The 72089-nt window shown below is 35.9% G+C and overlaps 1 protein-coding gene and 1 pseudogene across 1 annotated transcript; both read right to left on the reverse strand.

The window, feature by feature from the left end:
- Positions 1 to 18154: 18154 nt before the first annotated feature.
- Positions 18155 to 23765, reverse strand: LOC119979823 (annotated as a pseudogene).
- Positions 23766 to 37536: 13771 nt separating this feature from the next.
- Positions 37537 to 51491, reverse strand: LOC120016328 (embryogenesis-associated protein EMB8). The gene is made up of 14 exons (XM_038869049.1): positions 51149 to 51491; positions 50870 to 50959; positions 49104 to 49165; positions 46714 to 46814; positions 45030 to 45119; positions 43633 to 43755; positions 42503 to 42580; positions 42209 to 42294; positions 41987 to 42035; positions 39563 to 39619; positions 39325 to 39455; positions 39152 to 39235; positions 38375 to 38444; positions 37537 to 38158 (listed from the first exon to the last, which is right to left on the reverse strand). Exons 1-14 carry the CDS (start codon positions 51388 to 51390, stop codon positions 37739 to 37741), a joined length of 1683 nt encoding a protein of 560 aa, XP_038724977.1. The 5' UTR covers positions 51391 to 51491; the 3' UTR covers positions 37537 to 37738.
- Between the last annotated feature and the right edge of the window lie 20598 nt (positions 51492 to 72089).

Raw genomic sequence — 72089 nt, forward strand, 5'->3', positions numbered from 1 at the left:
ATGACAGATAGCGAGGCTGTACAAAGGTGAATTGGTTATGTTTAGGGGTATGCATGATGAGTCTATGAAGGAGAAGCTTCATATGGAAGTAGTCAGATTCAATAATTGCAAAATGGGGGCACACAAAACTGGGGCAGTTTTGTGCGGTATTAAAGTTATCTCATTTTATATCCTGTAAAAATTTCTGCTATTTCCTTTATTTCTAACCCTCTTGAATCATATATATACTTGATCAGTCTCTCCTGTTATCTATCTATTCTAAATAAAATTCTCTGAGGTTATTCAATTCATTTCCAAATTCCTTATTCATTGCTTGTGTTCTTCATGATTTTATTGCTTATACATCTTGCCTTCAGGAATCTCATGTAGTACAAGTATTGCCATACTATTGAATTTAGTTGCAAGTTAAATAAAGTAATAAAAGAATCATGACAAGTGTATTAGGACATTGTTCTTAGCAGGAACTTGAGAGATTTTGGTGTTCTTGACTGTAAAGGAGCTAAAAGAAATCAAATGACGCTAAAAGGCATGGTGGAGCCGAAGAGATTTTGGTGTTCTTGACTGTAAAGGAGCTAAAAGAAATTAAATGACGCTAAAAGGCATGGTGGAGCCGAAGAGATTTTGGTGTTCTTGACTATAAAGGAGCTAAAGGAAATTAAATGGTGCTAAAAGGCATGGTGGAGCCTGAGAGATTGTGGTGTTCTTAATTCTAAGAGAGTTAAAAGAAATTAAATGACGTTAAAAGACATAGTGGGGCCCAAGAGATTCTGGAGCCGAAAAGCTTTGGGTTTGGCATTAAAGGTATGTCGGATTTGATGGAAATAAGATGGAAGCAGCAAATCGATGGAAAGACCAGACAAAAAGAGAATGAAAGATACAAACATAAGCGTAACATGGCAGATTGAAGATAGGGTGGAATCAAAAGATGCAGTCTTCTCATGATGGATGATTGTAGGATGATAGGGGTGATGGTGCTTACGACAATTAACCAAAATAAAATTTTCAAAATAAGGAAAATAAAAGAAAATACAATTTTCTTCATGCATTCATACACTCATGGATATTTTCTTGCATAAATTCAAACAAACATTTGGCCAAGCGGGGAATGGCCTTGTGATCCCATGCCCTTTATTTTTCTGCACCAACATTTGGCCAAGCCGGGAATGGCCTTGTGATCCCGTGCCCTTTATTTTTCTGCACCAACATTTGGCCAAGCCGGGAATGGCCTTGTGATCCCGTGCCCTTTATTTCTCTGCACAAACATTTGGTCAAGCCGGGAATGACCTTGTGATCCCGTGCCCTTTATTTTTCTGCACCAACATTTGGCCAAGCCGGGAATGGCCTTGTGATCCCGTGCCCTTTATTTCCTTGCACAAACAGTTGGCCAAGCCGGGAATGGCCACAGTGATCCCGCGCATTTCAGTTCCCGTACGAAATTCGGTTGACTACACATTTGTTTGTCTTTTATTTCATAAAAGACATACAAAGGGGGGCAGCTGTAGTACCCGGTTTTCGTCCGGCCCAAAAAAAAATAGAAAAAATAGAAAAATTAAAAAATACAATAATAATAATAATAATAATTCAAAAGCCCGTTCTGGAGCCCGTAAGCTCACAAAAAATTTAAAGCCTGTTTCTTGGACCCACAAGCATGCAAAAATCCTAAAGCCTATTTCTTGGACCATAAGCCCATAAGAATTCCAACCCAAACCCAATATAACTAAACCCTAGAAAATATCTAAAAAATAGGAAAATTAAATAAATAATAAAGAAAATCCTTAAGAGGGAAAGGTGGTTCCTTCATTAGGGTTTCACAAAAATAAGGAAAAGACAAAAATGTAAGTCTTAAGGGTTTTAGAGAAGGAGAGGAAAATAGGGTTTTTGGGGGCATTTTGGGATTTTTTGAAATAAAGATAAGTTAAAAGGAGGAGAGAGCAAAGCCGCACAACACAATTGGGGAGGAAAAAAGAGAAAAAAAAAAGAGAGACAAAGAAAGGTGGCGTGAGAGGAAGAAAGGGGTCTTTGGGGGAGAGAAAAACAAAAAAGAAGAAAAAAAGAAAGAGAACACAAGAGAGGAGCCGGCAGAGAAGAAAAGAGAGAGTTTGTGAGAAGAAAAGCGGTGTGGTTTCATCTTTTTGAGAAGGTTAGCCCGCACATATCTCTATCATTATTGATTCTATTCCTCTGGTTCTATTTATGCATGTTCCTAGTCAATTTCTAAAACTATGATGCATTTTCCGGATTCCGTTTCTGAGATGGTAATGGTGTGCACAGGCTTCTATCATGCTCTGTTTTCATGAATGTGGCTCCATTTTAGACCTGGTTCACATCATTGGTTTGTGTTAAGGATGAGTAACCGATATGTTGCATGTGCCTTGTTTGAGTTTGTAATATGTGTTTGCCCACGTTGAGGTTTTGCTGGCCGTAGGTGATTTGTGGGTGAGTGAAATGTGGTCCATGTTTGTTTGCCCATTGATTTTGATATCTGACCTTGCTACGCCTGTTTGTTCATTATGCTAATATGTGGTTTGGCTGCCTGAAGTTCTGTTCTGGATGTCCGATTGATTGGCCAAAATGTAATTTAAAAATGGGAGTTTCATATCTGATTTGGAAAAAAGCATTTACATGTAACATAAATCTGTGCATATATGTGAATTCCATAAAATCTGTGGAGGTATGACTCGATGAAGGCCTATTTGGTTTTGTGGCTTCTTGGTTTACTGGACTTAAAAGTAAAGCCTAAGGTATTTGTTTCCCTGTTAAATGACATCTCTGCTTAGATCTGTTTGAAGTAAGGCCGGTCATTCTTATGTATGGCTTAATGTTAGGTCTCATATTAGGATCTGTATTGTGTTTATATACATGTATATATATTGTGTGTACGTATGAATTTGTTGGTATGTGTATATATAAGTTTGTCTATAGATGCAGGTTTATTATGTACGTGTATATATGTTTATGTAGATGTACAGGTTTATAGGTATATGTATATGTGTTTGTGTATGTATACATGTTAGTTTATATATTTATAATATATGGGAATTTGTGCTTAATTTAATTTGAATTTGATATTGGTTTTGAATACCCATTTGACCCCCATCTTTTGTGTTTACTTGTTGGGCTTGGGTCGAATGAATTACTTGGGCCGAGGGGCAACTTAGAGGACTTGGGCCAAAAGGAATACTTAGAGGATTTGGGCTGGATTGGAGCAATGGGCCTCGCGGGTGATATTGGATTTTTGTACATTTTATTATTTATCATACATAATTGTAAAGTGTAAGCCTTGTAATAGGGTAGTGAAAATAATGAAAAGTAGTATAGAGTAGTGTAGTTTAGTTTCATTTATTTTTAACATGATTAGTATGCATGTTTAGAGGTTTAGTTTTGCCAATCTATCAATTCAATAATCACGTCTTTACCAATTTTTCACATAAGCAAATTAATGGATACTACATTAAAGTCAATTAGGAGGAGGACTTGATGACATTCAGCTCCTGCCTAGACTTTAATTGTGTTATCCTTATTTAAACAAAATGTAAATGGTAATTTAATTTACTAGATACCTAAATTAAAGTTCATTAGGAGGAGGACTTGATGACATTCAGCTCCTGCCTAGGCTTTAATTATGTTATCTTTTCAAATTAAAGTGTCATTTGTATTTCTAAACACAATGATAAATTAATTTACTAGATACCTAAATTAAAGTTCATTAGGAGGAGTACTTGATGACATTCAGCTCCTGCCTAGGCTTTAATTATGTTATCTCTTTAAATTAAGCTATCATTTGTACTCGAAAACATAATGGTAACTAAATTGAAGTTAATTAGGAGGAGGACTTGATGACATTCAGCTCCTGCCTATGCTTTAATTATGTTATCTTTTCAAATCAAAATATCATCTATATTGGACAAACAACTTTTCAAGAAAAAGCACATAGATCAATCTAGGTAACCTTTTAGGGAGTTGTGGGGTGCCTAACACCTTCCCCACACTCAATAGACCCCCTTACCCATTTTCTGGTTCGTAGACCATTTTATAGTGTCCAATTGCACTTAAATCAATTGGTGGCGACTCTAAATCATTTTTCATCCTTTCATCGCAGGTCCGCGTCGTGACCCTGGTTCCGACAACTGGCGAATCTGCTGGAGAAATTGGTTTTTATACCAAAGGGGTTGAGCCTGTATGATTGATTTTTGTGCTTTTCTTGTATAGTTTTTATGTTAGTTCCTATTTGTATTTGTATATTAAATTTGAAGAATTTGATGGATTTGTTCAATGTTGTAGATTTCTTCATCAGATATGGGCCTTCTGAGATTTAAATGTTAGGGATATTGGTTTGTATGCCCCCCGCACACACATTCACTTATCATTGCACACACATAACCCTATACCCGGGTTACTTAGTGATTAGTGAAGGTTGACCTACCACTTTCATGGGATTCACTTCCCTGTATGGGTGGGGGAAGACACCTTCCTGGATTGACGTCCTCTTATGACATTAAGGGATGGGCTTTTGTGATCCAATGGAGCAAAAGCCACCTGATCCAGAGACCTCGTGATTAGTTAGTTAAACCACCCATATGCACCATAGATAAACCGTAGCCATGGTTCTAAACCTCCAGACATTTTTAGGCGGTATTACCCATTTTAGGAACAAAGGGGGGCATTCTTATCCCTAACTATTTATTTCACATGTTTATATTATGTTATATTCTTGTACATTTATAAACCATGTATCTTTATCCCTTATTTACATATTCATATGTACTTGACACATCAATTAGATTACACTTGTATACACATTTCTTAAACCACACGTGTTCATACATTTGCCATGTATATGTTAGCCTAGGTTGTACCCATGTGCATGCTTGTTAATTATCCATATATGTCCATATATGCTTGCACACTCATTAATCATCCATACATGTACATATATACTTTTCATATACATAACTATTGCACATATAATAGATCAATTTTTTTAAATCATCTTGCTAATTGTAAGGAGTACTTAGGATTTGCACAAATAATAACCACATGCATGCATGTTCTTAAAATAAAATAAATGAGGACTAATGTCATTGTTTTCAAAATGCACAGAAAATCATAAATAATCATAGCGTCCAAGAAGCACCATCGACACCCCTATCAGACTCGCCTACAATCAAGAATTATTCAGAATATGGAGCAGGAAATGGGTGAGCATAGTCAGAATCAGGACATAGCTGAACTGAAAGAGCAAATGGCCCTACTAATGAAGAATATGGCGTTGCTGATGAAAGGAAAGGGAGTAGTTGAAAATTCTGAAACACCAGAGGTTCCTGAGAATCATTTGCACCAAGAAGTACCAGTTTACCCACCCGGGTTCACTCCTGTTCGTAACCAATCTTTGCCTGGTTTGCACCAGCATCAATATGTTTCTCAACAGGCAACGACTCAGAACCCAGCTTACATTCATCAAGTTGATCCTCATGGGCATGAGAATCCCTTCCCAGTTGGTGCTGATACCGCGGGAGCTTTTATTGGTGGGGTAGTAACTGAGGGAGTTCAGAATGAAGAAATTAGCTCAATGGATGCTATTAAGAAGTTAGAGAAGAGATTAAGAGCCATGGAGGGTTTCAATACTGTAGGGATGCTGAACCCAGCCAATTTGTGCTTGGTGAAGAATTTGAATGTTCCACATGACTTTGTACTACCAAAATTCAGTTTGTTTGATGGCACTGGAGTCCCTTTGGATCATTTAACGATGTATTGTCGGCGCATGCAGCCATATGCAAGCGATGAGAAAGTGTTGATGCATTATTTCCAAGATAGTCTGACTGGGGCAGCTCAAAGGTGGTTCAATACCCTTAACCCCTCATCAGTAGCTTCGTGGGAGGATTTGGCTGAAATGTTTATGAAGCAGTATAAGCATAATGAAGAAAAGATCCCTACCATTTACGATCTGCAGAACACAACAATGAAGAGTGGGGAAAGCTTTAGGGAATTTGCTCATCGATGGAGGGATTTGGCAGCCCAGATAATCGCACCCCTTTCAGAAAAGGATTTGTTGAACGCTTTCATTGATGCTCTCCAGGAGCCTTATACTTCCAATTTGGCGGGAGGTGGCCATAATAACTTGGCTGATATGATACAAGCAGACGAATGAGTTGGACGGTGCATGAAGAGAGGTACTCTGTATTATCCCACCCTTGATAAATCAGACCCGGCTAAAGCAAGTAAAGGCAAGAAGGCGGAAGTGCATTCTGTGAATTTTGATTCAAATCCAGCTGTTTATGGTGTGCCTACTTCAGATTATCGCCCTAGAAGCAATGCCCCAAGGATGTCAAGCCCAGGAGCCTACTATAATCATACCCACACCCAAAATCCTTATCCACCCCGATTCAATACACCATCACCCGATCAATACTTGCAAAACCCAAACACTTACCAAAATTTTCAAAACCCAAACACTTACCAAAATTTTCAGAATCCAAACACTTACCAAAACCCTCGCCCAAATTTCCAAAACCAAAGACCCAGAAGGCCTGTTGAGCATTTCGATCCTTTGCCCATAACTTACGCCGAATGCTTCACGAAACTTCAAGCGCAAGGAGCAGTGGCTCCTGTTCCGGGACGGGTCCACCAACCTCCATATCCCCATTGGTATGATCCTAATGCTACATGCTTATATCATAGAGGTACACCCGGGCACTCAACTGAAGGATGTTTACAATTCAAAAGGATAGTCCAGGGGATGATTGAAGCGAAATGGCTGGATCTTAGTGCAATCAATAAACCAAATGTCAACAACAATCCATTGCCTAATCATGAGAAAGAGGGGGTGAATGCCATTGAAGAATTTTGTGCTACAAAAAGATGGGTATCAGAGATTGCAATGCTGTTGGGCCAGTTGTTTATGGTGTTGAGGAAAGAAGGATTAGTTGAGGAAGTGGCAGTGGATATGCCCGTTCAATGTGGACTTTTTGATGACATGAAGACTTGTGAGTTCCATAGAGGACAAATGGGACATGCTATTGAGAATTGTTGTGGCTTTCAGGAGAAGGTACAAGAGTTGATGGATTTGAAGATAATAAAGTTTGAGGTGAAAGGCCAATCAAATGAAGTCAGTGTTATAGGAGGATATTATCAAGGGCCTAGGCCGAACCGTGCTCCGCAATTTGTCTTGCAGTATTATGTGGAAGATGCGCCACCAGTTGGGCCACTCAAATCAAAGATAGATCCTTTGTACAAGAATGACAAGGTTGTGCCATGGAATTATGAGGCTGAAGTTAGAGGAAAGCAAGGAGAAATGGTAGATAATATTTCTGGTGTTAGTGGAGTTACCCGGAGTGGGAGATGTTACACGAGAAATGGGGAATCCGGTAGTGGATCTTGAAGCTGAACGCAAAAGAAAAGGGAAAGCAATACCTGAAGTTGAAGGATCTGGTTCTATTCCGGAAGAAGGTCTTTTTGTACGCCCAGAGGAGAAAAAGAAAGTTGTAACTGATGTGGAAGTCCAGGAGTTCCTGAAAATTATTCGGCAGAGTGAGTACATGATAGTGGATCAATTCAAGAAAACCCCAGCAAAAATTTTGATCTTGGAGTTGATAATGAGTTCTGAACCGCATCGACAAGTTTTGATGAGAATGTTAAATCAGGCGTACGTATCAGATAAGATTCCTACAGATTCTTTTAATGGCATTGTGGGAAATGTGTTGGCGTCTCATTTGTTGTCCTTTACTGAGGATGATATTCCACCTGAAGGGATAGGGCATAACAAAGCTTTGCATATTTCAGCCATGTGTCGTGGAAAGGAATTAGCAAGCATTTTGGTGGATAATGGGTCATCGCTCAATATTTTACCAAAGGAGACTTTTGAAAAGTTACCGATTGACAGATCTTATTTAAGACCAGTGCCGATGGTGGTAAGGGCATTCGACGGAACACGTAGAGAGATTATGGGAGAAATTGAAATACCTTTACAGGTTGCAAGCGTAACTTTCAATGTACCATTTGTGGTAATGGATATCTCACCAACCTACAGTTGCCTGTTGGGACGACCTTGGATTCACACAGCATGAGCCGTTCCCTCATCGTTGCATCAGATGCTCAAGTTTGTTCATGATGGAAGGGTTTATATAGTAAAGGGCCAGTCAGAATGGATGGTTGCTAGTTTGTCTAATAATTCTCCTATTGATGCTTCGACAGAAGGGATTGAGAGTTCATTCCAATCTTTTGAAGTAGCTAGTGCTAGCTATGTGAAGGAAGGACTTTCTCTTTTAAAGCCACAAATATCCAAGGTTACGAAGAATGTAGCGAAATTTATGTTGAAAAAGGGGTTTCGCCCGGGAGAAGGACTTGGTAAGAATCAACAAGGAATTAAGAAGCCAGTAGAAATGGTGAAACATCCAGAACATTGGGGTTTGGGTTATAAGCCAACTAGAGCTGACAGGAACCGTGCACAAGCAGAAAAGCAGGCAAAGAGGTTTGCTCGTCTGGAAGGAAAGGAGCTGGAAGTCGAAAAGAAATCGGTTCCTTGGCTTTATGACAGTTTTGTGTATGGAGGGATGTAGAACAAGATAAGTTTGGCTGATACTGGGGCAGTTTTGGAAAACTGCCAGTTGAAAACTCAACTGATGTAACTGGGGCAATTTTGACAAATATATGTGATCAGTTTGAGGAGTTCCAAGTTGCTGTGGTGGAAGAGGAACAGAGTTCGGCTGCTAGACCTTGCTTTGTCATCTCGCGTCCTTCAAATTTCAAACTAGGCAACTGGACCAGTCTGGAGCTCCCAGTATCTCTCAAGAACCTGCAAGAGTAATCCCGAGTGCGCTACCATCGTGGGCCCAGCTCACGGCCTTCGTTTGGGTCTTTTGTAATGAGCATGCTTTACTTTGCTTTCAATAAATCTTATAGTATGGCGATTGCATGTTCAATCTTTGTACATATTCCCATTTCCATGAAATAAAAGTCTTTTGACAGTCATCCATATTCATGTTTCTCCATTTCCATTTAAGTTTTGTTCTCCATTCTCAAAACCATTTGTATTCATTTCTTTCACAGGATTGAAAATGATGATAACGAAGATGACGAACTTAATGAACCAGATTTTGATGCACCCATTAGCAATGTTGAATCTGACTATGAAATAGGGGAAGAAATTGAGATTTTACCTGAAATGTTAAGACAAGTCAATCAGGAAGAGAAACTAATAAAGCCGCACTAAGAGATAACTGAAGTTGTTAATTTGGGAACTGAAACGGAGAAAAAGGAGGTTAAGGTAGGAGCTGCCTTCGAAGGAGAGAATAAGAAGAAATTGATAGATTTGTTGCATAGTTACCAGGATGTCTTTGCATGGTCTTATCAGGACATGCCCGGTCTTGATACAAATATTGTTGTTCACAAGTTACCATAGATTCCAGAATGTACCCTAGTGAAACAAAAGCTAAGGAGATTGAAAGCAGATATGTTTTTGAAGATAAGAGATGAAGTGAAGAAGCAGTTCGATGCTGGTTTTTTAGCAGTGGCTAGATACCCCGAATGGGTGGCAAATATTGTACCTGTTCCCAAGAAGGATGGAAAAGTGCGGATATGTGTCGATTATAGAGATCTCAATCGTGCAAGCCCGAAGGATAATTTTCCGCTTCCCCATATCGATGTTTTAGTGGATAATACAGCTAGACATTCAACTTTCTCTTTCATGGATGGATTTTCGGGTTACAATCAGATCAAGATGGCACCAGAGGATCGTGAGAAAATGACTTTTATTACCCTCTGGGGAACCTTTTGCTATAAAGTCATGCCGTTTGGTCTGAAGAATGCTGGTGCTACTTATCAATGAGCCATGGTCACTTTGTTTCATGACATGATGCATAGAGAAGTTGAAGTATATGTCGATGATATGATAGCAAAATCCAAAGAAGATGAAGATCATATTGTGAATCTTCAGAAGTTGTTTGATCGATTAAGGAAGCATCAATTGAAGTTGAATCCAGCTAAGTGCACATTTGGGGCAACCTCGGGGAAGTTGTTAGGTTTTATTGTAAGCAGGAAAGGAATTGAGGTAGATCCTGATAAAGTGAAGGCGATCTTGGAGATGCCACCCCCTCGGACAGAAAAGGAAGTTAGGGGTTTCTTGGGAAGGTTAAATTACATTGCTAGATTCATTTCACAGTTGACAGCTACTTGTGAACCTATCTTTAAATTGTTGCGTAAGAGTAACTCTACTGAGTGGAACGAAGATTGTCAGATTGCATTCGAAAAGATCAAGCAATACTTGAAAAGTCCTCCAGTGTTAATGCCTCCTGTGGCTGGCTGGCCGCTTATTCTCTATTTGACTGTCTCAGATAGTTCGATGGGATGTGTGCTTGGACAGCATGATTCATCGGGAAGGATAGAGCATGCGATTTATTACTTAAGCAAGAAGTTTACTAGTTGTGAAGCAAATTATTCGATGTTGGAGAAAACGTGTTGCTCTTTGGTTTGGGCTGCACATCGGCTTCGACAATATATGCTTTATCATACGACGTGGTTGATTTCTAGGATGGATCCTATCAAATACATTTTTGAGAAACCTTCTCTTTCAGGGAGGATAGCTAAATGGCAGATGTTGTTATCAGAATATGATATTTTGTATGTTACACAGAAGGCAATCAAAGGGAGTGCAATTGCAGATTATTTGGCAGATGGAGCAATTGATGATACTCAGTCTATGGATTTGAAGTTTCCAGATATTGATGTCATGACTATGTCGATAGAAGAGGGGAATCAGAAGGATTTGGCAAAATGGACTATGTTGTTCGATGGGGCTTCTAATATCATGGGATGTGGAATTGGTGCAGTGTTAATATCATCTGATGAGAATATTATCCCGTTTACAGCTAAGTTGTATTTCGAATGTACTAACAATGTGGCTGAGTATGAAGCATGTACGATGGGAATTCAAGCTGCTATCGATATGGGGATTAGGAGGCTACAGGTCTATGGTGACGCACAGTTGGTGATTAGGCAATTGAATGATGAGTGGGAAACTAAAGATGACAAGCTCATTCCATATTACCAACATATCAAAAAGTTAGTCAAGTTTTTTGATTGGATTGAGTTTGATCATATCCCCAGGGAAGAAAATCAAATAGCAGATGCTTTGGCAACTTTGGCGGCAATGTTTGATGTAGACCCAAAAGGGGAAGTGCAGCTAATTAAAATTGAGAAACGAGAAGTTCGAGGTTACTGTTCAAATTTAGAGGGAGAGCCTGATGGTAAACCGTGGTATCATGATATCCAACAGTACATTGAAAAGAAAGAATATCCATCAGGGGTATCAGAGAATGATAAGCGCACCATCAGGAGATTGGCGGGATCTTTCTTCTTGAATGGAAATGTGCTTTATAAAAAGAATGATGGGGTAGTTTTCTTGCGTTGTGTTGATATGACGGAGGCTAAATTAATTATGGAGGAAATTCATGAAGGAATATGTGGGACTCATTCCAGCGGATATGCAATGGCACGGAAGATTATACGTGTAGGGTATTATTGGTTAACCATGGAGAGGGATTGCATAAGTTATGCAAACCGATGCCATAAGTGCCAGATTTATGCAGACAGGACACATGTTTCCGTCAATCCATTACATGTGTTGACGTCACCATGGCCTTTCTCGATGTGGGGATTAGATGTCATCGGTCCAATTGAGCCGAAGGCTTCTAATGGGCATCGGTTTATTCTGGTTGCTATTGATTATTTTACCAAATGGGTGGAGGCTACTTCGTATTCTAATGTGACAAGTAGTGTGGTTGTTCGGTTTTTGAGAAAAGAGATTGTTTGTCGATATGGAGTCCCAGAAAGAATTATCACTGATAATGGCACGAATTTCAACAGTAAAATGGTGAAGGATTTTTGTGACCAATTTAAAATTTATCACCATAATTCGACTCCTTACAGTCCGAAGATGAATGGGGCTATCGAAGCAGCGAATAAGAATATCAAGACGATCATTGGGAAGATGACAGAGAATTACAAAAATTGGCATGAGAAGATCTCGTTTGCTCTATATGGTTATCGGACCTCAATACGGACATCTACTAGGGAGACGCCTTTCTCCTTGGTGTATGGCATGGAAGCGGTTTTGCCTATCGAAGTGGAGATTCCATCCCTTCGAGTAGTTCTGGAGGCAGGATTGGAAGAATCAGAATGGACTCGAATGCGTTATGAGCAGTTGAATTTGATTGAAGAATGAAGATTACGAGCAATTTGTAAAGGGCAATTGTATCAAAGAAGATTGATGAAAGCACATAATAAGAAAGTTCGACCTCGCAGTTTCAGGGAAGGAGATTTAGTGTTGAAGATGATCTTGCCGCCTCAAAAGGATCACCGAGGGAAGTGGACACCGAATTATGAGGGACCATATGTGGTGAAGAAAGCCTTTGAAGGAGGGGCATTAATTTTGACAAGAATGGATGGAGAAGAATTGCCTAATCCGGTGAATGCAGACGCCATCAAAAAGTATTACCCATAGCAAAAAAAAAAAAAAAAAAAACTCGCTAGATTGAAAACCCGTAAAGGGCAGTCTAGGCAAAAATTAGAGTTAAAAAAAAAACTCGCTAGATTATAAACCTGAAAATGCGATCTAGGCAAAAATTAGAGTTAAAAGCTCGCTAGATTGAAAACTCGAAAGGGCGGTCTAGGCAAAAATTAGAGCAATAAAAATCCTGCTGAAGTGAAAACCCCTCGTGGGCGCTTCAAGCAAAAATTAGGAAAAAAAAAGTCTCTACTAAAGTGAAAACCCTTCCTGGGAGCTTTAAATAATATTGAGATCAGAAAGGTGTGGTGAAAACAACTAAGGGGAAGGAGGCAGAGGCCTTTCGAGGATTTGAGATGAATATAAGGAAATACAATGAATGACAGATAGCGAGGCTGTACAAAGGTGAATTGGTTATGTTTAGGGGTATGCATGATGAGTCTATGAAGGAGAAGCTTCATATGGAAGTAGTCAGATTCAATAATTGCAAAATGGGGGCACACAAAACTGGGGCAGTTTTGTGCGGTATCAAAGTTATCTCATTTTATATCCTGTAAAAATTTCTACTATTTCCTTTATTTCTAACCCTCTTGAATCATATATATACTTGATCAGTCTCTCCTGTTATCTATCTATTCTAAATAAAATTCTCTGAGGTTATTCAGTTCATTTCCAAATTCCTTATTCATTGCTTGTGTTCTTCACGATTTTATTGCTTATATATCTTGCCTTCAGAAATCTCGTGTAGTACAAGCATTGCCATACTATTGAATTTAGTTGGAAGTTAAATAAAGTAATAAAAGAATCATGACAAGTGTATTAGGACATTGTTCTTAGCAGGAACTTGAGAGATTTTGGTGTTCTTGACTGTAAAGTAACTAAAAGAAATCAAATGACGCTAAAAGGCATGGTGGAGCCGAAGAGATTTTCGTGTTCTTGACTGTAAAGGAGCTAAAAGAAATTAAATGACGCTAAAAGGCATGGTGGAGCCGAAGAGATTTTGGTGTTCTTGACTGTAAAGGAGCTAAAGGAAATTAAATGGTGCTAAAAGGCATGGTGGAGCCTGAGAGATTGTGGTGTTCTTAATTCTAAGAGAGTTAAAAGAAATTAAATGACGTTAAAAGATATAGTGGGGCCCAAGAGATTCTGGAGCCGAAAAGCTTTGGGTTTGGCATTAAAGGTATGTCGGATTTGATGGAAATAAGATGGAAGCAGCAAATCGATGGAAAGACCAGACAAAAAGAGAATGAAAGATACAAACATAAGCGTAACATGGCAGATTGAAGATAGGGTGGAATCAAAAGATGCAGTCTTCTCATGATGGATGATTGTAGGATGATAGGGGTGATGGTGCTTACGACAATTAACCAAAATCAAATTTTCAAAATAAGGAAAATAAAAGAAAATACAATTTTCTTCATGCATTCATACACTCATGGATATTTTCTTGCATAAATTCAAACAAACATTTGGCCAAGCCGGGAATGGCCTTGTGATCCCATGCCCTTTATTTTTCTGCACCAACATTTGGCCAAGCCAGGAATGGCCTTGTGATCCCGTGCCCTTTATTTTTCTGCACCAACATTTGGCAAAGCCGGGAATGGCCTTGTGATCCCGTGCCCTTTATTTTTCTGCACAAACATTTGGCCAAACCGGGAATGACCTTGTGATCCCGTGCCCTTTATTTTTCTGCACCAACATTTGGCCAAGCCGGGAATGGCCTTGTGATCCCGTGCCCTTTATTTTTCTGCACAAACAATTGGCCAAGCCGGGAATGGCCTTGTGATCCCGTGCCCTTTATTTCCTTGCACAAACAGTTGGCCAAGCCGGGAATGGCCACGGTGATCCCGTGCATTTCAGTTCCCGTACGAAACTCGGTTGACTACACATTTGTTTGTCTTTTATTTCATAAAAGACATACAAAGGGGGGCAGCTGTAGTACCCGGTTTTCATCCGGCCCAAAAAAATAGAAAAAATTAAAAAATTAAAAAATACAATAATAATAATAATAATAATTCAAAAGCCCGTTCTGGAGCCCGTAAGCTCACAAAAAATTTAAAGCCTGTTTCTTGGACCCACAAGCATGCAAAAATCCTAAAGCCTATTTCTTGGACCATAGGCCCATAAGAATTCCAACCCAAACCCAATATAACTAAACCCTAGAAAATATCTAAAAAATAGGAAAATTAAATAAATAATAAAGAAAATCCTTAAGAGGGAAAGGTGGTTCCTTTATTAGGGTTTCACAAAAATAAGGAAAAGACAAAAATGTAAGTCTTGAGGGTTTTAGAGAAGGAGAGGAAAATAGGGTTTTTGGGGGCATTTTGGGATTTTTTAAAATAAAGATAAGTTAAAAGGAGGAGAGAGCAAAGCCGCACAACACAATTGGAGAGGAAAAAAGAGAAAAAAAAAAGAGAGGGAAAGAAAGGTGGCGTGAGAGGAAGAAAGGGGTCTTTGGGGGAGAGAAAAACAAAAAAGAAGAAAAAAAGAAAGAGAACACAAGAGAGGAGCCGGCAGAGAAGAAAAGAGAGTTCGTGAGAAGAAAAGCGGTGTGGTTTCATCTTTTTGAGAAGGTTAGCCCGCACATATCTCTCTCATTATTGATTCTATTCCTCTGGTTCTATTTATGCATGTTCCTAGTCAATTTCTAAAACTATGATGCATTTTCCGGATTCCGTTTCTGAGATGGTAATGGTGTGCACAGGCTTCTATCATGCTCTGTTTTCATGAATGTGGCTCCATTTTAGACCTGGTTCACATCATTGGTTTGTGTTAAGGATGAGTAACCGATATGTTGCATGTGGCTTGTTTGAGTTTGTAATATGTGTTTGCCCACGTTGAGGTTTTGCTGGCCGTAGGTGATTTGTGGGTGAGTGAAATGTGGTCCATGTTTGTTTGCCCATTGATTTTGATATCTGACCTTGCTATGCCTGTTTGTTCATTATGCTAATATGTGGTTTGGCTGCCTGAAGTTATGTTCTGGATGTCCGATTAATTGGCCAAAATGTAATTTAAAAATGGGAGTTTCAGATCTGATTTGGAAAAAAGCGTTTACATGTAACATAAATCTGTGCATATATGTGAATTCCATAAAATCTGTGGAGGTATGACTCGATGAAGGCCTATTTGGTTTTGTGGCTTCTTGGTTTACTGGACTTAAAAGTAAAGCCTAAGGTATTTGTTTCCCTGTTAAATGACATCTCTGCTTAGATCTGTTTGAAGTAAGGCCGGTCATTCTTATGTATGGCTTAATGTTAGGTCTCATATTAGGATCTGTATTGTGTTTATATACATGTATATATATTGTGTGTACGTATGAATTTGTTGGTATGTGTATATATAAGTTTGTCTATAGATGCAGGTTTATTATGTACGTGTATATATGTTTATGTAGATGTACAGGTTTATAGGTATATGTATATGTGTTTGTGTATGTATACATGTTAGTTTATATATTTATAATATATGGGAATTTGTGCTTAATTTAATTTGAATTTGATATTGGTTTTGAATACCCATTTGACCCCCATCTTTTGTGTTTACTTGTTGGGCTTGGGTCGAATGAATTACTTGGGCCGAGGGGCAACTTAGAGGACTTGGGCCAAAAGGAATACTTAGAGGATTTGGGCTGGATTGGAGCAATGGGCCTCGCGGGTGATATTGGATTTTTGTACATTTTATTATTTATCATACATAATTGTAAAGTGTAAACCTTGTAATAGGGTAGTGAAAATAATGAAAAGTAGTATAGAGTAGTGTAGTTTAGTTTCATTTATTTTTAACATGATTAGTATGCATGTTTAGAGGTTTAGTTTTGCCAATCTATCAATTCAATAATCACGTTTTTACCAACTTTTCACATAAGCAAATTAATGGATACTACATTAAAGTCAATTAGGAGGAGGACTTGATGACATTCAGCTCCTGCCTAGACTTTAATTGTGTTATCCTTATTTAAACAAAATGTAAATGGTAATTTAATTTACTAGATACCTAAATTAAAGTTCATTAGGAGGAGGACTTGATGACATTCAGCTCCTGCCTAGGCTTTAATTATGTTATCTTTTCAAATTAAAGTGTCATTTGTATTTCTAAACACAATGATAAATTAATTTACTAGATACCTAAATTAAAGTTCATTAGGAGGAGGACTTGATGACGTTCAGCTCCTGCCTAGGCTTTAATTATGTTATCTCTTCAAATTACGGTATCATTTGTACTCGAAAACATAATGGTAACTAAATTGAAGTTAATTAGGAGGAGGACTTGATGACATTCAGCTCCTTCCTATGCTTTAATTATGTTATCTTTTCAAATCAAAATATCATCTATATTGGACAAACAACTTTTCAAGAAAAAGCACATAGATCAATCTAGGTAACCTTTTAGGGAGTTGTGGGGTGCCTAACACCTTCCCCACACTCAATAGACCCCCTTACCCATTTTCTGGTTCGGAGACCATTTTTTAGTGTCCAATTGCACTTAAATCAATTGGTGGCGACTCTAAATCATTTTTCATCCTTTCATCACCGGTCCGCGTCGTGACCTGGTTGCGACACACTACATAAGCAGGTATATACAAAGTTCAGTTGATGAAAAGTGCTTATGGGACGCCAATTCTCAACAGAGTCCTACTCCCCTTTGGGGGAGGGCACGTAAATAATTTACCCTCCGAAAAGCTCTCCAGGAAACCAATAAGAGAGAGTCTGACTCCTACTACAACTCAAACACTTTAAACTCATATAAAAGGGGAACCTCTACCCTTAAGTAAGCTCTCTAACTCCTGCACTCTAAAATACTTATTGAGCAAGAGGCAACGCTCGAAGCAACGAGCCATCCTCCCAAGTTTAGTATTGTACTGACTTGAGCGTCGGAGAGGTCCCCCCGAGTACACCCTCTGGGCCCTACTAAAGCTTACGTTTGCTTCTTGTGTAGGAAGGAAGGAAGAGATCACGTACCAACAAAGGAGAAATCAGTTATTCCAGCTCTGTCTGACTTGGCAAATTCATCTAATAAGGTAAACCTGTTTTAGACATCATCTCCATCTTTGATTAGATTTGTGTTTACTTAATTGCTCTTTTGTTCTTTGTTCCAGTTTAGTTAAAAACAAAACCAACCACTCATTCTTTTCATGCAATTGACATAGATGTTGTTTATTTGACATCGATTTTGATTATCAATACATCCTCGTGAGAACGATAATTTCCTCATTATTTTATTACTTATACGATTTGAGCGCTTGTAATTAAATCCATATCAAGAAGTTTGGTGAAAAGATCGGCCGGGCCATCTCCACCAAAAAAAGTCCAAGGGACTTCCCAAGAACACTTGAGTTTATTAGTCAAAAACCTTAGAGGTTCCTCCACAACTGGTTTGATAGAAAGCTCGGCCAAACCATCTCCACCAAAAAAGTCCAAGGGACTTCCCAAAAACACTTGGGTTTATTCGTTAAAAACCTTATAGGTTCCTCCAAGAGAGGTTTGGTGGAAAGATCGGCAAAGCCATCTCCAATAAAAAAGTCCAAGGGATTTCCAGGAGAACAGTTGGGTTTATTTGTCAAAAACCGTAGAGGTTCCTCCATGAGAGGCTTGGTGGAAAGATCGGTTGGGCCATCTCCATAAAAAAGTCCAAGGGACTTCCCAAGAACATTTGGGTTTATTCATCCACAACCTTAGAGGTTTCACCACGATAGGTTTTGTGGAAAGATCGATCAGGCCATCTATACCAAAAAAGTACAAGGGACTTCCCAATAACACTTAGGTTTATTTGTCAAAAAACTTGAAGGTTCCTTCACGAGAGGTTTAGTGGAAAGATCGGCCCAACTCCACCAAAAAAGTCCAAGGGACTTCCCAATAACACTTGGGTTTATCGTCAAAAAGCCTAGTGGTTCCTCCAATAGAGGTTTAGTGGAGGGATTGGCCATGCCATCATCCACCAAAAAAGTCATAGGGACTTCTCAAGCACACTTGGATTTATTTCCTCAAAAAACCTAGGTGTTCCTTCAATGGAGGTATGGTGGAGGGATCAGTCAGTCACACCATCATCCACCAAAAAAGTTCTAGGGACTTCCCAAGAATACTTGGGTTTATCATCAAAAACCTAAGGGTTCCTTCAAGAGTGGTTTGGTAGAGAGATCGGGCGGGCCATCATCCACCAAAAAATTCCAAGGGACTTCTTAAGATCACTTGAGTCTATCTTCCAAAAACCCTAGAGGTTCCTCCCCGAGAGGTTTGACCGGCCAAAAGGCCTAAGCCAGAAAAGTCCTACGGACTTCCAAGGAACACTTGAGTTTATCTTCCAAAAATCTTAGAGGTTCCTTCACGAGAGGTTTGGCTAGTTGTACAGCCCAAGCCAGAAACATTCAACGACTTCCCAAGAACACTTGGATTTATTCGTCAGAAACCTTAGAGGTTCCTCCACGAAAGGTTCAGTGGAAAATTTGGCCTAGCCATCTCCACCAAAAAAGTTCAAGATACCTCCCAAGAACATTTGGGTTTATCGTCAAAAATCTTAGAGGTTCCACCAAGAGAGGTTTGGTGGAGGCATTGACCCAGCCATCATCCACCAAAATAGCCCTACAAACTTCCCAAGTACACTCGGGTTTATTTCGCCAAAATACCCTAGGGGTTCCTCCAATGGAGGTTTTGGTGGAGGGATCGGCCAGGCCATCATCCACCAAAAAGGTCCTAGGGACTTTAGTTTATTTCGCAAAAAAATCTTAAGGGCTTCTCCAATGGATATTTAGTGGAGGGATCGCCGAGGATATCATCCACCTAAAAAGTCCTAGGGACTTCTAGTGAATATTTGGGTTTATCTTCAAAAACCTAGGAGTTCCTCTAAGAGAGGTTTGGTGGAGAGATCGGTTGGGCCATCATCCGCCAAAAAAGTCCAAAGGACTTCCTAAGAACAATTGAGCTTATCTTCCAAAAACCTTAGAGGTTCCTCCACGATAGGTTTGGCTGGCCAAATGGTCTTAGTCAAAAAAGTCCTAGGGATTTCCCAAGAACAGTTGAGTTTATGTTTCAAAGGCCTTAGAGGTTCCTCCATGAGAGGTTTGGTCGACCGAATGACCCAAGCTAAAAAAGTCCTAGGAACTTCCCAAGAATACTTGGGTTTATCTTCCAAAAACCTTAGAGGATCCTCCAAGAAAGATTTGGCTGGCCGAATGGCCCAAAAAAGCCAAAAAAGTACTAGGAACTTCCCAAGAACACTTGGGTTTATCTTCCAAAAACCTTAGTCGTTCTTCTACAAGAGGTTTGACTGACCGAATGACCCAAGCCAAAATAAGTTCTAAGGACTTCCAAAGAACACTTGGGTTTATCTTTAAAAAACCTTTGAGATTTCTCCACGAGAGGTTTGGCTGACCAAACGGCCCGAACCCAAAAAAGTCCTAGGGACTTCCCAAGAATATTTGGGTTTATTTTTTGAAAGCCTTAGGGGTTCCTCCATGAAAGGTTTGGTTGGCCGTACGATCCAAGTCAAAAAAGTCCATGGGACTTCCCAGCAACACTTGAGTTTATTTTCAAATACAAGAGGGGGGCATGTAGTTGGATAGGCCCATCGAAACAACAAGATCGGCCTGGTATGCAAAAAAGGACTAGCTAGACGAGCAGAATTAAGGCTTGACCCAGACAACTACATACCAAACTTGGGTGCAATTGTACAGGAATAAAATCCAATGATGCAAAGTTAACTTAGCGACCAATGGAGTTTGGACACGTGTCATGCAAAGATGGAGTAAAACTGAGATCAATTGCATAATCCGGCGTTTAGTACAAGGGATCGGCCACGGTCCCACAACCAATGCAAGGGATCGGACATGATCCCACGGCCAATGCAAGGGATCGGCCTCCTTGGCCAATCCAACCTCAACCCAATTTCAAGAGACAAATTATAATTAGTTATTGAGGAAATAATTAATCCCTTGATTTAAGGAGAATGAGTAGACCATAAATAGAAAGAGGTAACACAAGGTATAGGGATTCTTTTTGATTACCAAAATTATCACTCTTACAATTAGAGTCTAACTTAAGCGTCAGAGTGTCCTCGGCCACCACTATGGTTGTCGGACCTTTTGACTTATTCTTGTTGCAGGTTATCAAAAGTGTGGAGAGAAACTTTTTATACTTGGTAGAGGGATTCAAACTCAAGGGCCCATATTGGATTAGGGCCCAAGAAAATTGCATTCTTGTTCCGTTGATTCCTATGAGATTTGGGAATTTTTTTTCCATTTAATCCATTAGTATTATAGAATTTACTTCTTAAGATGATGATGAACATTATATTTAGTCTTTAAAAGCACATAAAATATCAAACACGAAAAGAAAAAAAATGAAGAAAGAAGAACTAAACTAGTTAATTAATATATATACACAAAACAAAGGTAAATTAAGATCAGGCAATCAATACAGATTATATTAAAAATCAAGAAGAAATTAATGTTAAAATAAAGTCTATTATAATTAATCATATGAAGTTAGGGCTACAAAAATGATGAATTAATGTGTTAGGAAGTAAAGTATCAAAATCAATAGTAACATACATATATCATAGACAACAGAAGCTATAAGCAAACATCTATCTTGCCATCCAAGAGAGAAAGCTAGCTCTTCCATCTTCTCTTTCACAAACTCTAAACCCACCATTATTAATATCTCCATGATCGAATTGTACCGGCCGATAATGTGACCTTACTTTCAACAATAATTTCGCTTGCATTATGCACCTTGTACTCAACTTAACTCCTAAAAATCCATGATTCTCCATCTTCTCATACCTCGGACAGCTCGAGACGCCCTTGTTCTTGTCATAGTTGAGCATGGTTTTTATTTCCTTTCCTAGATGGTTCCTCTCTATGCTCAACCTCTCCATGCTCTCAACGGGGAGCCAATCGTCTAAGGTGTCGAACATGGCCATGAAATCATGCAAAGACTCAATGAATCTTGACAAGAAGTTTCGAGGGCTTCGATTGCCATCTTGTTCCAGCAAGACTACAATGGAAGGGCTTAGTGAATGTACTGATTTCAATGTGCTTTAAATCTTCAAATAATCATCTAATGTGTTCAAATGGAACACTAAATTCATCGCCACAGTTTCGTTCTTCTTTTTCCTCAAGTTAATGAGTCTAGACCCTCTCATCAATCCTTGAACTTCAAAGGCTAGATTGCGAAACCCTTTCGCGAAACTTACTAGCTTGTTTTCAGTTTCTTATAATTCTTTGATGCTTCTTCCAAATCCGGTTATTCGGAGATAACTTATGTTACCATTTTCCGCTTTCTCGAAGAGAGATTGAATGAGAGAAGGTGATGTGTCAAATATATACATACATTTGTGCATCCTTTACACATAAGTTCATTGCATTTTGAGTTGATTAAGAGTTAATATTGCCTAAGAAAGCTATATTTGCATATTGTAGGTGTCAAGGCAAGAAATGGAGGAAAAGAGTGCAAAATGAAGATTTGGAGCCCAGTACTGATTTCCGATCGATCGGCCATATTCCCGATCGATCGGACCTGCCAAAACACCTAAAAATATCATCGAGACAGATTGTATTTCCGATCGATCGGACTATTCCCGATCGATCGGAGTACTATTCACAGCACTGCGCAGTTTCGCGGAAAAGACCCGAATTCACGTGTTTCTAAGCCAAAACGACCCCAACTTGTTTTGGAAACGACATAAGAGTTTGGAGAAGTATAAAAGGACATAAGATAGGGTTTTGGAAGAGAGCTTGGAGGCTGGGGAGCTGGATTTCGTGCTACTTCCATTGGAGAGCTTGGAGGCTACCTTGGAGCTTGGAGAAGAAGAGGATCTACAAGGGGGTTTCCTCTCTCCTTTTCTATCCTAGTTTCTATGGTTGATTTCCTTTGTTTAATGATGTATTTTGCTTCCATGAGTGGCTAGATTTCCTACTAGGGTCTTAATGTAACCAAACCTTGAAGATTCAATAAACTTGATTTCCTTATTTCTTGATTTCTCTCTCTCTTGATTGTCTATGGGTGTGATTAATGCTTTTGAGTGTTTGGCCATCATTCAATTGATTTGCTGCCTAGATTGAGACCGGAAGGAGATATCTAGGGTTTGCCTCAAGCCATAGATGACATAGGGTGCATGAACCATAGGAATATAGGTTTGTGACTTATGCAATCGCTAAATGATTTCCATAGTTCGTAATGGGTTTTTGATATATTAATCCGATTGTTAGGAATAACAGGGATTTATATTGAAAATACGTTTGATGTATCTAGGAATAGAACATTGAATAGGTTGGGAAATCGATTGTCATTATTGAGAGATGAATTAGGGATTAAGGAATCAAGGGAATTGAATTGGATAGGTGAGGTGAAGTTAAGTACCCTAATGCTTTCCATCATTGATTTCATATTTGTGTTTGATTTGTTTTTGTTCTTTTTAATTAGTTTAGTAAAAAATCAAAAACCAATCGCTAATCCTTTTCTCCAATTTACATAATTGTAGCTTGTTTGACATTGATTTCTTTTGTCAACACATCCCTAGTGGAAACGATAATTTACTCATCTCTTTATTACTTGTGCGATTTGTGCGCTTGCAATTAAATCCATATCAGAAGGCCATTGAAAACCATAGTAGAATCGAAAACAATTACATGAAGAGCACGATTGTTCTTCTCTTGCTCGTGCTCGAATGCTTCGAATATAACTTGATTCGCGGTGATATAAGCGAATTGGTGGTAAGGAGAGACCCTATAGAGATAAATGAACACCAAGAACTCCTCATCATTTGTAGGTTGTTTCATGATCATGTCATAAAATGGAGATTTTCTTGTTAGTAGCCTCGCCATCAATCCATCCACGAAATAAGCGACGACTCTTTGGACTGATTCACTGGTTAACGACACGGTCTGGTAGAGCTCATTGAGGTTCTCCAAGGCAGTGATGACGTTGTTCTCATGAACAATCGTGGCAGTTATTAGAAGAAATGGATCAAATGAAGGCCTTTTTCCTCATTTTCATGAAGGTGATGATGATCAACAACTAGTACTACCTTGTTTCTTCTTTGGTCTAATTTCTTGATCATTTGCTCTCTCATTTGGAGGAGACCAAATATCTTGCCTTCACAACCATATAATTAATGTATTCAAAGATTATGAAACCATCCTTCTCTTTCTTGTCCTTATCATCCTCTTCTTGGCGGCACCACCTCCGGAATTCGCAGTAACAATAGCAAGGCTGAGATTCGGAAGCTCTTCCTCCTCTTTATCATCCTCATCCTCATATTTGAGATTCATTTCTGTTTTTGTTGGAGTAAGAAGATATGGAGAGACAAGACAAGCTATTGAGGCATTTTATGGGATGGAAGAGGAATATAACTCATAGAAACTCCATTGTGTTGCTTCATGGGAATAGAAACAAATAATAAAAGTGAGAAATGATTGGATATCGACTTATATATGAAGATAATAAATTAATAAGATCGAGAAGGGTATCTTTTTATGCTTCCATAAGAGTACAAGAGGATATATAGATAGTATGTATATATGTGTTGGGTAAAGAGAACATATATGTATATACTTTGTTTGAGTTGCTTTAAAAGAACAATGAAAATCATGTTTGGTAGCTACGGTTAGAAGCAAACGAAAACATATGAAACAAACAAACAAGAGCGGGGAAATTATTATGGAGAATATTATACCTACCGTCCTCTTTAAGATTTTGTCTTCTATACCTTCTAGATTAAGAGAGGTGAATTTTGTTCGGATCGGTCAAGGCAAATATCCAAATGAACCAAAGATTAGACTAAATTAAGTGAATATGCTTGCCGGGCACTAGGTATATATATACACAAGCATGCATACGATTAATTATAGTATTTAATCGTATTTAAGGACTTGAATCAGGACAAGGACCCAGATTCAAGTCCCCTCTCACGCTAATAATGATGATGATGGAACATAACTTATTAAATAAATATTATTATAGCAAAATTAACCATGTTTTCATAGTTTCACTACTTAGGTCTAAGGTATTAATAAAAACTATTAGTTATCAAAAAGTTAATATACAGAAACAACTTACTCTTGTGTGACGGATCGAGTTTAACACAAGAGGGGGTGGGTGAATTGTGTCCCCAAATTCCAATTGGAATCCCTTTTTCAATTTAAACAAATTAATGGCAATTAACAAGTAGCACACAAATTTGGACTCTAATGATTTTCCTAATCAATATTCAATCCAATGCAAGATGTGATACAATATAGTGAATGACCAAATATCAAATAATCAAGAATTGCACAAAACAGATATCATTAAACTTTTTAATGCACTTTGAATTGATATTAAATTCAATTACAATCAAATATACATTTATATCATGCATGTTTTGTAATCATCAAAAAGGGGGAGATTGTTGGACCTATGGTCCTATATGTCTAATTTTGATGATATTAAATCATTTATAAATGATAATGAAACATTAAAGCAATATTTGATTTATATGAATTGAATTTAAATGACTATATATTTTTGAGATAGTGCTGGAAATTAAGTTTTGAAAACAAACATACATGAACTAAGTTAGAGCATTAATTTTCCAATTATCATATCTTAACCAACTTAGGTCAAAATGACTTGAAACTTGAACCACATGCACATGAAGGCTTAATATATGTTCTAGGACTATAATCATGAGAAATTAAGTGCATCACATATATATTTGGTCATATGCTTAAATTCCGCCAAAACTAGGTTTTACCTAATTTTGTGCATATGTGTTCTTTGTGAACGTGGTGAACCAAATGAACTCCGATTTAAATGAAATTTCGTGTGCATCTTAGTTTCATCACTATGAACATATTTGATTTAGTAAAGTTCAAGAGAAAAGGCCATTTACACTGAGTTTGCAAAATGACTTTGAATTTACACTTAAAATTTATCGGTTTCACTATTAGTGATCAAATTGCTTGGTTGAGTGACCAAACGATTTCCGATTGTTATGAAATTTTACATGGACATTCTAATACATATAAAATGATTTATCATGCAGTAATATGAATTTTCTGGGTTGTTTTTCTAATATAATTAACCTATGCGCTCTATATGAAGCTCTTTGAGCTTACATGCAATTGGGGAGTTCTACCTCCTATTTCCTTGTAGGTTAATCATCATTGTGGTCTCATATGGCTCAGAATTCAGTATGTTCAAGAGTGGTCGAAGTCCAGTTTCTAAGAATGAGCTTGGAGCTCTAGGAAACTATGAAAAATCCTATATTTGCCAACTTTCCACTAAGGCACTTAATCAAGTTGAATGAATCAAACATTGAGGCTATTGGTTGTGGTCTTCATGGAGATACAACTCTTTTCAATCATATGAGACAAACCTTGTCCTCTCTATCATTAGTGATATATTCTTGTTTGACATTTTCACTCAAGACATGTGCTACCAAGAAAGTTAGGTTGGTGCAATCAAACAAGATCCTTGACATTTTCACTCAAGACATGTGCTACCAAGAAAGTTATGTTGGTGCAATCAAACAAGATCCTTGACATTTTCACTCAAGACATGTGCTACCAAGAAAGTTATGTTGGTGCAATCAAACAAGATCCTTGACTAAGGGATCACTTTTGAAGTCTTTGATTCAAAATGAAGGGACAAGATGACATAGTACAATCTACATCCATGGTTGAGAATTAAAGAGAGTTTGAATGGTCAAGATTTGAAGACATACATTGATCAAATGGTTGTGCATAAGACAACTTTCTTGCTTGTAATTTTTGACTTAAAAAAAGGAGCATGTGCAACGTCTATATGCTCTATGGTGGAGATTTGTTTGCTCAAATCATCAATGACCAAGATTAGGAGCTGCAATGGATGGTAGAGATCAACTCTTGAAGTTTGATCCAATGGCTGCAAGCATAGGAGAGAATTGCCTTTAAAAGAGGATCTTCCCTTTCATACAACTTGGAGAAGCATTTACAATCAAGAGAGAACTTTGTTCAAAGCTTTCAAGCATTCAAGCATCCATTGTCTACTAAAATCCCAGCTTCTTCTTGAGCCACTACTCAAGGCCTTCTCACCATTTTGCTGCTGCAAAGAGAGGGTGCTTTCACTTAAGCTCAAGGTGTTATTTCTCCCAAAATCACCTCACCTTACCTACTTGAAAATCCTACCCGTGAGTGTGTGATTGTTGTTATTGAAAGTTCTTCACTTAAATAGCTTAGTGCTAGTTGTGAGAACCTTGGCTAAAAAACCCATTGAGAAAGTCCCTTTGTTAGGGCATATTACAAACATTGAAGTTTGAGGGAGTTCTTAGAAACCCTTGGTTGTAAAGTTTGAAGATTGTCTTGAAATCTTCAGTTTCAAGGGTGACCTAAAAACCCTTGTGAGTTTTGTGGAGCTCTTGAGAAAACCACATCCTTAGTGGAGGTTGAAAATCCTAGGTTGGTGAACCTAGGTAGTAGACGTAGGAGAAGGGTCTCCGAACTACTATAAATCGTTGTGTCAATTTTTGTTCATTGCATTCTTTGCATGTTGATTGACTAAGTGTTTAATTGTTTCCTAAACTATTTTGGTCATTGCAAGACCATGCATTAAAACTGATTTTCTGCCCTTGTGTGTTGATAATTTGCTTGAGGTTGATAATTGCATTAGTGGAGGTTTCTTTGTTAATTGTCATTAATTTGTTTAAATTGAAAAAGGGATTCCAATTGGAATTTGGGGACACAATTCACCCCCCCTCTTGTGTTAAACTCGATCCGTCAATTGGTATCGGAGCAGGTTAGCTAAAACTAGGAGTTATATCCTATTTGGCATATTTATGGCAAATATAAATTCTTATGGTGAGGCCGAAGGCCTATCCATGAATAGACCACCATTTTTCAATGGCTTGCAATACGGTTTTTGGAAAAATAGGATGAAAATTTTTATAAATTCCATTGATTATGATTTGTGGGAAGTTGTAGAGAATGGTCCTTATGTTCCTAGGAAACTTTTGGGTGATGAGATGGTAGATAAGGAAAAGAGTGAGTTTACTAAGGAAGATAAGAGATTACTTAGCCTAAATAATAAGGCAATCAACACTTTGCACATTGCACTTATTAGGAGTGAATTTGATTACATAGCTCAATGTAACAGTGCAAAGGAGATTTGGGATATGTTAGAGTTGAAGCATGAAGGAACAAGTCAAGTGAAGGACTCTAAGATAAACATGCTAGTCACCGAGTTTGAGACCTTTAGAATGAAGAAGGGTGAGAGCATTAGGGAGATGTTTTCTAGACTTACTTGCATATGTAATGAATTAGAAGCTTTGAACAAACCATATGAGGAAGTTGATAAGGTCCAAAAGATCCTTAGGAGTTTACCTAGGATTTGGAAAGATAAGGTAGTAGCCATTAAAGAGGCTAAAGACCTTAGGAAGCTTAAGATAGAGGAATTAATAGGAAGTCTAATGACACATGAGTTGGAGATGTAGGAGACCCTTCTCCTACATCAATTCAAAGTGCATTAAAAAGTTTAATGATATCAATTTAAATCAATTTTGAAACTCATATACAACTTTAGTTAAGTAAGCTTAGCTCCCCCTTACTTTAACATCTATTCTCTCCCAATCATGGCATATACACTCCCCCTTAAGTTATGCCTATATATGCATTTTGGCAAATGATTTTAATGCAATTTATCATCATGTCTCTCCCCCTTTTTGTAATAATTCAAAAAGTGGAGAAATAAGGGGTTGATGCAAGTTTTGTAAAAGATTTATAAGCATTTTTGAGATTTTATCACAAAAGTGATTTAAGACCATAAACATTCTTCAAATAATATCAAAACTAGTTTTCATCAACAAATAATCATGGCTACACACCAATTGAACTAATAGAACCTAAGTGACCTAATTTGGAGCCTATCACACTAAGTGACCCATGGCCTCCTAATGACACTAGGTTACTCCCCCTTCAATCATGCATACCAATTTATACATTTAGCTTATAAGCACATATCACCAAGAAAATATAATAAGCATTCAAGTTCAATCTTGGGATATCAATCAAACAAGGATATGTATTCAAGTAATATGCACTCAAGGTGCTTCACACAAACCCAATGCATTTCTTAGTTTTATGAACCTATCCTTAGCTAAAGGCTTAGTGAACAAATCGGCAATATTATGTTCCCCTTCTACATGTTCAAGCACAATGTTCTTTTTAGCAACATGATCTCTAATGAAATGATGTCTAATGTCTATATGCTTAGCTTTACCATGATATCTAGGATTCTTAGACAAATGTATGGCACTTATGTTATCACAAAGAATTGGAATGTTTGAAAATTCCATATTAAAATCAAGCATTTGTTGTTTAATCCAAAACAATTGGCAAGTACAACTACCAATAGCCATATATTCGGCTTCGGTAGTGCTCAAAGCAACACATGTTTGCTTCTTGGAGAACCAAGATATGAGCATATTTCCTAGGTATTGACAAGTACCACTAGTACTTTTCCTATTTATTTTGCAACCCGCAAAGTCGGCATCTACAAATGAATGCAAGTCAAATGAAGATTTCTTATCATACCACAACCCTAGGGAAGGTGTGTCCTTTAAGTACCTAAGAATCTTCTTTATGGCCATGAGATGTGTTTGCTTAGGATTAGATTGAAATCTTGCACACATGCAAACACTAAACATAATATCGGGCCTAGATGCGGTCAAGTAAAGTAAACTACCAATCATTGACCTATATCTCTTTTGATCAACATCATTACCATCTAGGTCGGGTTCTAATTTGGTTCCCACTCCCATAGGTGTGGATGAACCTTTAGAAATATCCATGCCAAACCTTTTTAATATCTCATTTGTATACTTAGTTTGACTAATGTGAGTACCAAGTGGGGTTTGTTTAATTTGTAAACCTAGAAAGTAAGTCAATTCACCCATCATACTCATTTCAAATTCATTCTTCATGCATAATGCAAAATCTTCACACATAGATTCTAATGTAGCACCAAACACAATATCATCAACATATATTTGCACAATTAGCATATCAAGACCTTTGTATTTAATAAACAAAGTATCATCAATACTACCACATTGAAAACCATTTTCAAGCAAGAACTTAGACAATCTTTCATACCAAGCTCTAGGAGCTTGTTTTAAACCATATAAAGCCTTGTCTAGTTTGTAAACATGGTTTGGAAATTTCTTACTTTCAAATCCGGGAGGTTGTTTAACATAAACTTCCTCATTTATCACACCATTTAAAAATGCACTTTTCACATCCATTTGAAAAAGTTTGATATTTTTGTAACATGCAAATGCAAGCAATAATCTAATAGCCTCTAACCTTGCAACCGGTGCAAAGGTTTCATCAAAGTCAATGCCCTCTTCTTGGCAATATCCTTGGGCCACTAATCTAGCTTTGTTCCTAGTTACATTACCATTTTCATCCATCTTATTCCTATAGACCCATTTTGTTCCTATAATGGTGTGGTCTTTAGGTTTAGGACAAAGAGTCCAAACCTTACTTCTCTCAAATTGTTCTAACTCCTCTTGCATGGCATACACCCAATCATCATCATGCAAAGCATCACGTACATTTTTAGGCTCTACTAAAGAAAGCATGGCAAAAGAGTTTAAAGGATTAGAATTGACCGTAGAGTCCCTTTTGGCTCTTAGTTGCCTTCCTTGATGCAAGTCTCCAATAATTAGTTCTTTTGGATGAGACTTCATCACCTTGTATTTGTGAACACCCGGTTGTTCCATAGCATTTTCAGCTTCTTTTGGTTCTTCATTTCCCTCGGGTTCACCTTCACTTTCTTCATTTGGTGGTGTTTCTTCATTTGAGATATTTATCTCCCTTAAGTTCTCCACCAAAGGGACATCATCTTCATTTTCTTCTAGCAATTGTACTCCATGTGTACCTTCATTTTTGTGCTTCAAAGGATGTTCCAAATCTGAAAAATCATTTTCTACACGCACATTTGGAGCAAGTGTGGTCATATCATCGAATTTAACATTTACACTTTCTTCCACAATTTTAGTTCTAGAGTTAAATACTCTATATGCTTTAGATGATGATGAATATCCTAAAAATATTCCAATGTCACTCTTTGCATCAAATTTATCCAAATTGTCTTTGGTATTTAAAATAAAACATTTAGCACCAAAAACCTTAAAGTAATCTACTTTAGGTTTCTTGCCATACAAGAGTTCATAAGGAGTTTTCTTTAATCCTTTTCTAATGCTAAGTCTATTACTCACATAACATGCATTACTAGTAGCTTCGGCCCAAAAATATTTAGGAAGATTATATTCTAAAAGCATGGTTCTTCCTAGTTCTTGTAAAGTTCTATTCTTCCTTTCTACAACCCCATTTTGTTGAGGTGTCCTAGGAGCACTAAACTCGTGTTTAATACCAAAAGAAGCACACAAAGAATCAAAATTAGCATTTTCAAATTCACCTCCATGGTCACTTCTAATTTTTGAAACTTTTAAGTTATGCTCATTTTGCAATCTTCTAAGTAAGTTTTCAAAAGCATGCAATGCATCACTTTTATGCACAAGAAACAAACACCATGTAAATCTAGTATAATCATCCACAATAACAAATGCATAGTATTTTCCACCTAGACTCCTAACTCTACTAGGACCAAATAAATCCATATGTAACAATTCTAGAGGCCTAGAAGTACTAATATCAAGTTTAGGCTTAAAAGACTCTTTAGTTTGTTTACCCCTAACACAAACATCACAAGCATGCTCAACATTGAAATTTAACTTAGGCAATCCTCTAATAAGTTCATTGGCACACAACTTTTTCAATGTAGACATTCCGATATGACCTAATCTTCCATGCCAATGCAAAGCATCATCATTCTTAGCAAGCAAGCAAGATATTTTAGAATTTTTCATAGCATCAAAATGCATTACATACATATCACCACTTCTACTTCCTAATTTCACAACATTACCATAAACATCAAACACATAACATTTATCATTTTTGAAAAGAATATCAAAGCCTTTATCGGCTAAATGACTAAGAGCACCTGCATCAGTTTCCTTTAACAGATTCCCTAAAATACAGATAAAATGTCACTTTCCCTTATTTTACAGATTCCCTATCCAACCAATACTGCATCAGATTATCTATCATATTCTCTATTACATTAAAATAATATTTCTTTATCTCCTTTATTATTTTATTAATACAAAAAATTATTGAAAAAATATTCTCTCTCATCTCATCCCACAGTCAATGCACCATGACTTGGTCGGAACCGGCCCAAATTGACATCTGAGGAACTCCTTTCAGGCCAAGATACCAGTGTCAAACACTCCGATGAACATGGTCTCTTGTATCCTTCGCTATGGGTGGATGAAATCATAAAATTTGACTTGGTTCAAAGCAACTTCAATCCATTCATACTCATCCAAGGCTCTGTAACTGCTTCAAATCCAACACCAATAATACAAATAAATCAGCAATCCATTTGCAAGAGGTCATAGACAGACCACAAAAAGTTCAAATCTGGTCAAAATCGGGTGTGGGTCAATGACCAAATTCAGCAAAACAATCAAAAGAGTAGAGAAAAATCACAAAAATGCATATATTGTCTTCGAATCTCCTTTGCCGAGGATTTCGTGGAATCCAAAAATCAGACCCAAAAGACTTATAAGACATCGAAGCTCCTTCAAGATCAGTACCCATTTCCGGAGCCGGAGACGGCAACACTACCACCGTTAAGTTTGAGACTGAGAATCGTCATTACGTGCACGTGGACAGTGCTATACTTGTCGTTTCCAGTGCCAACGAAATCAGACCAAAATGGAACTCTTTTTAACAACCTCGGTATGGAGAGCAAGGATACATACCCGACGAAGGTAGATGATGGCCGGAGAAGATCGACGACGCCGGAGAAGGATCGAGAGAAATAGAAGAGAGAGACGGTGATTTTCGTCGTACGAGATAGTGAGCAGGTATTGTTTATTCAAGTTTATTGATAAAAGGATTAAACAATATTATTTTAACCTTACAGATTGCTACAGTGATTCCCTAGATGTAGGGAATCCCTGTAGCAAGTCTTTATAATAGGGGAAGTTTAGGGAATCTGATGCAGGACCATTTTTTGACAAATTTTCTAAATCTCTTCCCTATTTTACAGACAGACCCATGTTTAGGTAATCTGCTGTGGATGCTCTAACACTCAATAAATTAAAAGATAAATTTTCAACCAATCTTACTTCACTAAGGGAGAAAGAAGAGTTACCTATGGATCCCAAGCCTAGGATCTTACCTTTGACCTTGTCTCCAAAGGTCACAAATCCTCCATTCTTATTTGCTTCAAAGGATGTGAATAATGAAGCATCTCCCGTCATGTGTCTAGAACAACCACTATCCAAATACCATTTGCATGATTCGGATTTGGATTTTAAGCACACCTAGATAAACACATGTTTAATATACCTTAGGTATCCAAACTTTGGATCCTTTGGGGTTAGTAGCAATAAAGGCATATGCATCAATTTTGAAAGTTCTCATCACATATGCTTTCTTTTCAAAGTCATTCAACCCTTTAGGCACCCAAACCTTCTTCACATAAATTTTTCTCTTCCTAGGTGTAGTTCCCTTAGGAACATTAGCCTTACCCTTGGGGTAGGTACCATTTTTGTTCACATTGACCGTGACCTCCTTAGCCTCTAGGGTGTCCTTAAGTTTCATAGGATCATATCCTAATCCACTCTTGTCAAGATAATGTCTTTGAGATGCAAGAAGTTCATCCAATTTAGAAGAACTCATAGAAAATTTTGAAAATTGTTTTTCAAGCATATTGTATTTCTCATTGGCCATATCAAGCTCTTTTTGTAGAGAAGAAGAGTTAGGCATAATAATGCACTCATGATCATCCCATGTATCCAACTCACCTTCTAGCTCATGAATCCTAGCATGCAAAGTATCTAAGTCATGTGAATTGCTAGATGATGCAATGTTACTAGAATTAACACATGTTTTCAATTGATTTTTTAAATCCTCATTTTCTTGAACTAATGCATCAAGTGAAAAACATACATCATCATATTTAGATTTCAAATCACAACACTCATTTAGATGCATTTTTTCTACTTTAGAAAGTCTACTAACTTCTTTCTTAGCATGCTTGTGTTTATGCATCAATTTCTCATAAGCAATATAAAGTTCATCATAAACACAAGAGAGCTCATCATAAGAAGGTTTAGAAGATGTTACCATCTCATCCGAATTTGATGAGGACACTTCCTCTTCCTTATTTGCCATGAGACACAAGTTGGCTTGGAGTTCCTCTTCACTATCACTTGAAGATGATGATGATGAATCATCCCAAGTGGCCTTGAATGCCTTCTTCTCCTTCTTCCCTTTGTCCTTCTTCTTCTCTTTCTCTCTATATTCCTTATGCTTCTTCTTTTGAAGCTTAGGGCAATCGGCCATAAAATGCCCTACTTTGCCACACTTAAAGCAAGTACTCTTTTCTTTCTCTTTCTCCTCTCTCTTTTCTTTAAAAGCCTTTCTATTCTTGAATCCTCCACGTTTGTTCATCTTCAAGAACTTCTTGAAATGCTTAGCTAATAGGGCTGCCCCTATTTCACTATCATCATCACTAGAATCCGAACTAGTGTCACTATTGATCCTAAGAGCTAAGCCATTTTTCTTAGGTGGTGCATCTTCCTCATCTAATCTTGACATCTCCAACTCATGTGTCATTAGACTTCCTATTAATTCCTCTATCTTAAGCTTCCTAAGGTCTTTAGCCTCTTTAATGGCTACTACCTTATCTTTCCAAATCCTAGGTAAACTCCTAAGGATCTTTTGGACCTTATCAACTTCCTCATATGGTTTGTTCAAAGCTTCTAATTCATTACATATGCAAGTAAGTCTAGAAAACATCTCCCTAATGCTCTCACCCTTCTTCATTCTAAAGGTCTCAAACTCGGTGACTAGCATGTTTATCTTAGAGTCCTTCACTTGACTTGTTCCTTCATGCTTCAACTCTAACATATCCCATATCTCCTTTGCACTCTTACATTGAGCTATGTAATCAAATTCACTCCTAATAAGTGCAATGTGCAAAGTGTTGATTGCCTTATTATTTAGGCTAAGTAATCTCTTATCTTCCTTAGTAAACTCACTCTTTTCCTTATCTACCATCTCATCACCCAAAAGTTTTCTAGGAACATAAGGACCATTCTCTACAACTTCCCACAAATCATAATCAATGGAATTTATAAAAATTTTCATCCTATTTTTCCAAAAACCGTATTGCAAGCCATTGAAAAATGGTGGTCTATTCATGGATAGGCCTTCGGCCTCACCATAAGAATTTATATTTGCCATAAATATGCCAAATAGGATATAACTCCTAGTTTTAGCTAACCTGCTCCGATACCAATTGACGGATCGAGTTTAACACAAGAGGGGGGGGGTGAATTGTGTCCCCAAATTCCAATTGGAATCCCTTTTTCAATTTAAACAAATTAATGGCAATTAACAAGTAGCACACAAATTTGGACTCTAATGATTTTCCTAATCAATATTCAATCCAATGCAAGATGTGATACAATATAGTGAATGACCAAATATCAAATAATCAAGAATTGCACAAAACAGATTTTCAAGCAACACACTGCACACAGATTTTTCAACTCAGATTTTACCTATCAAATGATGTCAAAATGCAACGAAATTTTATATGCAATGTCACAACAGCTTAATAAACACTATATCAAAATTTCAGATCAAAATCCAAGGTTTAAGGCAGTCTGCTAATCTCGGACAGATTAGGGTTTTGAAAATCCTGCAGTTTGAAACAAGTAGTAAATATAAACAAGTAAACAAAGAAATCAACACAGCGATTTATAGTAGTTCGGAGACCCTTCTCCTACGTCTACTACCTAGATTCACCAACCTAACTTTCTTGGTAGCACATGTCTTGAGTGAAAATGTCAAAGATCTTGTTTGATTGCACCAACATAACTTTCTTGGTAGCACATGTCTTGAGTGAAAATGTCAAGGATCTTGTTTGATTGCACCAACCTAACTTTCTTGGTAGCACATGTCTTGAGTGAAAATGTCAAGGATCTTGTTTGATTGCACCAACATAACTTTCTTGATAGCACATGTCTTGAGTGAAAATGTCAAACAAGAATATATCACTAATGATAGAGAGGACAAGGTTTGTCTCATATGATTGAAAAGAGTTGTATCTCCATGAAGACCACAACCAATAGCCTCAATGTTTGATTCATTCAACTTGATTAAGTGCCTTAGTGGAAAGTTGGCAAATATAGGATTTTTCATAGTTTCTTAGAGCTCCAAGCTCATTCTTAGAAACTGGACTTCGACCACTCTTGAACATACTGAATTCTGAGCCATATGAGACCACAATGATGATTAACCTACAAGGAAATAGGAGGTAGAACTCCCCAATTGCATGTAAGCTCAAAGAGCTTCATATAGAGCGCATAGGTTAATTATATTAGAAAAACAACCCATAAAATTCATATTACTGCATGATAAATCATTTTATATGTATTAGAATGTCCATGTAAAATTTCATAACAATCGGAAATCGTTTGGTCACTCAACCAAGCAATTTGATCACTAATAGTGAAACCGATAAATTTTAAGTGTAAATTCAAAGTCATTTTGCAAACTCAGTGTAAATGGCCTTTTCTCTTGAACTTTACTAAATCAAATATGTTCATAGTGATGAAACTAAGATGCACACGAAATTTCATTTAAATCGGAGTTCATTTGGTTCACCACGTTCACAAAGAACACATATGCACAAAATTAGGTAAAACCTAGTTTTGGCGGAATTTAAGCATATGACCAAATATATATGTGATGCACTTAATTTCTCATGATTATAGTCCTAGAACATATATTAAGCCTTCATGTGCATGTGGTTCAAGTTTCAAGTCATTTCGACCTAAGTTGGTTAAGATATGATAATTGGAAAATTAATGCTCTAACTTAGTTCATGTATGTTTGTTTTCAAAACTTAATTTCCAGCACTATCTCAAAAATATATAGTCATTTAAATTCAATTCATATAAATCAAATATTGCTTTAATGTTTCATTATCATTTATAAATGATTTAATATCATCAAAATTAGACATATAGGACCATAGGTCCAACATTGTGTTCATTCACATTTGAAGCGAATAAATAGCATTTTAATTAAGATTGTATGGTATGTATCTCAATATATACCAATATATGTAACAATATTTATTGTGACGTGGGGTGTTTATAAAAACATATAGCACATTTAGGGTGTGCTTGAGTGTTTAGTTTCCATAGGTTTTTGGGCGTTTTCATGGTTGGGTTATGAGGTGTTCTTGAAGAGCTCATCCTTGAAGTTTTTTCAAATACGTTCTCAAGGGTTTGATGTGGTTTTGATAAAAACCTTAATTCGGGTATTTGCATGGTTTATGAATTTTTTTGACAATAAAGCTCTTATTTAATGAATAAAATTTAGTGGTGTGCAAATAAAATTTCTCAATTCTCAAACATATTAGGGTTTAGGACGTGTGGTATGGTAAACCCTAAAGCAATTAATTACAGGAGGTTTAGTTGCATATTATCTTAACATAATAACATTTACTCACAACTTGAATCAAATACACAAAATATTCGGTGACCGGCCTTATTTGAAAGCAAGTAAAAGTTCTTAAAAGATAAATATACACACAAACACACACACTAGCTAGAGGCGGACCTACTTACATGTCACTGGGGGCACGGGCCCCCAATCAATTTTTTTTTTACACTAAGTATGTTATATATTTGTAATAAATTCATTATTAGACCCCCAATCATAAACAATTAGGCCCCCAATCATTAAGTCTAACCCAACCCACTAATTAACACTTATAAATTGTCAAGCCCAAACCAATATTCATAAATGATAAAGCCCACATACCCTGCTACCCCCAACACATCAGTTGAATGAGATTTGAGATTTGAGAAATTGAGGGAAGCAAACATTTTTCACCAAAAAAAGAAGAAGAGAAAATCAGCAAAAATTAGGGGGAAAATGTAGAAATACCATAAATATCAAATTGCATTTTAGGACAATTAATGCAACTCAATAAATGGTTGCTTCGCCAATGCAGAATAGTTGCTCCACCTGTATCTGTAAGTATACTTAAATGTATAATTTATACGATGGTGTAATACATAAATATCATAATGTAGCATGCTACAATACATACGATCGAGTGCTCATCAAGCCAGCTTCTTCCTAAAGAATATGGTAAGGGCAGAGCGTAGCAACGGCCAACTTGATAAAATGGCAGTATATGCAATCAACCACATTGAAATTCTATGCTGTCTAGCAATGCGATTTAAGCATATTTTCACTTGATTAGACACTCCACTAGAGGTGTTTGTAGCTTCTTTGGATGCTTGAGTGATGCCAGTGACATCGGATTTTGCTTCTGTAAGGCTCGCATCTTTTTCTGTATTTGACAGGGTTTCAGTAGTTCCTGGATGAACAACCTTCTGTAATACATCAAAGCCTTCAACCATGTCGTCTCGTGTTTGGTCATCGCAAGCTGCAGCCACCATTCCATCCTCTGTAAGGTGTACATATGGGCCCTGATCAATTGAACAATCCAACGACGAATGTGGACCTGTATTCTTTATCTGTAATATACAATATCAGCTGGCAGAAATGGCCAATGAATTGCATTACAAGAATGAAGACTAAAAAACTTAAATCCAATATATCCCCAAGAATCGAGATTATTGCGGTCCTGATTTTAAGACCCCAAAATCAAGGTTATATATAATTTTTGTATCCTGATTAATGCAGTAACATCTGTTCAACAAGTAAACTAAGAGTGACCAATATGAATGCACCTTTTTTTGTACATGCATATATGGACTAGAGCGAAGGACACCAAGAAACTCATCAACAGCCCTTACCCACCTGCAAACAAAGAAATATGGAGAGAAAGAAAAGGTGTACATAAGAAACGACGCTTCAATATGGTCACACATAGTGTTAAGAAACCCACTACAAATTACATTCAGAGAGGTACTTTTAGGCTTTTACATAAATTTTATCATGCACAAAACTCGAGTATATGGAGAAAAAATAAATTTATTTATACTCTACAATATACAAGTTAACAAAGATATTGACATACATATAAAGAACATGATAATGTGCTTTCAATTAAATCTTGCCCCAAAAGAAAGCAGGCACCATTTGTTTCATGGAAAATTGCTTGCCCATGGAAAAGAAAACAGCTTTTTGGAATAGGCTATTATTTTCTTTACTTTTTTATCTTAAATTTTTTTTTTTGCCACCTCTTTCATTCTATCAAACAATGAAAAATCAAGAATTTTACTATAGCATGATTCCTCCCTAAACAAATGGAGCCTAAATTGCAATTTAAGGGGTCAACTAGCTTCTACGTATATCGATGTGACCCGAACTAGGCAAAACAGATGGATAAAAACTAGAATGGAAATTCGACAAAGTGATCAAAATCTGGAAAAACATGACATTTTGTAGCTAATCTAACAGACAAGATACATAAATTGTAACAGGCAAATAAAAGGTTCAGCATTTTGAAACTAATGAAATTATTCATAGAATTCAAGAAACTAAACGTGGAAGAAATGAAATACCAAATGCCAGCAGCAGTTATTCCCTCAAAGAATGCTAGATGTCCTCCATGTCGTGTTGTGGCCAATACAACATTTCTGTTTGCCCTACAAAAAGGAAAACAGAATTAAATATAAGATCTTAAGATATAAATAATCATAGAACACAGTCAATGGCATTATAATAGGAGCTCTACCTGCATTCATCCCAAGGAATGGCTTCCTTTGTACAGACTGGATCGTCCAGGGCACTTATACAGAGTAGTGGCACTGACACGTTTGTCACATAATATGAACTGCTACAGCGCCTGTAGTATGTATCTACCGTCTAAATAAATAATTGATAGTTTCAGGTTTCAGCAATTCAGGATACCATATCCAGAATATAGAGGAAGTAGAAAAGCAACTTAAAGGCTTAACAACTGATATTAGTACCTCATATTTCGCAACAAGGCAGGTAGCATAATTGTCAAAATCTCTTATGGAACGTGACTTTGAAGCACAAGAGGATGATAAAACAAATAGCATCAGTCGCAGGAGAAATGGATAAAATTCTTAACAAAGGCAGACAAAATGTGAAATTTTTGTTTTCAAGAAAGTAAGTCATAAATATACAATGTAGCTAACTGAGAGTGTCGCTTAAACAAAACATGTAACAGAGCATGCAAGGTACATATCCGAATGCCAAATACTTTAACCATACTTGTTCCTCCCGCTAAGGAAATTGAAGTCTAGAATCTACATTTAGTTGAAAGTGTTAAGATTAGTTACTTTGTCATGCAACCCAATAAATTAAATTGTTGGTTTGGGGCATTTCACATCATTTATACCATATTCTAACAAACCCCCTCACGTGTGGGCTGGACAATCAGACAGCCCAATACATGCACAACAAACGAGGCCCAACATTGGGGCCACTCTCATAGGCCCTCACTTGGGGCAACAACAAACACACACAAAGGCCGACAATTGGGGGAATAACAAATGAGATTTTAAATTGAGGAAGTTAAGGTTTGAACCCAAGACCTCTGACTCCGATACCATGGAAAGACACCCTTAAAGTTCAGGATACTTCAAATTTTAACTTCCAAGGAACAGTGCCAATTTAGTTTCGAGCATAACTTGCTTCACTATAATTCTGAATGTATACTGACTTGAATCTCATCCATGAGTCAATTGATGTCACCATATTGAATTTCTCAAATTCAATCAGCTCATTATATACTAATTACTACATACTGAATTCTGGATATCATTGTAGTTTCCAGAAATTAACAATTTTCATTTTTCAAGATACAGGAAAAAGAAAGAAGATGAAAAATAACCAGGGAGATGGAATGGAACAAAAAAAAGAAGCATAAGTAAAGTTCATCTAATCTGGCTTTTCCTGCACCTTTTCAGGTGGGACTGCTGCAAGTGCAACCGAAAAACTGCCCAGAGTATGTGCGAGCTTCAAAAAGTGAGTATGGCCTCACAGAAATAAAAGATAGCCTTCTGCAGTTATAAAACATGCCTCAGTTTACCCAAAGACCATTATGCAAAACTAATTACAAATTTTGAGACAATAAAGAATAAGTCAAATTGGTATTTAGGACCGTGTTTGGTTTCTAGATTTCTGACTGGTCTTTGACTTCTAAGCCTATATGATTGCACTTAAATATCTGATGGGAACAATTGCTTTCATTAAGTAAACAGATTTTTATTACCGGGATTCCTCGTCCATATAAGAGCACTCCAATTCTTTTCTCTCTGTATTTCTTGTCATGTTCTTTTTTCTACTGTGGTACTGTGTGTGTGAAAGTGCTCCAGCTACTGGACTAAATCATCCCCCAAATTCCAAAAGGCTACATACTGACTCAACTAAAGAATGATTAGTCCTTTCAGAGAGAAGCATGAACCAAAGAAAAGGTATTAACTGGTTCCTGTGAAGCCATGCAGTACACCTGATCATATTACAAGAGAAAAAGCCTCAACAGGTACCAAACAGTAAAAAATTCATGCTTAACAGGCTAACTAAAGAAAATGACAATTTTTTGTGGAAAAATTCCTTTCACAAATGCTTGTGAATTAGAGTTCCAATTTGAATCCTACAAACTTTTAGAGATCATTGTCTTAGAGATCCTTGCAATTGCAAACAAGTATGGGAGATGTTATTACCTTATAATCTGGAGTATAAAACCAGTAACAATAAAACATCCAATTTCACTAGTTCCATGCCAATTACAATTTCGTAAGGGTTGTCCAAAGAATTTATTTATCTTGTTTTGGAATCCACAATTGCAAATTACTTGAAGAGTATGACTGTAGTTCAGGACGTGTGTTTCCCAAGAACATCCTTTAACTTGAAATACTTAATTGATGATTGAATTAGAAAATGAACTACTGCTTTTTCTATTTCCTTTCTCCTCATGTATGTTACCAGTGAACTGTTTTGAATACCCAAAGGAGGAAATTCACAATACTGAATCTAAAACATAGCCCTGGTCTAAACCCTAAACATAGCCATGGTCTGCATAAACAACTGCATAATTTTCCTGGAATTCCCATGACTTCGTATTAATCTGTTGCTGAACTATTATGCATTCCCTATAGATTTGAAAGGTTAACATATCAACTGAACAACTGAGAAAGATGTTATTTTGGTAAATGTAAATACTAAACAAATAAAGATACGCTTGAAGTAAGCCTAACAGGCTAACACAGAACTCCACAGAACTTAAAACACTGAAAATAAAAAGTCAAATGCATACATCAATAAAAAAAACTACATCTGTAGCAATAGAAGTTCTAAAAAAAGGTGTCCTCATATGAATGATGCATTCCCCTACACAGAATATTGAAGTCTGAAAATAAACTGACCTTGATAATACCTTCCCAGTTAGCAAGCCGTGAATACTGAGGCTCATGTCTGCAATAAACTTCTAGGGTATTATCATATGAAACTGGGTAGAAAAGAGGAAGAATGGCCGGGAGAAGAGAATAAAAATAAATAAATTAATGTAGCATATGTAATGACACAGATTTAAAGACCAAAACCTATTGAGGTTCATTTGGGCCAGCAAAGAAGGGAGAAAAACATACAATTTTGCGTAACCTTGAAGACCAAATGCAAGAGCTCGATCATAGAACTTCTGCAACAACTTGCGGCATATAAATCTGTCACCAATCTGCAAAAGAGGAAAAAAAAAGAACAGAACCCTTAATCACTTGATAATTGACAAGCACTAAAAAATGTGTCAAACTACAATATTTTCTTCCATGGAAAATGACAAAGTAACCTTGAATACAACTACAATATTTAACATGATACGAGGAAAGTATCAGGTAGATATAGAAAGTATTGTGGACAAGTTAGAGAGAAAATAAAGCACTAACCAAAAGGTCCCATGGATTGCAAATAGCTACAGCACCAGAGACAGGAACATTCTCTTTGTCCTCCCCAAGATATTTTACCTCAAAAATCAATTCACATTCAGCTATGAGATAAAGATAAGAAATTTCCATAGGTTGGTATCCACAAGCACAATTATAAAAATGGTTTTGCAAACCAACATAGTAATATATACATGCATATATAGATATAGATATACACACTCCTATAAGGACTGGCATGATAAAACAAATTATCTACTACCAGAAGCAAACCAATGTAAGGTTTAGATCGGCAAAGAAGTAGAGAAATAAACAGCCAAAATTTCAAAGCAAAATAACTCATATAATCGTATTGGCATCTATATTGGGACCTGAATATGTCGCCAATGCCTTAAACAATGTAGCTGATAAATCTAAGGTAGAAGCAAAAGTATAACTGAGCAGATAGATCTACTCTGAAGCAAGACAGTGGTAAGTTGGCTGATTGGTAAATTCATTCAAGTCCAATAGTACAGTTTTCTTTATTGTACTAAGAAGATGGCCTAGTGTTTTCTTCCAGAATCAGAAGGACCCAAGAAGCAAGCTGGAGCATGGGTGTCAACTTCAGCTTTAGAGCATCAAAAGAGAAATTTCCAAAATAAATACTAATTTCTCTCTGCCTCATAGAAGGGGGGTGTAAAAGGGAGACAAATACAAAATTTCTCTGAGAAAACCCAAAGTCAACTGCCATCCAAAGGCCACAACTTTAACTCAATTAGGAACAACTTCTCTTAAACAACTTATCTAAAGTAGGTGAAAAAGGCCCTGCCCCGAGTGAATAGTTGTTTCATACCATCCCAACAAATGTTTCCATCAAAATCACTCACGAGGCATGAAAAGAATACCAAAAGTAGAAAAAGGGAACTATTTCCCACAGAAACCTCACATATACCTTGACTCTTCAACAGAGACTACCAATGGGAAGATCACATCAGAAAAAACATCCCAAAAAAGTGAGAGCAGAAAATCACAGATTCAGGTTTAAATAATGACCAACCATAACACTGAACATGTAGGACATGTAACGCACATTTTATGAAAATTTATCCACAACAAAAATTAAATACATGTAAAAAGAATCCAAATGAACACACCAGAATGTTGGCACCAATGCTAGTTCCAATAGCAAATAAAGGAGCTCTGTGGTATTCTTGGTGAAGAAAATCAATGACTGCTCGTAGATCTTCTGTCCATCCAGCATTGTAAAAGCAATCTGACTGCAAAATTTTTTCAAATAAATAGATGAATGATACCAGTATGAAAGACTAGCACCGCATAATTCCGAACCAAGAAGCTGCTGAAGATTCCAGAATGACATCTGGAAGAGCGTCTAATAATATCTATCAGGGGTAATTTAAAATGACATTACACAATAAAAGAGTATTCGTATGAACAACTCAAACTACGAAGATGAAAGCGGTAAATTCTGCAGGTTTTTCTTTTGTTCAGAGTAGAGTTCAGATTTTTAAGAAAAACATTTAAAAAGAAATTCAATGTAATTGCAGCTAAAAACTAATCATGTAGAATAAGCCAATGTTAACCGAACACACCACCTAAGTTACTATATCTAATACCAGATTTCTTCTGTGTCTAATGGTATTGATGTTAGTTAGTACCACGTGCTATTATGCATGCAGCTTCACGCTTTAAAATCAGTAACATATGATCGAACCACAGTTGCACAATAAATTGCTTCATTTACCCATTGAAATTAGAAATATTCTGCTAGTTTTTTTGTTGTTTAATTTCTAAAATGTGCATTAATGTACTAGGCACACTTAAAAAGTATCATTTCATATTCAGCCACCATGGGCACATGTAACAGAAAAATAAATGTTGCTTATACCAAAATAGGGACTTGATGCCAGCACATGGAGCAAGCAACGAGTCAATTACCGTGCAAGACTAGCTTAACACATAATGTTGGTCTAGCATAGGGAAAATTTCTTTCACTGTTTGAGTAGTAATGTAGTATGTATTTTTTACCCTTTGATCAAGGAATTTTCAGCATAAATTGCAATGTCCGTCATGTGTGGCTCCTATATATGCTTATAAAAATCTAATTTCTTGCAATAATCTTCGAAGTGATATCTAGGACTAGCTACATTCCATCATTAAAACTTCCACCAGTTGCTTTCACTTATGGTATGAGTTGAAAACTAAATGAGATCAAGGCCAAAACCACTATGATATTGCAATGATAGATATCAATGCAAAAGTTATTCAGTTAAAAATGAAAATTTAATCCTTGTACTGTTGTACAACACTAAAGTCCAAATCATTTATCTATCTTGCCAACAAAGTCATAGTAAGTTAAAGAATAAAAGATACTTCACAGCATTATATTCAGAGACATCAACGTGAGGCCACAATTTGTTACTTTTGCATACATTTCAGCAGCAAGAAGAGATGCAATTTCGTATTGTGAAAACACTACACTCTACAAAATTTCATATTGTTTAAATAATACATATTAATGCAGAGAACTTACAGTGATAGAAACGCCACCCAATCCCCTATGATTGGTGATAACAACATTCCATCCACTTTTTGCCAACTTGAAGGCAAGATGCGTTAGATACTGAAAATCAAATAGTAATAGATAGAAAAACGAAACGTTATTAGGAAACCCTCGTGTAAGTAAAAAGTTCATTACAATGTAAGATAAGCTGTTCACCAGAAACGCAAGTAAAATTGAAGTTCTTAATTTAAAAGGAACTTAATCCTTTACAATTTGGAATTAGGGTTGGCACTGCAGCATTTCAGATGAGTTTTTAAGTTCCAAGAAGAAAACAAGACGAATGTTATGAGTTGATTTATTTGTGGTATCTGGAATGCCAAAACACTCCCTAGCTCCTATAATTACGTAAAATCAAAGAAACAACTTTAGTTACAGGAACTTTGTCATCTTGGAACCATATTACTGTAGTCACAAACCTGTGGGAAAACTCATAAGAAACATGTGAGCCACAAAACACGTGTCGACCAGCAATTTACATTGTCATTTCCACTCCAGTCTAAACTTAGGGAAGACTTAAAAGTCAAAGTATTGAAAACCTCAAGGAGTAAGAATCTTCATTCTTGTGTCAGCTAGAGTTACTACTTACTACACAATTCCCATCACAACTTCCCCCGTGAAAGACCAAAGCTCATTCTACTTATTCAAATTTTGCAGTCTCAATAACTTTGACATGCCTTGAACAAGGGGATCCTACAGATTCAGGTTTTTAATACATAATTTTTCAAAGAATGTGGCAAGTGGCAACAAATTTACATACTCAACCAAACATCCCATTCATCAATAAATGATTAAAATTGAATCACAATACACTACTGCTAATACTTGAGAAGCATTAATTGGCATGCACACCCAATCTCCTCATCCAACAATCTTTCACTCGCCTGCATGGTTTACCATACGCAATCCAAGGCACAACAAGATTACTAAAAGTACTCATAACAACCAACTGCTCAGACACATGAATTCCTCAACCGAAGTTCTTCTGGATTTTAAGGGAAAAGAATAAACTTATAAGGTTGAAGAAATGAAAAATAAAAATAAAAATGTTCCGAAACCATATATACCCATTTACCAAGGCATTTTAATCTACCTTCCTCCAGATCTAAAAGTACCTTTTTAATAATGTACAAGATGATGATTAAGGTTGTGTACTATGTTAATAGACCTATAATTCCGAAAGACTTACAAATCCTTACCATTGAAACTGAAAATACTGAGGTGCAACATTCAAATAAAACTCCAATGCAAAATTTTATTGTTTTAGGGGTCAAAATATCATGTTAGGAACCTCTGCTCCAAATGAACAGTAGCAAGATTCTTAAGAGCTTTCAAGGATTGATGCGCCGCGTTTTAAGTTCATTAGCATAGTTTCGTGAATTATCTGCTAAGATACTCTAGAGAATAGTTTATTGAGTTCTCAGCCAAGATACTCAAAAAGTGTACACGTTATTAAAATACCAAAAAACCTACCTTCTCCCTTCAATCAGTGTACAAGATAGAGTGCTCCTATAAAAAGTATTTTCTTAGCTAGTATTAAAGTCTTATGTCAATTGAACAAATTAGCAAGAAACAGCATATATTCTCAAGGCACAAAAATAAATTTAAGACTTGGCAATCACGATAAGATAGAGTGAAAATAAATTATTCAACTAACTTTAGAAGAAGAGTCACTAGTTAAGCCAGGAACCACAATCGCGATTGGAGTTGTGTCATCTCCAGGAATGGCAGTATTGATGTCAACTTCATCTCCTGAAACTGTATAAGAATACATTCAACATCAGTGAAGAAAAGATTTACTTTATTTCTTGGATACTATAAACCAGAGTTTTTAAGATTCACAGGGTTATACCTCATGTCTCTAAGTAACAGTTACCTTTTTGTCTGAATCACAAGGCCGTGCCATGTGAATAACAAACTATTTCTAAATCCAGTTATTCATGTTAAGAATTATGAATCATTAATCAGTGCCCTAGGAACTTGTTAACAAAAACCATGTTGTTTATTAACTAACATTTATGCACAAAATTCTAGTAACTCGAGAATGATGCACTTATATCCAGCAACCAGATGCAATAAAGTTTTCGTAAGATAGCTATCAAAACATAAATATATCACTAGAAATCACACACATTCCATCTTTTCACCCATTTAACTACCAAGGAAGTTTGTTTTAAGGATATGATGACGTAAAAAAAATGTTTATAGAGGATCAGAAGTTTTCCAAGTCAGAACCATTAGAACATCAGCGCATGTCATCTTGGAAAAAACTAAATCCAACACTGCCAAGGTATAAACATGGGCCAATTATGAAGAATTACATATTCCAGAGCTAAATAAGAATACTAGGCTGCACCCGCATACCCTCTTTATGAAAATCAAAAAGGAAAGATTATATGTATTTATATGCCGAGTGAGTGGTGTGTTTGTTACATGTCCGATGAGAATGATAGTGTTCTGGAACAAGTGATCACAACCTGTTGATAATGAAGCCCTCAGGTCCAAACAGAAGCTGGTAAAGGTAAAAGTAAATAAATCGATGAAAACAAGGTCACAGCTGCAAATCTTATATCTTAATTCGAATGCAAATCAGACATTTCAAAAATTAAGCATTCATATTCGAACAAAAAAAAGGCTTATTCCTGCTCAACGGAAATATACTTTCCTAAAGGAGATAAGTTCGCCAGGACGAAGCAAGTGGCTAATCTTGTTGACAGTCAAAAAAGAGAAGAATATTACTCCTTAACATAAAATAAAAAGAGCAGGCTAATCTACCAGCTATTCTCTTTGAAGTTAGACCTGTTGTCAATTCATGGAAAGTCCTAGAGTTGATCATAGAGAAGTTCTTTCTGAGTCTCAGGCAGTGAGATACTTAGAAAGGGCTAGGAGTTTGGGATTACTATTTAATAAGTTTATCTCATGAAATATAATTGGCTTCTCATATGCTGATTGGGATGGAAAATATCTAGACAAGAGATCCACATCATGTTGCTTCACATTTGTTGGGATTATCTAATCACTCAGAGGAGTAAGAAACAGAAATTGCTAGTTACATCGACCGCAAAAGCAGAATATAAGCTTGTGGATCACTGCTTGTGAGCTGATATAGATGGAATCATTCTTGCATGAAATGTAGCCAAGCAATGCGACTATTCCATGACAATCAAGTGACATTGGAAATAGATTCTTGTTTGGTCTTTGATGAGAGAAAAGAGTTTGGGGATCAAATGTCACTTCAAAAGATACTTGGTGAATAAAGGTTGTTGTACCTTTGTATGAGAAGTCCAAAGACTAGGGGTCATTCTCACGAAATCCTTGAGAAGAACTCCTTTACTGAACTTTGCAACAAATTAAGCATGAATGATAACTATACTCCAATTGCCAGATGCTATTTGCACTAGCAATGACATAAACTGGAGGCCATCTCGGTTATCCCAGCTCTGTTGAAGGAAATTGGGCAGTATGGAAAGGTAAGAAATATTCTGCAGTGGTTAGATCAAATGCAGAATGGGACAAAGCTGTGAATCCTAATGCAAGAAATCCTCAGATATAAATTATCGATAAGAAAGAAGAGAACAAATGTTAGTTCCAGTCAACCTGTTGTATCAATGAAGCCTGAATGGACTCAAAACAAGTTTGACGAGAAAACAACCTAGAAGATTCATAAAAATTACATCAATTAGGTCCTCAGATTATTAAGTCCATTTTTATTCTTGCTTTGGTTGTTTTGGACCTTCTCTTGGATATTCCACTCGATCCTGGCTTGCATAGTTCTCACCAATTCAGATTTCTGAAGAGAGAGAGAGAGAGAGAGAGTCTGGGAAGTGGGAACCACAATTATATCTAATACTACAAAAAGTAATGGATTATGACCATGAAATGCCAAAGGCTCAGGGTATATGTGATGTGAATGGTACTGAGTAAAAAGATCAAATATATTATGGTTGGTGTTACAGAAGTCATAGACACGGTTGCTATATATATTAATGTAGACATATGTGTTGCGCACATGAAGTAGCAATGTTCTATTTAAAGCTTTGAACTAACCATCAAAAGGTGTTAGCCAATCCAGAGCAATGGTTCCACCATCAGAAGTGTGAAAGATTTTTCTGAAAGAGCATCAAAAGGATTTGTTAGTCAACAATCATATATACATATTTAATGTGAAAAACTGTAATCAACATTTGTCAATTTTTTCACCAGGCGGTAGGGGGTATTAATATTTGAGAAAACAGCAATCTATCCTCACTCTACCCTGGCCCTCACAACCACAAACAACAATAAATAATGAAAGAAAGCGGAGAGACAAAATTATAGGAAAAAAAAATATACATATATATATATATGGAAAAATAGAGAAACCAATTACAGGCATAAACACATAAACATAGGAGATGCGATAATAACATCATTCACCCATTTATGATAAACCCATTTACAATAAACCCAGAAGCCATAGATGCATTAGCAGAAGTAAGAAAATTTTGAACTTAAGAGCACGAATCCAAGATAAAATCATATTTAGCGTATCAAACTTGAATCTGAAACAGATCCATATGCCTTAGCGATTACTGAATGCAAGTTTCTAAAGAAAAGATAAAGCATTCTAAATATTCCATTCAAGTAGAAAAACAGCACATCAACCAATGACAATGCTGCTTCTGCAAGCAGAAATATTTCATTCATCATGAACATGTTTCGTCACCTAGTGATGTTAATTAACATATCCATTAGGCAATCCAAGATCAATATTCTAATTACTCAATAAGGAAGTTCTGCATGAGATTTCATACAGTGGCAGATTCACCTCTTTCTGGACAATATACAAATGAAGTAGCAGAGTTCATGCTACAAAAATTTGGATAGCTATTGCTCTTCACTATGAAAAGAATGACAGATGTATTAACTGTCGGCTTCCAGTACGATAATATTGTGCCTATGGAAAAGGGCAATCCTCTTTTCTAAATTAAAGCAATTCCATTTCCTTAACCAAATTGCATACAAAAAGGGAAATACATATATATATATATGGATGGGCCATTTCCTATGGGGGAACACTAGAAACTGATCAGGTTTGGCTCGTGTTACAGTCAAGCTCCATTCTGCTTCATTTTTTCCTGTTTGATGTAAGTAGCACTACATGGTAGTAGCATTACTAAGGCATGAAAGGATGCCTGCCAATTAAATATCGGGGCAGAGGATTTGATCAACATACTTCAGGCATATTGAAGGGAGGACAACAAGATTATATCTTACTTCCACAGGTTCTATTACAGTGGAGATTTCTTTGCTAGATATAATTATCACCCTTGCCTTATAGATTTAGAAACAAAGGATGTATACATTTGGTTGCCACTGCAGATTTTCAAAACAGCACATGGAAGCTGAGAATACATGGGTAAAATGTATCTCTCTTCCTCCACATCCATAAGACGTGAACATCCAGAAATTAGATTGAACTACCTTTCAGAAACGTCGGATGACTCATGACTGACACAATGAAGTAGTTAATCTTAGTCTTTTTTGTATTTCTACTAATTAGTTTTACATATTCTAGAAAAGAAAATTACGAAAAGAAAAAAGAGAGGGACTGAGGGAGAGAATATAACTCTGTTTAACTACTGTTCTAGCGAATAAGCCAAACACAGCAAAGTCATTGTCTGACGATAAATACTATAACAACTACGCACTATGAACGATCACTACATACACCGACAGGCCGAAATATATCAATTCAAATTTAATACTCTAACATAATGAGACAAACAAGACTTGTTAACTAGTCTTGTTTGTCTCATTATAACAAACATCACCTTCTATACTTGACAGCTGGAGGCTTCCCAAAGAAATGCAAGAAAGCAATCTGAAAATGAGAACTCGAAAGCCACGGCGTCGGTAAATACCTTCACAAGCCAACAAAACATCAAATTCAAAATCAAGCATCACGAACATAGTTATCCGAGAAAATTGAGATAGCCGCGAAGATCCACGAATCCCTCTGGTGGCCAAGAAATTTAGGCAGACAAAATTTTCCGCGAAACACAAAAGCCAGAGAATTCAAAATCAAAATACAAAGAAGGTATAACGAGTACCTGCCGTTAAGAATCCTGCACTTGGAAACCAGATTGTGGTAGATATGAGAGGCGGAATTGTAGGTGAATGTAACGGGACTGCCCCGAAAGCCAGTGAAGAGGTCCTCAAGGAGATGGAACTCGAGGAAATTGTAGAGAAATACAAGGAGGAGAATAACGAAGGCGAACATGTAGTGCCAGAATGGTATCAGAGAGAGCGATTTGAAAAGGAGGTGGTAGGCGTTTACAGGATCAGAATCCATGAATGTGGTGGGAGAGAAAGTGATCCCGTGATCGGAAATTTCAAAGAAAGTTTTTTGAATGGTTTGTTTGGTTGGTCTATCTGTAGTAATGTTGAATTAAACGTTCGACAGATCGAGAAAACGCCGCCGAACACGTGCGATGGAGGGTACTTGTGCCAGAATATTGGGCCATCGCGTCAGATTTTCTTTCCTTATTTTAAGAAATAAATTAAAAATAGGGTCTGCATGAGATTACTTAAAGCTTACTTAGATAGAGCAGTTGCAAAATTAACAGAATTGATAAAAGGGAAAATTAAATATAAGTCTTTTATGGGAGAACTTTATTTGAATAAGGACATTGTTAACAATCTTATTCCATAAAATCCATATACTTTAAACTAATATTTTAAAAATGATAAATTCTTACCCTAAATTTTTTAAATGACTAAAATAACCTCAGTTTAATTATTTAAATTTTAAAAACAGTAGTGATACATATCCCAGCAAAATGTATCCCAAAGATATCCCAGTCTATGTGGCAAAGACACATCATCATGTGACATGGAAAGTAGATATTTTGTTATTTTTTATGGTGCGTTTGGTACGAGGGTAATGGGGTGTAATAGTTATAAGGGTAATTAAATTTTAAGTTTACTTGTGTTTGTTATGTCATTATAACTTTTACTCCTGTAATAAATTTTAGTAATTAAGCTTATTTTTTACACATAAAGTTTACTAGTGGGGGACCTGGGTAATAAAAAGTAATGAGAAGTTTTACTCCAATCTATTACCCCTTTAAATAAAAAATTCTAAAAGCTCATAAGTCATATATACATATATATATATATATACACATATACACATACACATATATATACACACATATATATACACACACATATGCACTGTCTGTGTATATATATACATATATATATATATACACACACATATACATACACACACATATATATATACATATGCACTGTCTATGTATTATATATATATATAATACACTTACATATATCTATATATATAATATAATGCACTTACATATATATATATATAATACACATACATATATACATATACACAGACACATATATATGTACATATGCACTGTCTATGTATTATACACACACACATATATATATATAATACACATACATATACACATATATACATATACACAGACACATATATATATACATATGCCCTGTCTATGTATTATATATACACATACATATTTACATAATACACATACATATATGCACAATACATATACACAGACAGTGCATGCACTGTCTGTGTATGTGTGTGTATTATATATATATACATACATATTTTATATAAATATAAATATAAATATATGCATATTATATATATATATAAAAATAAATGATATCGGGCTTGGGTTGGGTTGGGTTGGGCTCGGGCTGGGCCAAAATTGGCCCGAGGTGTCGGGATTCGGGTTGGGCTAACCCAAAAAATGGAGCCCATGCCCGCCCAAGGGGTTGGGCAGGGCCGGGCTCAGACCTAGGCCCTCGGGTCAAATGGTGACCCCTACTCTTGTGTTACGTCTTTGTCATGGATTTGACTGTTATCAAATTATTTTGTTGAAATTGTTAACGATTGTTGTTATATATATATATGTATGGCTGTGTGTGTATATATATATGCATATGTATCTATATTTTTAAAATTTTGGTACATGATAGTCGTAACAATAAAAAACATAATCTCACTTTTTTCTAGTTTTGTTCATTACAATAATAACAAACAAGGGTAATGGTATTACACCAGTAATGTATAGTCGTAACAAACAAGAGTAATGAATACTTAGGTAAATTTTATCCTTTTTTACCAAACAATGGTAACACTTATTCTCCATAATTGTTATTACTCTTGTAACATTTACATGGGTAACAAATTATACCTCTAAATTTTTACCCCCATACCAAACGCACCCTTACTGTTGCTCTTGACATCATCTTATGACATCACATGTTTTTACCTTTTCTTTTTTAAATTAAAATTCAAAACGTTTTATCTCTCAAAATACATGTTAGATTTCAAAAAAAATTACATATTCGAAATCAACATGTAAAACTCTTTCCAACAAGATCCATTGTCGATATATTTTATCGGGTCATTATTAATTACATTATTTTCAAAAACAATGCAATTACACTATTTCATTATCATATTGTAATTACATTAATTTTTAGTTACACGAATTTTTATTACATTGTTTTATTGCTATGACATTGTTTTTGTGTAACTAAATTGTTTTAGTAATAATCTAGAAGATTAAAAAATAAGTAATTAAACTACTTTTCATTATCAGACTATAATTACATTATTTTTGAATTACACATACTATAATTACATTATTTTTGGATTACTCAGAAAATAATTACATTATTTTTTTAATTACATGTAATAACAATCTTTAACTATAAAAAATAATGTAATAAAAAAAAAAGCAATAATACTTTGTACTCTTGCTGCAGCTTTCTAATTGTACTTTAGCCTTCCCTCCCACAGCTACCTTCGTCCAACCATACTCAGTGTCCACCTTTTGTTTTGCAACTCACCACCGCTCACAGCTTCAATCAACGTCGTCGTCTTCTTTTTCTTCCCATACACAGTTGACCGTGAGGTGAGGCGTGCGAGGAGGAGGGAGAAGAGATAGGGAAGAGAGAGAAATGATAGAGGGAGAAGAGGAAAAGAAAGCAAGGACATGTGGGGAAATAATTTAAAAATTTTAATTAATGCCATGTTGGCATGTACAGTTAGGATGCCACATAGACTGGTATATTGCTGGGATGTAAATTTGCTGGGATATCTAGCTTTTTTGATTTAAAAATAAATCATGAAGTTTACAGAAATTTCTCTCTCACTTACGAAAGCTCCTCTTTCATGACTATAGCTGCAGGGAATATTTTTCTTTCCAATTTTCTTCGTGAAATTAATTTTCTAACATGAATTTTGCATAAATTTGAATTTCTATAATGATTCACCTTGCGATTCTGTTGATTTCTAGATCTGATCATATTCACCATGGAACTTGTAGTTTTCCTTCGATTTGTCATCAATAATTATTTTCGAAAGTTTCTGTGGTGATTTTTTTGTATTTTTTGGTTCTGATTCCTGTTGCAAACTGCAGGTGATATGTTATCTGTTTCACATAATTTGATATTTGTCATAATATTATCTGTCTTATTGAAATGTTATCTGCCTTTAATGAAATGTTATCTGCCTTTAATGAAATGTTATCTGTTTTAGAACTCAACAGATAACATATAAGAACAGATATGAAACAAATATATTATCTGCAAATTCAGATCCAATTTTCGAAGAAAAAAAAAGAGTTCAAACAAACAATAAAACCTCAAAGGTGATGCGTCTTGGTCCGTGGAGTTGATTGGTGTTGTTGATGGTCATCGGAGTTGGCCGTATTGGCCGGATCTAGCTCTTTTTCAAATGGTGACCGTGATTTCAAGAAACGTTTTTGGTGAATCAAGTGATAATCGATGGCTAGTGATGATTGGATTTTGATCGAGCTGACCTAGAGCTTTATTTCAGTAGTTTGTTCGTTGAAAACGATGACCGGATGGTAAATTTTCGATGGTTGACATGAAGGAAGAAGAAGAGAGAAGAAGAGAGAGAGAGAAAAAAAAAAGGAGGAGGAGGAAGAAGAAGAATGACATCACGCGTATGACTATAGATGGATTTTAGAGATATATTTAGGGGCATTTTTGTCAACACAATACAAATATACTTTTTTCTAATGTTTTTCCCACCTTGTTCTTCCTTGAATATATAACTACCATATTATCCTTTCCCCTAATTTCCCCTTGATAAAATTGGTGACTATAACTGGACTGCCCTGAAAGCCGATGAAGAGGTCCTCAAGGAGATGGAACTCGATGAAATTGTAGAGAAATACAAGGAGGAGAATAACGAAGGCTAACATGTAGTGCCAGATTGGTATGAGAGAGAGTGATTTGAAGAGGAGGTGGTAGGCGTTTACAAGATCAGAATCCATGAATGTGGTTAGAGAGAGAGAGAGATCCCGTGATTGGAATTTGGAAATGTCAAAGAAAGTGAATTGTTTGTTTTGGATGGTGAAATTTGTAGCGAAGCTACTAAATGACCCAAGTATTTTGGTCCCAACATGACCCAAGTAGATGTGGCAAGTCCAATCAGCATGCCAACAATGTAATTTTGAAATGGAGATCGGTAATCGGGGAGAGCATTTTTCAATTATAGACTCTACAATTTGAAACTAATTGCGGAGCCCCCTAATCCAACCCCAATACCCCATCGGATTACTTCCATTGCATTGTACAAACGTTTTACTCTCGTCTTCATCGGCAATTATGTTCATGGAGATGATCAGAGTGGTTTGCTTTGTTTGAAGGTGACGCTGTAGGTGAAAATCAAGGTCAGGAAAAGACAAATTTCAAGGTAATGTGCAGTGATTACATAAATATTTTTGTTGTACTGCATCGTCGATAACCGTCATGGGTATTAACAATTGGTTTTTCTTATACGCGTGTGTTGTTTGAGCTCAAAATAGGTTTAAAGAAGAAAGAAATTTCAAGGTTATGTGTTCCATTCAGTCAATAACTCAACATATTCTTGGCTTCTTTCCATATTTTAACCACCAAATCCCACTCAACTTATGTTTTGGTCCATTGTTTTGTTTTCTGCAGAAGCAAGTGTCATTTTTTGTTTGATTTTATGACCGATTTATGTGTCTTGCATAGTTGATTTGGGTAGGGTTTATTGTGGGAACTCATACCCATCTGTTTTGGGTCAATTGCATTGCTTTGCTTCTTTTGTAGTGGATTTTTTAGGGAACCCAAACCCATCTGAGCTTGTCCAGAGACTTTTGTGCATTGCATTGTTTTTTTTAGTGCTCAGCGTTATATCTTCTTGTCCAACAAATTATGGTTGATTGCGTTGTCCATTTTATTATGATTGCATTGTTTTTTTAGGAGATTAGCTGACTGATTCCACTAATATTAGTGTCTGGTCAACATTTTTTAGTGTTATACATTGTTTACTTGGGCATGGTTTTATTAGGGAATCCACAATGATATGAGCCTGTCAACAAATTTTTAGTGCATTTCATTTTTTTCATGGGATATTTGTTGACACATTTCATATACAATTGTGCTATGACCCTGTTTTGGTCCATTGCATTTGTTGTTTAGTTAATTGAATTGTTTTCCACGACACGCTTTGTTTTCTTATTCCACAACCAGTGGAGATTGTCCCCATTCTTGGTAATTTGCATTGTTTTTTATATCAGATTTGTTGACTGAACTTATTCCATAGGCATTTAGTGCATTGCATTTCATTTTTTCAATGAAGGATTGACGACTTAATTCACACACAATTGTACTATAGGCCTGTTTTGGTCCATTGCATTGGTTGTTTAGTTAATTGAACTGATTCCATAGGCATGCTTTGTTTTTTGATTCTACAACCCTGTTTTATGTGTATTGCATTGTTCGAAAATACAATGTCATCTTATTCACATCTCATCTTTAAAGGCAAGTAAACTAAAAATGGTAAAAGATTACCCACTTCAGTAGAAATCAAATATTGGGGCAATAGCAACGATACTTAAGAATTTGTCTTTGCTGATGGAGCGAAAGAAATGGATGAAAAAGTTACCATGTTGGAATTTATTCAAACAATAAGTGTGAAGAACACCATAAGTAAAAACCAGGAAGAATTACAATTAGGGATGAAAGTGGGTCGGGCTACCAACAGCCGACCCATTTCAAGCCCAGCTCTAGCTTGGCTCATTTGCTAAAAGAGCCGAGCTCGGGCCTATTTTGAAGCATGTTCTCTTACACATGCTGAGCCAAGCTTGAAGAAGCCCGGCCATTAGGCCCTAGGCCCTAGGGCCTACATATACAATATATTTAATAAATCTAATAATCTAGAAGTCCAAACCCAATTATGATGTCCAGTTCAATTATTTGGTGGGCCTTGGCCAGACTCCAAGTGAATGGCCTTATTTCCACTTTCATCCTTAATTCACTAACTTCACTTTCATCTATAGATCTATTCTTCTCTCCTCCCAAACTTGCAATTTTTCAAACCTCCGATTTCTGCTATTGTACTGGAAGTTGGAAGATAGAAATTCTATGGCTACGAGCTCAAAGGGCCGAGCTCGGGCTTTTGTTTGGTTTCACCAGTCGAGCTCGAGCTTTGCTTTTTAGGCCCTATTGGCCCGAGCCCGAGCCTCTTACAAAAGAAAGGAGCCGAGCCTAGGGCCTATCAAAGCCTGGCTCAGCCAGGCCCGTTTTCATCCATAATGACATAATCCATACCTATGACAGCAAAAGAGAAGTATTCATGTTGGGGAGAAATAAGTTATATGAAACTGCGAATGACGTTGAACTTATATTTGGGGTATGCTAGGGAGATATTAATATGGTCATTGTTAGACAAGGGAAACTTACTGATTCAGAGTTTGTGAAAAGGTCTTTTGCAAAGGAGGTAAAAATTATGAAAGCAACTAATATTAAGTATGCAATAGATAAAACAATAGGAGGTGAAAGTGAAGTTGATGTGCAGGATGTTGCTAGGTTGATAATGTTATAACTATGTTTGACACTATTTTCTCCGCTTCCTCGAATGGACTATCATGGGGATTCATCCCATACGTTGAAGATCTTGAGAACATGAAGAATTTCAATTGGTCAAAGGCCATTGTAGTTACTTGATGGAATCAATTAGAAAATGTGGCAATGCTCCTGAAAAAGTAAACGACTATGTTATGCTTATGTTGGTAGGAAAAATTCATGTGTCTTTACATATATAATGTGATACAAATTTTATGAACTACTTCTTGAACTAATTATCTACATATGTGTAGTATTGGTATTGCGAGCACACGACTACCATCAGTCCAATTGAGAATGACTTGTTTCCAAGATTCCTAAAGTGGGACCTCAGAAAGTTTCCAAAGGACTTCAAAATCCAATATATCGTCAAATTAACATATGGACATATAACACTACCTCTATTTATTTTCAAATTGTTGAATTATATTGCTCCTGAAATCAATGTCATTGACTTAAATTCCTTACTAAAATCAATTTCATTGTGCTATAACCCTGTTTTGGTCCATTGAATTTGTTGTTTAGTTAATTGAATTGTTTTCCATGACATGCTTTGTTTTCTTATTCCACACCCAATGGAGATTGTCCCTTGTCTTGGTAATTTGAATTATTTTTTATATCAGGTTTGTTGATTGAACTCATACCATAAGCATTTAGTGCATAGCATTTTATTTTTTTAATGGAGGTTTGATGACTCAATTCACACACAATTGTACTATAGCCCTGTTTGGGTCCATTGCATTGGTTGTCTAGTTAATTGAATTGTTTTATGTGGCATGATTTGTTCATTGCATTGTCGTTTGTGTTAGTTCAATGCCATTGGCTTAACAAACTTCCCATACCAGGTTTCTCCATCAGATCTAGTCCGTACTTGAGAAAACACTAATAATTAAAGAATCAAAACAAGAACTAAGCTCTGAGAGCTATGAATCAAGTGATGATGAAGGTGAAGATGAGGAAGTGGAAAATGATGAAGTTAAAGATGATGAAGATGCAGATGAAGCGGATTCAGAAGAAGTTTCAAATGATGGAGATACAAAAGAAAGTGATTCAGAGGAAGTAGATGATGATAAAGATGTAGATGAAAAGACGGAGGGCGATGATAAAGAAATTGGGAATGATTACATTATTAATAAAGATGTTCAAGTCTACGTTGATAAAATATGTGGTGCTGTAGGGGAAGTGGCTAAAAGGAATGACACAACGATCTTAGTTGAACTAATAAAAATAATAAATGAAGAGACTAATGCTAGTGCACAATGCACCACTTTAAAAGTAGATTTACATGGAGCGCAAAAAAAATGACAGTGTGTTAAATGAAGAAGTAGCTACATTGAAGTTGACTTTAAAAGAGAATGATGATATTTTGAAGGATGTTTTCATTTGCTTACATGCTTTGAGAGATAAAAATGAAAAATTGAAAAACGATAACGAGGAAAAACAAAAGCAAAAACAAAAACAAATTGATGAGATGTCTGGGAGCTTGAAACATCTAAGAGATGTAAACCTAGTGCTTGTTGAGTGTCTCAATGAAAAAGCTGAAGACAAAAAAAAGAAATTGAACCATCAACTCCAACTCCCCCTCTGAAGAGAAACACCAAACAAAGGGCTTCCAAGAAAAAGAAGACAAGATCTATGATTAAAAATGTGCAGACTCGATCAAGAAGACAATTGATAATTTTAGACTTTCAGTACGATGAAAAGTATAATCCATTGTACACAACAAAAATGGTGATTGTTGAGGAAGAAGTTGCCAATAATGAAGGTAAAGATCTTGAAGATTTCGTACCAACGAACAACGTCAGGAAGAAGATGAAGAAAAACACACTGTCTACAATACAATTATTGACAAATGAAAGACAATAAAAAATTTATCCAACTTTCAAAATCTGTCAAGGAGGGGTGAGCTACTTTTTCATTAGTTGCTTCCGTTGCATCGTTTTTAGCTTAACATCTTATTGGCACCATTGCCTTGCATCACAATTGTATGGTCTGGAGAGGGAGAGAACCAAATTCGATACTTTGACCTATTATCCTTGGCTGGGAGTGGTATGGTGTCGAACAATGTAAGTATTGACATGTGAATTGCATTGGTTTTTAAAAAACTAATAACCTATGGGCTGATTTTTATTTGAATTGCATTTGGTTTTTGAAACACCAAGTTAACACTTGGGTGTGACATTATATTTGAATTGCATTGGTTTTTAAAACAACAAGTTAACATTTGTCCACTGATTCAAAACTAGATCCCATTGTTTGTGCATTGCTTTGATTATATTGATGAGATATCTCATTCAAATTTATAGATTACTGATGCATTTTATGAGTTATTGACAAGGGGACAATGAGAGCAAGAAATGGTTGATGGTGAAAAGACTGAGCAACCCTTGGCAGTGACAAGCTCTTGTCTGGTAAGCACTTTAATTAATGAATAATGCATGCATTAAAACAATCTCAATAAGTATGTAATGCATTATATACAGGCATGCATCCGAACAAATAATGATGAGCTTGTGAAGGAAAAGTTGACAGACAAACTTGTTAAGGAAGTTAAGGATTATAAGAAGATACTCTTTCCACTTCATACCAAGGGATCACATGCAACTGTAAATCATTGGACATTACTTATCCTTGACATTGAAGAGCAAAGTTGGAAACATTATAATTCCTTACTGCCTCGTCGGAAAAAGGGAAAAGATCCATGCTTCAAAGATGCAAACCTACTGGTACACTTAGTTCATAGTCTCTTTTATAATTTATTTACCTAATGCTTTGTTTTCCTTAACAGATTAGGTACTGCAATTTCGTATTCCCAACAACCAACAGCATCGTTAGTTTTCCAACAAATTCTAACACATTGATCTTATATGTAATTTATTAATTATCTTATAGATATCCATGCCTTGTTTTTTATTTTTGAAACGGCGTGTATTGTGGCATCATTGTCATGCTCATAATAGAGTGTATATTCACCAACAAATCAGTCCCGAAGACTTTGAAAGAGGAAGATATTCATAGGTTGGAGCGCATTTTGTTCGTTTGCTTATCAATGACAAATGCAATGTATGGGGATCATAGTGCCAACAAGTTGGCTTAGAAAGCAAAGAAAGTGTAAATATTGTTTTTTGTCATTTGCATTGTTTATTTTATGAGGTTTGCATTGCATTGATTGGTCCAGTGACATCTATTGCATTGCTTATTTAGTTCATTGCATTGTTTTTCATGGTAGGATTTTCTGGTTCTTATTTGTCATGAATCACATTATTCGTTTTACCAATTAATTGCAGGGGCAATAAAATTGATTTGGTCAATAAATGAAAAGGCATGATAAGGCATGGAATACCCCGTTCTAATGAAAAGGAAATAAAAATATAGAATAATAAAAAAATAAAAAAAATAAATTAATGAGACTTAGTTATAAAAAGAATAAAAGGTGTGGGATGAAATTAAAATGTCATAAGGGCTTAAAAAGGAAACTTGAAACAATTTTGGGGTCAAAGTAGAAAATGAAAAAGAGAAAAAAGAATTTAAAAGATGGAAAAAATAAAAGGGATTTAGTTATTAAAAAAAATAAAATAAAAGAGAAAAAAAGGTGAAGATCACAACCGACCATCACCTTGTTTTCTTTTTTTTGAAGAGAAAAAAAAAATATCTTTCCTCTCTAAAACTGCCACACACACTGCAGTGGCTTTTCCGGCGACATTCCGACACACACTGCAGTCAGACATTCTCACTGGGGTTCCTATGCTTCTTATGGCCTCGGATTCTATGCTTGTTTTCAAATTTTAGCACTTCAAGTAACTGAATCAGACCTCTACTATATTAGAACATGGTATGGGGGGAAGAAGGGGATCTTTTCAAGGCTCCAGAACCGATCATTGAAGAACCTATTATTGGTTTTGATCCTATGACAGTGGCCATTTCAATTAAATATTCAGACCTTTACCATATCAGCAATGATCTCATGGCAAAAGCAGCTATAGAAACACCGCTCTCTGAGAGAAAAGCTACACTGCCAAGGATCGGAGGGAAAAGCTTTCAGGTATCAGAACAAGAAGACAGGAATTTTGGCAGAAAAATCAAGGGACTTTGTTGATGAGGGGAGTTCAAATTGAGCGTCGGTGTCGATTTGATTAGTGAGTTTGGTGGTTAGCATATTAGAGGGTATGTAAACTTAACACTTTGTTAATCATAATTTTGCAAGTGAAGAGTAGTCTAGGTTATCCATCAAATATTTGGCGTAAATTTATAAAATATGGATGCAAACTTATAGTGTTAAAATAGGGGATGTAAACTTAGTAGTTTATGTGGTGTAAATAAGATTTCTCAAATTATATTTTTAAAAACAAAAACTAAACATTCAGTTTGGTTTATTAGTTTGAACGATTTTTTTTACATTCCTACTTTAAAGGCCTTGTAAAGGAAGGAAAAGGCTTCCATGCATATCAATGTTTTAAACATTGAACAGATAATCGACTAGGTTAGAAAGCCCGTTGCCATAATCAGTTGGATCAACACTACAAGAAAACTGGTTTTTTGCAACAAAATTTTTGCGAAGCAAACTTTGTATGTTGTGATGGAAATCTAACAAATTTCCATCGCAAAAGTGATTGAAAATTTATACCATTTTGTGACCTAATTTTTGTCACAAAAACATTCTGTCGTAGATTTTGGTATGTGTTTCTATTAAAATCAGTGACGGCCTAGCGACGAAATTTAACTATGGATTAGCGATGAAAAATAATTTCGTCGTTAAATTAGCGTCGGACTGCTCATCGCTAATAATTCTATTGTTAATATTGCGACGAACAATGTATTCCATCGCTAATTTAACGAAATTTATATTCCGTTGCTAATTTGTTTCTTATTGACAAACTACGTTAATAGATTATGCGTTTTGTGACACTATTAGCAATGGAGTAGTCCATTTCACCACTAATTTACTTTAACTGACAACCCTGGCATAAAAAACGTACTTTTACTAACATAATTAGCAACAGAACTCTACTTTCCATCGCTATTTGGTAGTAAAAATTGCTATTCCAATGCAAATATTTCGGTATAATATTTGGAATGGAAATTTTGTTGCTAATTCTATCGCAAATCTGCATTACTATCATAATGAATTTGGTATTTCCTTTTTACTACCTCATTAGCTCCCTTCCCTCTCTCTCGTTTTTAATTCTCACATTTCCCTTCATTACATCATTGATGTCTCTTTATACTATGTATAACGTTTCGTAGAAAGATATTACAAAAAATCAAGTTTTAATTTGTTGTAACTTGGACACAAAAGGGAGATGTTTGTCCATGCAGAGAGTTGAGAAACTCCGAACTAGTAAAGATATCACTGTACTTTTTTATTATTTTAGATGTTTAACATGTTGGTTTAGGCTTTACAGAACATTTTATAATTTGTTAGTTATAAATATTTTTTAAAAAATCTAAAAATAGCAAATAGAGAGTATGTAAGATTTTGACCTCATATCATGTATTTCATTCTTTTTTTATAAAAAAAAAAATTAACATGTTACACCGTACATCCGACAGCTTAGAACCACTCTAGTTTTTTCACATATTTTTTTAATCATATCAATATTTTTATTTGACAAAAACACAACATTGGAGTTAAAATCGTTCATATTTATTATTTTTTCTGAAACTTTTAAAAAATTATTGATATCAAAAATCAAAGAAGAGGAGGGACTACCATTTTTTTTATAATAACAGCCTACCCCAATCAGTTGTTTGCTAGTTAAAAAAGAAAGATATTTTATTAATAAATTCTGTATTCTGGAAAGTAAAATATTCTATAGGTATATATTGTCATTATAATACCCACAAGAATTTTTATTATTTCTGTTTATAAAAATATATTTGACAATTAATCTTTTGAGAAATCAAGGCATATATGGCAATATAACAAATAGGTTCATATATGTCCCACTCATTTAACCATGTTTATCAAACTATATATATATGTGTGTGTAGTCTTCGACCATATTAAGCACACATAGAAGATCATCAAATATGAAATCTTTCATTAAACATTTGATACTACTCTTGTTTGCTAGTTATAAAAGAAAAATAATTTATTAATAAATTCTGTATTCCGGAAAAGTAAAATATTATATGGGTATATATATATATATATGTCAGTATAGTACCCATAAGAATTTTTATTATTCCTTTTTATAAAAATATATTTCTCAATAAATCTTTTGAGAAATCAATACTATATATGACAATATAATAAATAGGTTCATATATATCCCACTCATTTAACCATGTTTATCAAACTATATATACGTGTAGTCTTCGACCATATTACGCACACATAGAAGAATATCATCAAATATGAAATCTTTCACTAAACATTTAATACTACTCTTGGTGTCAATTTCAATTTCATTTTGCATTAGCGTTTGCGATGCATTTTGGCCTGTTAAAACACATGTTCATGTCAACAATAGATTAGATGATCCCAAGGAAAACTTTAACATTCATTGTCTTTCAGGAGATGATGATCTTGGAGAGCATCAAGTCACTCATCAACAAGATTATCACTTTGCGTTTACACCTAATTTTATTGGTACCACACTCTTCCATTGTACCTTTTCATGGCCAGGGCAGTTCCATAAGTTCGATATCTACAAGGCTACCAGAGATGGGTGTACTACATGTAAATGGGATATTTATTCAACTGGTCCATGTAAGGGTCCTAGAGGTAGCATAGATTGTTACCCGTGCTGAAGAAACCGATAGTGTTGTAATATCGGAATTAATTAAACAATGATCCAAATATTTTCTATGTAATTAGCTAGTTTATTTTCGGAATTAATAAACATTGAAATGCTGATTTTTAGGCACTGATTAGTGAATGTTAGCTTAATTAACAAGGAGAACTCTAAAAATAGATATTCCAAGTATCAAATATTCGCAACATCTTTATAACATGACAAATTGGTTTAAGCGGTTTTCCCTCTTATCATACATTGTTTCCAACCAAACATATTCTTCCAAATGAAATTTATCAATCATAACTTTTCACCTCCTTTCAAACTCATACGTGCACTACGATTCATAGACAGCTTCTCCCAATGCATAGGTTACATGCTCATATTCCTTGTAAGAACCAAGCTTCTTAGGAACTTTCTTCAATATGTGTCATAAACATAATCTATGCATAGATTCAAGAAAGAAAACTTTAATTGTATTCTTCATTACCATATCTTGATTAGTGATGATCCCAACTAGAGAAATAGTATGCATATATATATATGTGAGCCATGTCCTAAATAATCATATGAAAGTATCCGTGTCTTTCATTGAAAATTAGCCCACATCCAAAAAATATTGATTAGTCGTGGTACTTGACACCAATAAAGGAGCTAATATGGGATATTTGTTCAACTGGTCCATGTATGAGTCCTAGATGTGGCATAGATTGTTACCCGGCCATGTTGAAGAACCTCTGAGAAGGGCACTTCTCACATGATGTGCTTAATGGGAGCATGTGACTTATGTCATATTAAGTTTATTTCTCTATTTGGTCACGGCTTTGCTATGTATGCTCGATGAGTTGTATCGATAATTAGTCTAAATATGGTGAAACACGGACATAGAAAGGCAAAAACTCTATAATAATATCCTAGAACCAATAGTGTAATAAAAGTGCTATTTAAAAGATGCGTAAAGGGTTGCCTCGTTGATTTGGCTCCTATGATGATTTAATGTGTGTGTATTTAGATAGGTCGCTTGCTTGTGGTATATTTTTTTGTGTGTATTTAGATAGGTCGCTTGCTTGTGGTATATTTTTTCACCTTGTCGTTAGGTTTGAGGTGCTGAGACGCTGAGTTGATGTCAGGACCAAAACTAGATACTTAGAGGTGAGTGTTGAGCATTGTTAGTCTCAGACATTTGATAGGTCAATGTGGGATGCTCAGTTAACGCTTAATATTGGGGGTTTCTTTGGGCGATTTGCACTTCCTTTAGTTTACTTGCGCGTGTTTTTTTGGCCTCCGTGTGTAAAACGGCATCGTTTCGTGATTGGGATGGTTGTCTACTTGCTCAAAATGACGTCATTTCGTCGTTGGCACAACTTTACTTCAGTTCATGTATTTCTTTGGGGTGAGCTTTATTTACACCCAGTTTTTATCAATTATACCCCCAGTATATGTACATCCGATAGAAATTGAAAAATAATTAACTACACCCCAAATAATCAAAAACTGACATATTTATTAAATACACCCCAATGACAAAAAACTAATAATTTACTAAGCTTTCATGGTTTCTTTACAGTCAAGCGTGGCAACAAAGTAACTTTAATGCATAAATTTACAAAAGTTATCAATTTAAATAAGAAAAAGAATTACATAATTTGAACAATAATAGTAAGAGATAAGACAATAAATTTGACCACATTTAGTATAAAATATTGTGCTCTAGCATCCATGAATACGAATAATAGCGTAGAAAGAAGTGAGTCTCAGTGAAGACTTATCCTTTCCCGTCCACTATTCATGCTTGGGCTTTGGACTATTTTTCAAATTAGAATGATTATTTAATTAGCTTTTCTTCTTCGAAGGAAAAATTTATTGATTGCGGCAGTATCTATGCGTAAGAAGTGAATCTGTATGCTTTTCTTTTTATCTGCTATGGAGCCCTATTTGTCACGCCCAGTCCCAAGAAAATGACTAATCGACAACACGTGTGTGCATTCACATGTCGCCACCCAACAAGGACTCCATTTGCGAACAACACATAAGACAATTACACCATTTAATAGCAAAATAGACGGCATCACCCCGTATTTCAGAGAATGCACCCTGAATCAAGTATAACAAAACTAAATTAATTCCCACCACATTGCTCAAGATCAAACCACATCATAAAACACAAAATAAAACCTTCGGTTTAGCAATCCCGTTCAACAATCCCAATCCAATAAGGTCTCAGCCGATATCCATCCAGAATCATCATACAACATATACCACATCCTCATAAAACCTAACATGTCCAAAATAACTAAACACACAACACATATCCGTAAAACTAGTACCACATAACTTACCAACAAGTACAGGACACAACTCAACACAACAATATCCAAGCCAGCCACATCACGCGTCACCTCGTTGATCCGTAGTCGGGGCACCGAAACTAGTACCTATATCACCTGGGGAAAAATAAATAGTGAGCAGGAGGCCCAATAGGGATAGCAAATAAGAACGTAAAATAAGGACTAAGGTTGGAGTACTATAAAGGAGAAACACAATGCAACAATATATTATGTTATGCCAAGCAATTGCACTAGGTCTACCAAACAGAACCTTTCATCTATTATATTATCCCAAGCAATTGCACTAGGTCTACCAAACATAACCTTTATAAAACATGTTTCAGGCATGGATTATCCAGACCCACAAAAGCAAGGGTAATTTTGTAGGGAAGATCCTTTTGCCTTTTGAAGTCTCGAATAACCAGAAGAGGGACTTAACAAAGTGACTAAAGGAAGGCTCACACCTAGAAAACGTACACAGCCCTAAAAAAAGAGGTTAAAAGCCCAAACACATAGCAAATTGCCCAGGTAAGTCCGTAAAACAAAGATTCGAAAGAGAAACTCATGAAAGAAAAACCCAGCAACCACCTCTTATATATGATCAGACCTCAGGGAACCAAGCCACCAACATGACTTCCCTCTTCACCCCTGCCTTAGCCAGTGAGTTAGCTACTCCGTTGCCTTGATTCCAAAACCCTCAAATATGCATGAAAGCAACAACTTCTCATTGCCTTGATTCCAAAACCCTCAAATATGCATGAAAACAACTTTTCATTGATTTTTTAGGATGACATGCACATTAATTATTATATATAGGGGAAAACCACTTGATGCTTAATTACATGGGAAAACGTTGTTCTGTTGGGCTCTCTGGGATTACTAGTTCAATTCATTCTAATTGAAAATTTTTTTTGCTAGCTAGTGAAGTCTAGATACAAACAAGGAAAGCTTGCTTCCATGCGAAATACTAAACTTTTGACAAATTACACCAATAATAGGTAACACATGTTCAGACATTCAAAAAGAACATACAATTGACATGACCTTAGGTCCTAAGAAGGTAATTAGATTACAGAATCTAAAAAGCAAAAGTAAACTAAGCAAGCAGTACTTTTTTTTGATGAATCTAAGCAGGGACAACAATAATATAAGCGGCAACAACTGGTGGATGGATCTAATTATTTAGTGACCACCACCAGGGAGGACAATGTCGGTTTAAAGAGAAGTAGATGGTGGACGATTTGGCAAGATGAAGAGAGCAACAAATCCGCTAACCAAAGCAACCACCGCTCCTAACACAAATGCCGATAAGTTACTCCCCTAGAATGGAGCATCTAAAGGACCGCTGACTAGCAACACCAATATCTGTTGCAACTCATTTAATTAATTACCACATGAGATATATACATGTATATATATACAATAAAGAATATATTCATACTATCTCATTGAGTATACCTGTGGTATCGCTATGAAAATATTTAACAGCCCCAAAGAAAGCCCTGTGTTTAAGATCAATGAATAAATCATTATCATAACTGTATAGTGATATGAACAAATGATAACAGTAATTTCAACTTCAAACAACAATTTTACCTTGTCCAGCATTAGTAGAAGTAGAGCAGAATATTGACGCCAATACAAAGGGAACACTGTAAGTGATCTACACAAAACAAACAAAAATATATAGATAAGTCAATGAATTATTATACTATACACATAAAAAGAAAATAGAAAATTAGGCATTGTTAGGCATGTTTTCGACTGTATATAATTGTACTCTGGTTTGGTAAACCACACCCTCATGATATTTACTAAACATCCAAAATTTTATCTCACGGTGAGGTGTTCAGCGATAATGCAAATATGCAATGGCAATGAAGTAGAAACTCAATAAAAGACCCAGCACCAGACTAAACAACTTACGCAAGTGGCTCAAAGCCAAAAAACACCCACATTTGCATGCCAATAACCACCATACTGACAACAAACAACAACAATCTAATTTGCCAGGCATAGCAACATATTGCTGAACATCAAAAATCAAGAAACACCCCAGAAAAGCCAACACCTGAACATCAGGAAAGAAGAAAGCTAAGAAAAAAAAAAAAGGTGGCATTATGTGACTGTTTTTCGCCGTTCTCTTTGCAGAGTCTTATTGACAACCATTATGATTTTCAGCTGTTATAGATTAATTTTGGTATAAAGAATTTTCCCAAGCTTTAATTTGCGGCACGCTCTGCAAAGGTAAAACTAGATAAGAAATGCCTAAATTTTTTTGTATTAGGAAGTTTTAATTAGCGAGACACTGTCGAAATTGAATAGTGTATTGAAAAGTAGTAGACTTGCAACATTTAGTTCAATGATGATATCAAAGCTGCAATGGTGATTTAGAGCACATGCCCCCCATTTACAAAAGCATTATAATAAAAATAACTGCAATCTTGATAATCAAGACAGATGGTAGCTCTTCTAAATATCTTCTTAGTTGTACTAGGATCTCCTGAGGAAGGAGGATTATAGACCAAACCAGTTAAGAAATAAACATAAAAAAAAAATGGAGAAGCATAAGTAAAGTTCATATAATCTGGCTTTTCCTGCACCTTTTCAAGTGGGACTGCTGCAAGTGCAACCAAAAAACTGCCCAGAGTATGTGCGAGCTTCAAATAGTGAGTATGGCCTCACAGAAATAAAAGATAGCCTTCTGCAGTTATAAAACATGCCTTAGTTTATCTAATTTCACTAGGTCCATGCCAATTACAATTTCGTAAGGGTTGTCCAAAGAATTTATTTTTCTTGTTTTGGAATCCACAATTGCAAATTATTTGAAGAGTATGACTGTAGTTCAGGACGTGTGTTTCCCAATAACATCCTTTCACTTGAAATACTTAATTGATGATTGAATTAGAAAATGAACTACCGCCTTTTCTATTTCCTTTCCCCTCATCTATGTTACCAGTGAACTGTTTTGAATACCCAAAGGAGGAACATTCACAATACTGAATCTAAAGCATAGCCATGGTCTGCATAAACAACTGCATAATTTTCCTGGAATTCCCATGACTTCGTATTAATCTGTTGCTGAACTATTAGGCATTCCCTATAGATTTGAAAGGGTTATCATACCAATTGAACAACTAAGAAAGATGTTATTTTGGTAAATGTAAATACTACACAATTAAAGATACGCTAACAGGCTAACACAGAACTTGAAACACTGAAAATAAAAAAGTCAAATGCGTACATCAATAAAAAAAAAAAAAAAAAAAAAACACACTATATCTGTAGCAATAGAAGTTCTAAAACAAGGTGTCCTCATATGAATAATGCATTCCCCTACACAGAATATTGAAGTCTGAAAATAAACTGACCTTGATAATATCTTCCCAGTTAGCAAGCCGTGAATACTGAGGCTCATATCTGCAATAAACTTCTAGGGTATTATCATATGAAACTGGGTAGAAAAGAGGAAGAAGGGCCGGGAGAAGAGAATAAAAAAAAATAAAATAAATTAATGTAGCATATGTAATGACACAGTTTTAAAGACTAAAACCTATTGAGGTTCATTTGTGCCAGTAAAGAAGGCAGAAAAACATACAATTTTGCGTAACCTTGAAGACCAAATGCAAGAGCTCGATCATAGAACTTCTACAACAACTTGTGGCATATAAATCTGTCACCAATCTGCAAAAGAGGGAAAAAAAAAAAGGAACCCCTACTCACTTGATAATTGACAAGCATTAAAAAATGTGTCAAACTACAATATTTTCTTCCATGGAAAATGACAAACTAACCTTGAATACAACTACAATATTTAACATGATACGAGGAAAGTATCAGGCAGATATAGAAAGTATTGTGGACAGGTTAGAGAGAAAATAAAGCACTAACCAAACGGCCCCGCTAGTTGTACATAAAAGTCTTATACATAAGTGTACCTAACACAAGTGGCATGCCACATGTGTTGCTGACTGTATCTTAAAGCATTTGACTTTTCAAAGTGTAATTGAAATTCGAAATTGAAACTGATGTAATTGAGCGGCATTTAACCAAAAGAAAAAAGCAAAAACCCTAAAAGCAGACGTGATGTTCGAGAAAGCAGTGGAGAGATGAAGATCAATTCTCACAAACGGAAGTGAGCGGAAAGTCGACAAGATTTGGGCAAAAGAAGATTTACAGGTAAATCCAACAATTTTGACGAGATTTAAAGTAAATTATTTGAACATTTATATTATTCTGTCATTGTTCTTGAACTATGTCGTCGGTGTTCATGAACAATTTCGACAAAGTTCTCACAATTTGCGGGTAATTTTCCAACAGTGTTCTTGAATGTGATATACCAACACGATTATACAAATTATTTGGAGGTTGATGCCTTGATATTTGTTATATTTACATATTTGATGGGTATTGTGACACTTTCTTGGGTAAAAAATTTGTTTGGGTATGGATATTGTACTTATAATTACATATGGCTTAGTCTGAAAAACATATAACAATACTGAGATCTAAAAGGGTTCGATGAAGTGTTTTTTGGTTTACCATGTATTAATGTAGTTATTACACGTTATTACATAGTAGTCATATGTTATTATTTGATAATGACATGGTATAAATTGGGTTTTAGTTGGTGCTGAGTATTTAGTGTTTATCATTGTCATCCTTTATCCATAATCACACATTTTGATATTTATATTACATGTTCATGGTCTTCAGAATGACAAAGATTAGAGCAGTTAAGAAAAGAAAGATTGAGAAGAATAGCGATATGGTTGCCTCTTCTTCAACAGAGAAGGTGGTTCCATCCGCGATGAAAGAGAAGAATATTCATGCCAATCAGTATAGGTCAAACATCCTAGGGATTATATCCCTAGTAAAGAGCCTTAATTTTAAGAGAATACATCGAAGGAGTCTTAAAAAGACTCCATTTTGGTGGATGTACAAAAGGTTTATGAAAGAAGATGAAATTGAAGTGAAGACTAGGAAACAAGATAAAGTGATAAGTGACA

This window comes from Tripterygium wilfordii, chromosome 15 (genome assembly GCF_013401445.1).
Source record: "Tripterygium wilfordii isolate XIE 37 chromosome 15, ASM1340144v1, whole genome shotgun sequence".
NCBI classification, from domain to species: Eukaryota; Viridiplantae; Streptophyta; class Magnoliopsida; order Celastrales; family Celastraceae; genus Tripterygium; species Tripterygium wilfordii.

What these genes read in the sequence shown, in the direction of transcription:
- LOC120016328 (XM_038869049.1), bottom strand. Translation starts at nt 51,390, where the DNA reads ATGGATTCTGATCCTGTAAACGCCTACCACCTCCTTTTCAAATCGCTC. An exon ending in TGCAGGATTCTTAACGGCAG is followed by an intron (nt 50,960 to 51,148) that starts GTACTCGTTATA and finishes TGGCTTGTGAAG; the next exon opens with GTATTTACCGACGCCGTGGC. An exon ending in ACTGGGAAGGTATTATCAAG is followed by an intron (nt 39,620 to 41,986) that starts GTCAGTTTATTT and finishes TGTGCTTCAAAG; the next exon opens with TCACGTTCCATAAGAGATTT.